Source organism: Chinchilla lanigera, unplaced genomic scaffold (assembly GCF_000276665.1).
Source record: "Chinchilla lanigera isolate Chin_1 unplaced genomic scaffold, ChiLan1.0 scaffold00003, whole genome shotgun sequence".
Lineage (NCBI taxonomy): Eukaryota > Metazoa > Chordata > Mammalia > Rodentia > Chinchillidae > Chinchilla > Chinchilla lanigera.
Genome location: NW_004955404.1, coordinates 6,228,278 through 6,300,366, shown reverse-complemented (window position 1 = coordinate 6,300,366; position 72,089 = coordinate 6,228,278). Strand labels below are relative to the sequence as shown.

General features: G+C 37.3%; 2 long non-coding RNA genes across 3 annotated transcripts; one reads left to right on the top strand and one right to left on the bottom strand.

The window, feature by feature from the left end:
- The first annotated feature begins 14,461 nt into the window (after positions 1-14,461).
- On the top strand, positions 14,462-56,505 carry LOC102027480. Of its 2 annotated transcripts, none has more exons than XR_001234637.1 (4): positions 14,462-14,729; positions 35,420-35,597; positions 42,007-42,153; positions 56,337-56,505. It is a non-coding gene; the product is annotated as an uncharacterized LOC102027480 (long non-coding RNA). The 2 variants fall into 2 exon arrangements; XR_001234636.1 differs by lacking the exon at positions 56,337-56,505 and adding an exon at positions 44,114-44,593.
- A 9,501-nt stretch (positions 56,506-66,006) lies between these two features.
- Positions 66,007-71,862, bottom strand: LOC106148885. The gene is made up of 3 exons (XR_001234638.1): positions 71,583-71,862; positions 66,389-66,497; positions 66,007-66,146 (listed from the first exon to the last, which is right to left on the bottom strand). It is a non-coding gene; the product is annotated as an uncharacterized LOC106148885 (long non-coding RNA).
- Between the last annotated feature and the right edge of the window lie 227 nt (positions 71,863-72,089).

The following is a 72,089-nucleotide window of genomic DNA, read 5'->3' as shown; positions in this document are numbered from 1 at the left end:
TTTCATGAGTTCTTCTTAAATGGTTCAGAGAGTACTGTGAGTGTTTCTACAGGTCTTCCATTTGAGCCTTCAAACACATCTTCAAGATGTTATCTCTATTTTATTTAATGTGGAAGAAAAAGTGAGGTTCATAAAATCCAATTCAGTGCCTTATGATCATACAGTAAGTGGTAGAGCTGGGTGGGTAACATTGGACTCTATGACTAAAAGTACAGAATTGTTTTTATAGTATCACAGTGGCCCTTGGAAATATAAACTTGTGTGTCTGCATTGCCTTTTGTTTTAATATTTTAATTTCTAATAAAAATCAAACTTTACAGCTCTGTTGATAGAGCCATAGCAAGAATATTTCACAAGTTTCTAAGAAGGAAAAAGCTGCAGTCATTGTATTTACTTTTAGCCAGAAATGTCTTTATTTTTCATTAATTTAGCACAAACCTTGAGAACAGAATACAAGGACCAATTCTGTGACAGGTAAATGAACACTTAAAGGGAAAGTGAGGCAATCTCATATTTAGTTTCTTTCTAAAGGATAGACACAAACATAGAGGGAAATATTCATCCAAGGAGCAGTTTGGCCTCTAGTACCCACTGACACCCACAAATGTGTGCTGCAGAGAAACAATGTTAGCTTGTTCCTCGAGCTGGCTGACGGCGCGATGTGTCCTCCCAGTACCTGTAGGATGGTGACACTGAAGATAGCTCATCAAATAGTTAGAGATGCTTTTGCAACCCCAGAAAGAAAGTTAAGCTAAAGTTATTCACATGCTTCCTCTAAAGAACCCAGTGTGCTTCACTGTCATTTGACTTTCCATTTTAAAGGAAGTAATTTCCCTGAGGATTCTTATTACATTTTACCTTGATGTTTGCATGGATAACTTGATTATGAAAGTTCAGCTAGGGATAAAAATTTAATTAGACGTGATATAGAGCCATATATACAACATAAACATCAGATTCATTGATGGGCCTGCATCCTTTGTAGTAACAAATTTGCTAGAAATGATTTAAAATTATAGTATACTGATACTTCAGCTGAAATATATAATATATAAAGCTACATATAATACATATAGTATATAAAACATATAGAAATCATTTCTGCTTCTTTATATGGTGTAAGGTCATTTTTACTTGGAATATACAGATAGACAAATCCTGTAAATATTTATACGCTTTAGTTTACCACATCCCCAGTGATGTAGAAATTAATTTTAAAATTAAATTTAGATAGTATGAGTTGTAAAGCCATAGGAATCATTGCTCATTGATAAGCCATGGATTGAAGTTCATGCGATCTGACCACCTGCGGGTGGGTGGTCAGAAACTGAGATGATAAGTTTGTAGTTTCCTTCCACCTGGCTGTACCTTCCAAATATTCATTGTGATCTTCCACCCTGAGAATCCTGATTTCAGCAGTGGTCAGAAATCTGACGATCATGTTGAACTTGCTTTGCTACCAAAAATCTCAATACATTTTTCCAAAATGTTTTTAAATAACTTTTTAAAAACCACGTTTAAAAGTGTGTATATTAAAATATGCAAGTTTTGATCACAAAGGAAAGCTTCACAGGTTGAAATGACCCCTTATTGCTTAATTGCCTAGATTTAAATTAATGAAGTTCCTGGTAAGTTAAGGGATTTAAAAATATTCAAAAAGTCGTGGAAGGAAGAACGTGGATAGCCTCAAGTAATAACCCATTATTATCATTAAAATTGCTAGTAGTATTTTATTATCACTCCCTACTGTCTAAACTTTGTGCACATCAAAAGAATATTAAGGATATTTTAGCCTTAATTTATACCTAAGTTGCCCTTGTTCACACAACAGAGAGGTGATTTTTCCACTCAGTAAACACAAAGTTCAACTTGGTTGATGGAATTCATGAACATGTGCCTAAAGATAACTGGAATATTAATTTACCAAGCAACTGGCAGGGCCAATTGCGAAACAGGGGAGAGTTTGCTCAGCAGCTCTGTTTGTAGCTGTGTGTGGCATGGAGATAGAGAATACCATTTCCTCTCTGGAGGCTCAGCTGCTGAATCTGATGAAGCATAAGATACCTGAGTGGCCAAATTTGCTACACGGTGGCTATGCTGTAAAGAATATACTTTCCTATCTTGTTATGAATGTAAAATGACAGAGAAAACGTTAGAGAGCCAGAAGAAGTCCAGATGAAGCCAACTTTTGTGCCACAGGAAACTGCTTCCTGTCTCGGTCAGATGCACATTCCTGGGGCAATTTACAAACTTGGTCCAGGCATTGAAGCAGACACTCGTCATATAAGGACCTCAGGCCCTGACTTTCCTTGCCTCTTGCTAATTTCAATTCCCTCCCTGACCAAATCTTATCTCAGTTATCCTTCACGAATCATTCCTAAATACTAAACTGTAACATAGCTAGCAAGTAAGTTCCAAAATATTTCATAAACAGAAAAAGTAAAGAAATATGTGCATTAATCCATGTGGGATAAATCATCACTGCACTGAGGGGATGATTATTTTCAACTCCATTGTGCAGAAGGGCATTTACTTTCTGGAAGACAAACACAGACATCCTGGAACAAAAGGAAGACTAATCCTGAGGCAGAGGCAGAGCTGTTGGGTGGAGTTGCCCTTGCTTCCCGAGGGTGGAGGGTGGAGATCCTCCCCTGTTTGCGCTACATCTGGCAGCACAGATGGCAGGAAAATTAATAGGAGCAAGGCAGCATTGACCTCATGTGGATAGAAGCAAGTCCTGAGACTACACAAGCAGGCAGATCTGATAATATCCTTAGATGAGACCTTGAGAGTTCGTTGAGTTCAGCTCCCTGCTGCTGATAGAGCTGTGCTTACAAAGTCCAATGTCCTGGGCCAGCGTCCTTTAGGTAGTATGCATACAGACACTGGAATAGGTCACTGAGGAAAACCATGCAGTTCGCCTCCCTGGGTAAATGTGGAAACAGTACAAGAACATCTGTTTTATATTAGCCTGTCCTATTGGAGATGGGAACTGGGGAAAATGACTACACTTAAGTCCTTTCTATTGTATGTATTAAACTCATTACCAGAGTCATCACAGGCAAGAAACCTATGTGAAGATGTTCATCTTTAAGCAGTTAGAGAGAGTGAACCCAACCGGCTTATTTCAGGAAGATGCTGGCAACAGACATCAATCAAAATAAATGTCATCTATTGATTATAGAATCATTGATCCAAAAAAGTACTAGGTTTTGTACATATTGTTTGTAGCAACTGTCGACTGGCTACTCAGACGTTTCTGACAGGCTGACCTGAAGGTGATTCCTGCCTCTATCTCTGTCACCACCTTCCATCAGTCTGACCTTGGCTTTGTGTGGTAATGGGCCCCGTGCCAAGGCCCTTGGAGGGTTTTAAAGCTTTTCTGATTAATAGGATGCATGGATCTTAGGCTGTCTTCTCTCCTTCTAGTTCCCATGAACATGAACTTGATGATATGCTGCAACTATGGAAGCAAAGCGAGAGAACTGCACATTTCTAATAGCCTTCTGCAACTTGGCTTACGACATAGTTCTGTTGTCTGAAAGTAATCAACTCCCATTGGAAAGCAGGTTTAATTCATTAACTGTATTGGAAAACACACCTAAATGGCATATTTACTACTGATTAACATTATTTCTAATATGTAAAAGTCATCATGGTAGCATGGTTGTCAGAGTAATATGAATTCAACTCTTCCCGTACATATTGTTTCAACTATGGTACCTAGGTTTATAATCTAGGAAGATCTTCAAACACTGTATCATCCAAATTTTTTCTTAGCCTTGACACTCACCACAATTATACCTAACTGTGTCTTAATTCAATTAGTCATTCTAATTGTGTTGTTTTCCTTCTATTTGGTTTAATGTTAAATCTGTAAAGCATACCATGCAGATCCAGTCATGAATTTAGTAATAATAACAAATGAAACATAACAGGGAATTTTATGTGGAGGGTTTGAAAACTACATATAGTAGCCAGGAATCTGTGTATGCTCATGAATAAAGAGTTGTGTTCCAATGTGAATGCCATCAGCTTTTATAAATAAACCCAAGTTATGGGTGCCATGAAGCACATTAATCTATGGTTCTTTAATGTGGTTTATATGCAAATCTCCTAAGAAACTCAGACAGACATTTGGCCAACAATTGATCCACTGGGTTTAATTGTAGAGGTCAGGGTTTTACCCTTCTGAGCAGCTCTTGTATAATCCTACTGTTTTTGCTTTGAGAACCACATTTCCAGTAACACAGGTACAAATTTTTTCAGTGAATGTGCATTAATATTAACTCTTGCACTGCCTTCAACATGGACAGTCCAGCTGGCATTTGGGAAATAGCATACTATATGGTACCTTCAAGCTACATGCCCATTTAATGTGACCATTGCATTACATGGGCCGATTTCAGTAGAAATTTAACCCAATAGCCTGATTTCCCTGATATATGATTGTAAAATATATGTGAAAACATTTCTGAAATAAGTAGTCCCCTTATTCCAATACTAATAACTCTCTGTTATGGTTTGTGTCTGGATATCCCCTCAAAGCCACATGCAGTTGTGGGGCCACGGGTCAGGCTTTTAGAGTTTATGATTGATTCATGATCCAGTGCTGGGATTATGGATGTGAGTGCTACACTCCCCTGAGGAGGATAGTTTGCATATGTAAGGGAGAGGAAGAGGCTGCTTTCCACTCCTGCCTTTTGCTCTTGTTGCTTTTGGCTCTCTTCCACAGCCATGAACGGTTGCCCTCTGCCATGTGCCACCCTGTCTTGGAGCCAGCCAAGTATGGACTGAAACCTACACAAACTGTGAGCTAAATAAACCTTTCCTTCCTTAATTTTTAGAGTCAGGTATTTTGTCTCAGCAATGAGAGAAAAGTTATCAAGACACTGTCATTTTAATAAATGTCCAGTAGTTTCTTCTCTGCCAATCATTATTATCATCCATGCCTGTTCATCTTGTGTGTCAATGAGCTTCAGAAGCATGCTTACATTACAATACAAGAGTAAATGGAGTCTAAATTTCTCAGGAAAAATCATGAGCATATTATAATACAATGAACACATTTTAATTTTTAGAAACATTCAAATAAGGAAGAATGGATATACTCTACCAATCAGCATTCACTACTTTTGTTGTTTCCATATTTATCAAATGCACACACACATACACACTCACTGACAGTTTTGTGTGTTGAGAACATCCAGGAAGATGCTACATTGTGCCTCATGGAAAGGGCAGCACCTCTGGTGCATTTCCTGCAGCAGGTGTCTGAAGGACTATTATTTAATATGGGGAAAGCAAGGATTATTATTTATTCTCTGGGAAAGAGCAATCAAATGGTATCTGTTAGTATTTGTTTAATAAAATCTCCAGGTGTTTATATCATTCTGCATGGCCATTGATATATAATAGTTTGCACACGGCTGCAAAGAAGAAAAAAAGATTGAGCCCAACGACTTCATGACTGTCATTTGGAACATTGTGTGTGTGTGTGTGTGTGTATGTGTGTGAGTGTGCAGTTATGCACAGCTTTCATGGTATGACTCATATGTTCAAGTAAGGAGCCAGATAAGTACAATGTATTCATATTCATAATCTTACATTTCTATAAAGAGCTCCGATACACATTCACAGAACCATTTAATGACAAAATAGAATATTGTTATTTTGAGCTTCTAGTTAACCTAGAAATCTATCTTTATGCAGGGAATACTTTGGCAAATTTCATTTGTATAAACACCTTTATGCTGAACACAGGCTCAGAGAGGAAAGCCTAGAAATATAGATAGATAGATGATAGATAGATAGATAGATAGATAGATAGGTAGATACCTACTTATTCAAATTTGGACCCTCCCTCCACAATTTTTATGGTTCAGAGTTTTTTTAAAAAGCTTTCCTTATTTTTATTTTCTACAGTTAGATAAATGCTAGAAAGAAAAACATCCAAAATTTGTCCCACATTCATAAAAATATTGCATAGCTATTTCTGAGTTGCTTTGAGATTGGCTGATAATCTCCTACCAGAAAGCAAACACTAGTGTTTTCTATATTTTGTGAGACACAGAGAGGGGGCAGGAACTTCACAGAGATGAAGATGTTAACAAAAGGAGATGCTCTGTAATTTCCATAAGTTTTCCTTCCAGTTGCTCCGTGACTATACTCTTTTCAAGGTAACCCTTAGGAGCTCTTCTGAAGAATGGTTACAGCTCAGCACACTGCCTTGGAGCTCCATGGTGATGTGTGACACTTGAATATGGCCCTCCAGACTGGTCACAAGTTTCCTGTCACCAGGGAAGCTGAGTTTTCATTCTGGCTGCTCTCCTGGTTCCAGAGCTTCCTGGTCACCTCATAGCCATGGCGGTGGGTTGGCTTTTCTTCCCCTTCTCTGCCTCAACACAAGTCACTGCTTATGGCCACAGCTATACAAACCAGTGCTAAAATCATTACTGCTGTGGGGAAAAATCACATTATTAACCCTGATTAGTGACAGACCCTTGTGAACGAACCTTCTTACTGCTTCACAAATTACTATGAACTTACCAACTGAATACAACACAAGTTTATTGTCTTACGGTTTGAATGTTAGAAGAATCAATAGGTATAACTTGATTGAAGTTAAGTTGTGCTGAGGCTGCAATCCTTGTGTAGTTCTAGGAAAGATTCTATTCCTTTGCCTTCTCCAGCTGCGGAAAGGCTTCCCTTGGCTTTTGGCCCCTTCCCCACCTTGAGAGCCATAAGGGTGCCACCTTGAAAACTCCAACTCTGAACTCCATTTCCTTCTTCACATCTCTTCTCCTGCCTTGGACCTTCCTGTCTCCCTCTGACAAGGATCACTGTGGTTCCATTTTTTCACCTGGATACTTGGAATAATCTTCTCATCTCCAAAATCTGAAACATAAACACATCTTCAAAACCCATTTTGCTATGTACAAGTCCCAAATATCAGGGCATAGACATTGTTGGAGGAGATATTACCATTGCCACAAGTACTACAAAGAGTATATACTATGTTTTCAACATCTTGATGATGGGATTTCATTCAGAAATGGTTTTTAGAGTTGATTGTAGGGCATGGAATTTTTTTTAAAGGTGACCTCATGATCTGTATTTCTCTTTTTTATTAATACATATTTGTAATATATAATAAATACATTGATTGTGGGGAATTGGTACATATAAACATTGCATCTTGATTTTTTTACTTTCCCTTCCCTCCCTTGTCTCCCACTGTCCTGAGATACCCAGCCTGTCTCCTTGATAGACAGTATTTCAAAATATTGAAATGGTTACATGATATACCGACTTTAGTAAAATAACTAAAAGCATGTAAGATTTAAGGCAGCTATTTTTGTCTAGTTAAAGTATACTAATTACTTTTAATTACCTGATTACAATATGAAGATTAGAATATTAATGTATATAATTTAACATAAACTGATAGATAAATAAATAATATGTAATAGAGCAGGCATGATTGACACTTTCTTCAAGGGTCCTCTTTGCTCTCTGGAATTCATTAAAGTAATTTGGGTTCTGCAGAGGATAGTGAGACTAAGAAATCAAAAGAGGAATAGCAGTTTGGTGAGTGTACTGTGTGGGATGTGACATTTCCTTGGTTGTCATATTATTGGAGAAAAGCAAGAGCAGTGATAGATACTAAGTCTAGGTAGAGACAATGGTGGATTGAAAAATACGTTGAACGTTTAAATTGAAGAAAAAGATTACAGTAAGGGGATATCACCATTAATCCCGCTCATCCCCTTCCCCTTCACTGTAAAGATGCTTATCCACGTCGTTGGCACATTCTTAAGCCTTTCTGGAGTCCTCTTCTGTGAGTGTCTGCAGGAGGTACGCTAAGAAGGGCAGTGCATGATGCTGCGCAGTGCCAGCTCACAGAAAGGCAGGTGGCGAAAAGCAACGCAATGCATCCCCATCTTAATGACCAGATCTGGCACCATATAACTTCTGACTCTTCTCTAAAGTAAAAATTACAAGGAGTGGTACACGTTCTAATAAATTCACCCATCAAGGCAGCCAGGACAACATAAATACAAGACATTCACAAAAGAGGACTTCCAGAACTGTTTGAGAAAGTGGTCCGACAATGGGATAAGTATGTTGGAGAGATGGGAGGATTTTTGAGGAGGGATTTCTGTCAATGTGTCATTTACTGTAATATTTTGATAAATTAAATACACTGCATTTTTTCAATCACAACTCATATGTGGCAATGATCAGCTTACTGTGATTTAATGTATAAATAGAAGTTTTTAATAAACAGGGCACAGTGGGACTGTATGAGATCAAGTCCAGTGAGATGCACTAACGGAGAGGGATTATTCATGGAGAGGGGTTATTAATGGAGCCCCTTCCGGGCTGGGACGGCTACCACGGAGGCAGGTGTGGCCACAGAAGCGGGCAGTTGCTGTCCCGGACAGACAGTGACAGACACTGACCTGGGTCTCCAAAAACCCTACACCCCAACACGCCCTCCAGTGTATAGTCTACCATCCCCAGCGCGGCAGTCAAGAAATCTTTCCAAATGTGAAAACGCCAATGTCTTTATTTTTTTTTCTGTGATTTTCTTAAATGTCACCAGTTTCGAACATGGAAATATACCGACATTAAAACCTGCAACCTTTCATTTAAAAAAAAAGTGTCATAAGGAAGCAACATTCATGTGATTTTAACAGCGTGGCACATTAGTGTGAGTGTGCTGCCAGGCTCACAATCCACTAGAATCCCTTCTTCCAAGCCATATTCCCCATTAAATTTTACTCCTCTTTCTTCTCCCCTTGCCTCTCAGCTTTGTCTTCCACTAAAAGATAATAGCTTTGCAACAATAGCCAAAGTACAAAATATGAAGATTAGAATATTAGTGCATAAAATGGCTGTGTATTTGAACAGGGGATTCCTCACACGGTCATTGATTTCACTGCCTTCCTGAGCAATACTCAGCATGGATGCCCCATCTGCCTTCTTTCCAGTAGGTCCTTTGGCTTTGCTGACAGTGCGTTCTTGGATTTTCTGCTATCATTTTGGCTGATGCCTGTCAGTTTTCTTCACCAATCTCCCCTCTTTGGTCCACCCTGGATGCACGCCTTGCATAATCTTGGTTGTTCAGAAGTCTCATCCACTCTCAGAGTTTCCATTACCAACACTATAATGTTGATAGCTATGTAATATCTCTATTTCAAACTTCTTCATACACATATATGAATATATATATTATTAAAATACAAGACTTCTCACACTTATTTTAAAATAAGTTGACAGAAGATCTTTTACCCCACTTTTGTTTTCTTCCCATGTTCCCCACCTTCCTCCTCCTACAGGATTTCCAAGTTCGCCTGCTTATCACTTCTGCATCCTTGTGCAAGCCACTTATCCTACGGCAGTCGAGCTTCTCCTTATTCTGTCTCATCTCTTTCTAATCTCTACTGCACTCAGGAACCAGAAGGAGCTGGAAATGATGCAGATATGGTCCGTAAAATTCATCATCCTTTCACGTCTACTTGAAACTTTGGGATTAGGACAACTTTTCCACTTCTCTCAAGCCCACTCTTTCCCTGTTCCCACACATGACTCTAGCTGTGCTGGTTCTCTTTCTATTTCTCTAGGACCACAAACATATTTCTGTCTTAGAGCATGTACAATTACTGTTCCCTCCAAGGAACGTTCTGCTCACTGCCAACCTTTCCAAATGTCCCTTCTGGAGCTGCACACGGTGTTGCAGGTAGCCGTGGCAGCCTTGGTGCATGTATGTCTTTATTTACGCTGAATGATTATTCTTTGGCCCACGATGCAATCCACTTTCCAATGCTACATCCGAGCACCAGTGTTTTTCTTCGCACATATTGATTTCGTTTAAAAATTCTTAACATGAATATCCTGATGGGTAGATGACATAAGGACAATTTGTGTATAGAACATGAAGAGGGTCAGATGTGGAGAGAACCAGATGAAAGATTTCAGTGTGCGGTGTTCTTCATGTGGGATTTTTCTCCTGTTGAAACGAAGTTTCCTGCTTTCTGATGATGTTCAAAAGATGTCGCTGATAAATAATGCATAAAATTGAAAGACAGACTCTCACAATCTGTTAAGCAAATGATTTGTAGATAAAACAAGATTCAAAATTCTGAAATATAAGTACTGGTACAGGAAGTTGGAAGGGAGGCTAATAAAGGGCACACAATAGAGTTAGAGGTGTAAGTTTAAGAAGTTGAAATTGGAACTCAAATCATGGAAACATGAAATAAATGTGCAAACATGAAATAAATGTGCAAAAGAAGAGAAATTTAGTCAAGAAAAGAAATATTCAGTCCAATTAAGCAAAAAAAAACTCTTTATTCATACATGCTTGCAGCACACAATGTTTAGACCTGGTGTGGCGCCAGTGCATGGAGAGAACACATCTCGATTCCTTTCTCAGCCCCTTTTCCTCCCCTCTTGCCCCACATTCATCTCTTGATGCCCTTCTCATGTTGAAGTCGCAGAATTAAACATGAGCAGAATAACTCAATCACAAAGGTGATTGAAAATATACAGGGAGCATCAATTGAATAGAAATAGTACAAGTAGGTAAATTAAAATTTGTAACTTTACTATCACACACTGAGCACATTGAAATTTGACTCTATGTTAGTGTAAAATTATTTTGATATAGCTCATTTCTGTTCACAACATGTACCCGCCCATCACTGACTTTGAAACGATAAATAAGTAGAATATAGTAACCACATATACTAAGGTGCACACACGTGTACACAGACACAAACAGACATTAGAAACTTACATTCACAGACAAAATATTCAAAACCATAAAATAAGATATCTAGTTCATGTCTTTGATAGCGATTTACTTGGGAAATATACCTGGACAATGGGGTGAGAGGGAGTAGGGAGATCTAATTTCCATCTCTAAAGCAAAATATGATTTACCCCATGCGTGCATTCATTGAATTCGTGGCACACATAGAATGTGCATGGCAGAAAGGCCATGAAAAGCTCTGCTTTGTCAGATCCTGTGATTTTTCATGGGAGTCTCACTTGATCAATAAATGGTATCTGGAACCAGAGGACAGGACAACCCTAACTGTCAAGAAATATCAGCGTACCAGCTGTGAGTACAGCAGGGAGGCCCCATCTCGTTTAGGTTTCATTTCTCTAAATGAGAAAGTGACTTTTAATCTTCATCCTGAAGCCTGGGAAGCATCATGCTGAGTGCAGAGAAGTAAGGATTTTCCAGCACCACAAATGACCAAGGAATTGGCTCCCCAACTGTGGAGGACATCAGCATACCTGGAGGGGCGGGGCAGGTGGGGCCTGTGAAGCTCTGCTAGAGGGTTTCTGATCCAGGAAAGATGACACTCCAATGCCTGCATTCCTAATAAGTTCTCAAGTGAGGCCACAATTCCAAGGCCCTTCTGTGAAAATCCTTGGGTTTTAATGTAGCTATACATGAACACATTTCTCTAGTGTCTTAGTTACTTTTCTAATTGCCAAGATAAAATATCCAGCACCCAAAATTAAAGAATGACAGGTTTATTTAGCTCACGGTTTGTAGACCTTTCACCCCATGATTGGGTGCCACCAAGTGAGATAACATGGCAAAGGGGAGAAATGGTCCATGACATGACAAGGCAGGCAGAAGGCAACAAGCAGTGAAGCAGCAAAGCAGCAGCAGCAAGCAACCAATGCTATCTTTGTATTTCATCCAAACTACCTGCCCTCTGGGTTTTGCCTCCAACACTCGGGGTGGGGCACCCTCAATCCCAGCATAACCCTAGATCCAGTCAGCTCTGAAAATCCCCACCTTTGAGTGCATGAAGCTTTGGGGAGACATCACGATACAAGCCGTAACAACTAGTAAGCCAAACCCTTGGAATGATGAAAGTGAATGGAAAACAAATACTTGTAGTAGAGAGGCAGCCCCAGCTAACACCATGGAGCTTCCCTTGAATTACCATTAAGGGATTTTGTCTACAGGCATGGAAAGCCATCAGGAGTGTTAAGCAGGGAGAAACAATTTGATTTTTAAAAAGGTTTTCATCATTTAGTCTACAGTGAGATAGGTCTGTGGGAGAGAATGAATGTAAGTAGTGAAAGGAGTGGAGACAAAACAGACTTGGCCACGGCAGGGCATCTGGAACGAGAAGCGAGGGGGTGAGTGAGAATTCTAGTGTGGGAGTGATGTGTGGGTGATCGTGACTAAATGCTCAAAACAGTATAAAGGCCTTAACAGTGGGAAGTTAAAAAGGAATAAACTAACCCAAGGGATTGACTGTTTTGATGAGATCAAGTATAGTACATTGACTTAAACAGAAGCAATTAAATCTCACTGTCTTGCATCTATGCATAAGAGAGAAAGAGGTAGCCCAGCGTTATGATCTGAATAAAACAAGACAGAAGGGAAAGTATGAATATCCTCCTACAAATAATTTAATAATTTAAGAATACAGATTAAATACAATTTTCAAAAAGTATTATTTGCTCCTAACCACGATGAAAATTCCGTGGAGGAAGCTGGCACCTGGAAGAGGGCAGATGACAATGCTCAGGTGCACACTGAAATGGAGAGTTGCCTGGGGAAGAAACCAAGTATCTCAGCCTCAATATGGAAAGAGGTGAAGCTCATGGCTGAGAGGAAAGCGTCATCTTTGCAGTGTTAATAGATTCAGTTGGAAGACAATAACGCGGACCACTGAAGGACGGGCTGGAGAACTAATAAATAGGGTGATGAGACGGTGTCTAGGGAGACTTGTGCAAGGAGGGTAAGGGTACCTTTATGATGAAATGGAAACTTCATGCCAACATTTCCTAGTATGGGAAACAGATGCAAATCTGAGACCCATTTGGAGGAATAGTTCAAATACCAGCGTTTCTCAGAATAGAAATAATTAAATGAGTAAAGGAAAAAGAAACGCTAACTGACTAGAGTGAATTACCTACCATACTGAAAAGAAGCAGACATGAAATGAGGAGAGATAAGCCTCCTCCGCCTGGAGCTAACCTCAAAACTGAATGGTTTAATGAAATTAGCATACTTTATAATTGATGAGCTGAAGGGAAGTAAGGAAAACAGAAAAAGGGAAAAGTTACAGGAAAATGGTAGCATAGACTTGGGGGGGTCCAAAATAACTTTTGGAAAAAAAGGTACAGTTGTTCAGTTAAAGTTGAAATGTGTGACTTCAACAGGAGCTAAGACAGAATTAAACAGGGAGTTAGTGAATAAATCATGTATTTGAGGATAACACTGGGACATTATGAATCACAGAGGGTAAGTCTCAAGTAATAATGAGAGAATTTTGGCATCATAAATTCACTTAAATTATTAATAATTTAAATGATTAATAATATAAATCATGCAAAATGGACCAAGTGAATGAAAGTAAATATGTATAGTTTTGATGTAGAATAATAAAAGCACAAGTATAAAAAATACCTATTATTTCATATCAGAAACCACAGACACGTGCCATTATGAGATCAAATTAGAAGAAATAAAAATTCTCAACTCACTCTCCTAAACTGATAAATATGCAGAATAATGAGAAGTTTTAACTGTTTTTGTAACAACCTTTGTCAAGAAATTACAAAGCAAGAGATTCCCATGAATCTGGAAAGAATTGAATAGTGAGAGAATAGTTATCAGAATGATGTATGGATGGGCTTGTGAAACAGAGAGAGAGATATACCAGAAACCAGACAATCCATGTGACTCTTGGTGTACGTAGACCCTTTCAATTATCAGTGGAGAATAGAGAAAAAGTCTAACATAGCAATTCCATGAAATTAACATTTTCTATTAATAAGAGTCCTCAGGAATTCATATTTCAGAAAATTACACATGAAACTATGTATGAATAATCTATGTGAACATTATATATGCTATATTATATATGAACATTGTATATTAATATATACGTGAATATATTATATATTAGGTTAATATGTATTATATTTAAACATATATTGTTCATATATAATATACCCATATATAATATACGAATATATAACATATAAATAAACATAAACATTTATATAGCATCTATAAACATTGCTGGGGATATTGTTCAGTGGCATAATCACTTGCCTGGCAAGCCTGAGGTCATGAGTTCAATTCCCAGTACCAAAAAATATATATATATATTTTTATAAAATTTATATTTCATGTAAAATTATGTATATATTTGTATATCAATATAAACATTGTATAAAAAATAATATATAAAAATAAATGAGTATATAATACAGCATTATATAACTATATATAAGAAATCACATAGCCATTGTAATTATATATATATATATGGGTAGTTAGCAATGAAGGAAGAAGTAGTAGAAATTACAAGGAGTTCAGCACCATGTCTTGGTAGGTGCTGCGCGGCTCTGACCGCACAATGTGTGGAGGTATATTCGCTCCCAGTTGTAGACGTTGCCACACGCAGAACACCTGCTCACTGTGGGATCGCGCGCTGGGAGGGGCAAGGCCAAAGGGAAGACCGCAGAGCCCCGCGCTGCAGAAGGCGCCGCAGCCGAAAGCCAGGGGAGCAAGCTCACTTCCAGAACCACTCTGCAGTCGCATAAATCCAACCCGAGAATGGAACCCTCCTGCCCTAATCACCTGCCACTGGGCCCCACCTTGCAAGTCTGAGCGTGCGGACCAACACTGCCAGCACACGTGGACAACTGAGTCGCAGCTATGACAGTACTTCGAGGTAACCTTCCATTTTTAAACTTATTCCTTTAACATTATGTTCTCAAGGGGCATGCGTTTTTCTAGAAATGATTCAAATATTGCACAGTTGCTCTTATACGAGGACCACAAAGCACACATGCAGAGCGAAATAAAAGAGAGATTCCAGGAAACAGAGATGGATCTTTTGTGAAAGGGATGGGTCTGAGAGACGGAGGGCGGAGGAGACAGGGGAGGGGACAGGGATTAAAAAGAGCGAAGATGTGTAACGTTCCTGCACCAACTCCTCGTGATGAATGCAATCATTACATAAAGTAAATACGCATTAATAAAAATAAAAATTATATAAAAATTCATTCCCATGGAACGTTCAGAACAGTATGATGAATGTTTATGTCATCGAGCTAGAGAAAGGAAGCATGTAAGAAATTGTGAAGTTAATAGTATATAACAGCCAATTAAATAGCAAGTAAAGGATTGCAGAAACTATTTTTTTAAAATCTGATACTTTGAAAAGGACAAATATAGGGCATGAAACTGTGTTGTGGTGAATCAGGAAAACAGGAACTAAACGAACAAGAACATAATCAGAACTAAAAGTGTAGAACATTCACCTTAAAGCTTCAATAAACAAGTGATAGAAGTAAACATAATTCACATAAGGAGACAGCATTAAGCTAAGAAATATTAGAACTGGCTCAAAAGTGAAATACATACTTCAACAGATTGCTTATGAAATAAAAGATATAACAGCTACAGTTTAAAATATAATGTCCTTCTCTTCCTCTCAGCCCAAATATATACCAGGCCCAAATAATTTTATGACCACATTCTATATAACCTGAAAAGAACAAGGTATATAAACTGTTCTGCAGAGAGAAAAATAAGACTTTCCAAACTCATTTTATGAGGCTGGTAGAACTGTGATGACAAAACAGGGAAAGATAGCCTGAAAAGAGAATTACAGACAGATCAAACTTAAGATTATAGGTGCAAAAATGTTACATAGAATATTGTCATCAAAGTATTAGTTATCAAATTATGAAAATGCACTGGACATCATGAATAAATACATTCCCCTTAGAATGGCCAAAGGGCTATCAGGAATGTTAGGCAGACTATGATAAACACTACATAATAACAAATTAGAGGAGAAAAAGTGGTTAAATCATTTCAGTTTATGAGAAAAACTTCACAATATCCACAATTTATGGATCCAACTTAAACAGCATGCTTAGAAACTGTAGAATTCGCATCAAATTATGGAACATACAGTCATTGCCACGGTTACTATTCATGCATCACATTGTACTTGAGGCTTTACACAATGGAACAAAATGAAATAATAAAAAATGATATGACAGGAAAAATAAGATGCCCATTACATAAAAATGTGATTTTGTAATAAACTAATCCAGTATGAGTCATTCAAAAACCAACAGCATTCTCATAAATAATGTATGAATATATAACTAAAATGAAGTTACCATCCATTTCTTCTGCATACCTACCTGAGGAGATTTTAGAGATATACATATATATATATATGTTAATTTTTAGTAATGACAATAACTTACCAAGAATTTAAAGTGAGGTATATATTTCCCAGGAAGAGAAATATATTATTCAAAGTATTTCTTTTATTAAATCATGGTAATAGCTCCACATAATTCCAAAAAAGTTCAATCAACTACTTTTAATGAAACTTAAGAAAACTGATGTAAAGTTCGTGTGGAGGAAGAAAGGTACAGGAATGGCCAAAACAAATTGAAGAACTGAGTTGGGATTTATGAAAACATTTTCAGATGCTATAGTGTGGGTATGATGCCAAGCAGCATAATGACTAAAGGAAAAATCATGAAGTGTATCCATACCACAAACTCATACACATAGTGCTACAAACTCTTATGACAGGTGAAATCACAAATTAGCATATTTAATAAAAGGTGCTATACATAATATGTATCTATGTGAAAGAAAACATGCTCTGATTGTAAGCTTGCAAAAATATCATCTATGATGCTTAAAGATATGTGAACAAAAATGGAATTTTATAAAGAAAACAATTAAAAAATAGGGTATTCACATGATTATGAAATGGAAACACAAAGGAAAAGTTCAATAGATTTCCTATATTAATATAATCCTCATACCTGCATTTAGAAGTTGTTTATATCCAGATATATTTCCAAAATACATAACTGAAAAATGATTAGTACATAGAATGCATGAATAAATGAAATACAAGTTATACAATATTATAAGAAATTATAAGTGGTCAAAGGACCAGAGTAAACAACTATATATTTTAAAAAATCTTTCTGAGAAAGAATAACAGAGTATGAAACATAATTACCTACACAAACATATGGTAGGTGCACCCTAAAATATCTCCCATGGAGTTGGTTAAATACACAGAATGTGCATAAATACAAACAGCACTTAAGAACACTTATAACCAAGCCATGCTTGTGTCCACAAGGGCATATGGCCTGCATGGTGACTGCAACATTGTTTACAACTTAAATACTATGGAAACTTCTCTCATATTAGGGGCATGAAGAAACACTTTTATAAGCAATGAAATGATAATCAATAGTTTATGTGTGGGGGTGAGATATAAATTCATAGTCCTAATTTTATATCAGCTGAACGAATTGAAATAACATGTAACTTGTACTAAGTAAAAAATAAGAAAAATACTACATATTATTTTGTATATCTGTCATTGACCAACTGTAGAGAAATACATATAGATATGGTTATAGATATATCTTTTTAAAAATCTAAAATAACCTAAAATATGATATGAAATAAAGGATGCAACAAGATCAAGAAGGAGGTTTTTCTTTAGACAAGATGCAAGATCATATTCAAGGGGAGAAAGAAAAACAAACAACAACAAACGAAGGTGTGTTTTCTGCTATTTTCTAAACATCGCAATATGTTTGAAACATTTGTAGATTTTTTTTAACTCTTGAAAAACGAAAAGAAACTGTGTGTATTGTGAGTACTGGCATCTTCTCACAGCCAGAGGCGCTGTTTATAAGGGAGATTCTCAGTGATCCAACCCCAATGGCAAACGTTTACTCCGAGGGAGCGGCCAGGGGGCAGCGTGCAGAGGTGAGGAGCACCCACACCTTCAGGATATGAACTGAAAGACTGGCTGCTGCATCCACTACTTATGCTGGCGGAGCAGGCCTGGAATACCCAAGGTGAAACCTGTCCTTTTACCTGATGGCCGTGCACAGTGGTCTACAGCAAGGACTAAAATTGACTTCTTTACCTAGAAATCAACTTCTAAAGATGAGCCCCACCCGTCAGGATAAGTTAGAACCCAGGTGCTTTTATTACGGCTTAAAGTCTTGCAGCCAGAGGTGTGCAGGTGTGGTCCATGGGAAGAGCAGCGGCCTTCTCCAGGAGAATTTGGACATGCAGAATGGAACGCACTTTTCTGGACTTACAGAATCAGTCTTCCTTTTAATAAGGACTGCAAAGGATTTTGATGTGCATTCAAGTTTGAAAGGCACCACTATAAATCAGTGTTTCCCAGGATAAATTTAGGTGCCTCCCCAGGGGTAGGATCACAGGCATTAAGACATGCGGATTCTTTATCCCTTTTCTAAAGACACTCGGGAAGGAAAAATGATGAACCATGACTAAAAGTCACTTTTACAGAACCCACTTGTGTCAGGCTTTTCTGGATACACAAAACTAAAATGGGCTTCAGTTATTTGTTTATTTTTTATACTAATTTTCAATCACAATTGTTAAGTTGGTTACCTCAGAGCGCCACAATTTCCTGGTAATTATGCGGATGAAAACCAATCGATTGAGCCAAGAGCCACCAGGCTGAATCTGGTAAATGACCTAGACACACCCTGATTTTGACCCAAAATCTCTTTTTCTGAGCTGAAGATAAAAGTAAAACAAAACACACTACTGCGATTTGCTAAGCCTTATTTTCTCTGGAAAACGAAAGTACTACACAAACATGTCTAAATTTTCTTTAGAGAAATGCATACTTGCAAAAGATTAATTGCTTGGCAAATGTTAATTCCTCTGACGATAGCATTTTTCTCATCTCATCCTCTTTCACCAGGTAAGCTTCCTGCCATTAATGTTTGAGTGAAACTATTTTTTTCCATCAACTTCCTGAAGAAAAATGTGATGCTGTGGCCCATCTTATACTATGCTCTTCATTTTTTCAGTGGTGAAGCTTCAGTTCTACAGCATCTTCCTCCTAATGTCTATAATGAAAGTTTTGTTATGTAGTACAGAACATCAGAGACTTTTTCTGGGAAAAATGCATGCTATTCAGAGATGATACAATGCTTCATCTTGAGTTTTGATGAGAAGCTTAGAAAAGTGAAATTGATTCCCACAGAGCTGTTCTTCACTAGAAAACCTCTATTGTAAGTCTTTCAATTTAAAGGGGAGCACAGGAATTGGATAATCAATAATTTCCAAGCATGCAAATGAAATGTTTTAAAGGAATCAAAGTTATATTAGCTCAATTTTGGAAAAAAACTAAAATGAGATCATTAATGTTTATATTTTTAGTAATTGTGATAATTCTAAAAATACCAAATATGTTTAATACTGGAAATTGTACATGTATAGGTACAATTTGCAGTTCAAAACCATCTGTTTTGTTTTGTTTTTGGTTTTTTTTGTTTTTTCTCCGGTACCGGGAACCGAATTCATGACCTTGCGCTTGCCAGGCAGCGCTTTTGCCGCTGAGCTAATTCCCCAGCCCCAAAACCATCTGAATACCAATGCAGGTTGAATATTATTTAAGACCATAGCATACTATCGTCCCTCTTTGTTATTGTACATTGCTTTAGCTGAAGAAGTGCATTTCATGTATTAAGACACAGTATTTTCTGAGGAATTGAGTGGCGAGGATAAGTCATCTAATTTATTTTGTTAAGTTCTGCTCTGTAACAGCACTGGGTTGAATGGCTGCTGCCCTTTATAAATACCAAGAAGACAGCTTTTTAATCTTTGTCTCCTTTAGAAAGGCAGCTGGGAAGTCAGCACTGACTTCAGGAAGACAAAACAGAAAAAGAAAAGAAAGCTGTGATAAAACCCAGCTTTGCGCTTCCTAGCAACAAAAAATAAAATTCAAATATGGTTGTCACCTACCATCGCTGAGGGAGTCAGCAAATGAACAAAGAACAGAGGAGTGTCTATTTTAGAAGCTTACTCCCTGATTAAGCTACAACAGGTCAGGAGATTATAAATGGTTACTTCCATCCTTAAAATAACAAAATTACTGAAAATGAATTAAAGCTAATGATTCTTTTGGATCCTACAACATGTAAGTCTGCAGAGCACATCATTACCCTAAAATCTGAAGAAAGAGGGACTTTCACCAATTTTATAGAAAGGATTATAGCTGAGAGCAGTTTACCTACAGCAGCAGCCCCAGAGCCCCAAAGAGACAGGAATGCTTACACGATGGTTTGGAGGCACTGTTGGCCTCCAGGGTAGACTAGCGTGTAAAGGAGGAATGCTGGGGAAAATAGTTAGGAGACCCCAACTTGCAATGTGTTTTCACCCCAAGCTCCCAACTGGTTTCTTACTGTGAAGGGGTGTGAAAAAGCAAACAAACAAAATTAGGGATATTTTGGCTGAGCAGGTGTTAAGAAAGAAAAATTAACACTGAAACATGCCTGGAGTTTTCAACTGCAAACTCCTCCAAGTACAGTTAAGTCTTTGCCAGAGATTGTTGTAAATGGGGATAGAGAAGTACACCTGCTAACTACTTTTTGCATCATCTTGGGGTAGGCGGGGTGATAAACATTTCCAAAGTTCACAGTCAAGAGAGTCCGTTTCATCATAAAGTTCCAGGATTCTTTCCCTGACCCTCCACAATTTACCACTGCATCCACTCAGCTCTAGAATAATAATGGCATATTGTAGAGGAAGAAATATAAGACAGAATCTAAGTAAGAAGATTTTATACAGATTCAAATACAAAATGGGTCAGGGAAGTCAGTACTCCGTAGGAAATCAAAAGACCATCAAGCAAATGATCAAATTCACACCTGTTCAGTCCACGATATATTGATGACAAAATCTCTAGCAAACTCAAAATACAGAAGAAGAATGCTTCAGTCTACAGATGAACATCAACAACAGCCCTACAACCAACATCATCTGGAGCGGTGGTAGACCAGACATTGTTCCCCTTGATTCATGAACAAGGTGTGGATTGCCCTTACCTCGCTCTTATTCAGTATATTAGCAGAATTCCTAGCTACTGGAATAAAACTAGAAAAGGAAAAGAATATTTGTAATATTGAGAAGAGTTAAAACTGTCTTTTTTCACAGACACCATGATTGTCTATGTAGAAAATCTCAATGTACAAAACACAAACCAAAACAAGTGAAACTGATAGAGATTAGATCAAGGCACAAAGAAGGCTGACTGTTGGAGACTCTCTGGGAAGGAGGGGAGGTGAGGAAGAGCAGAATGGAGGAATCGGAAACCATCCAGATATGTTATATGTGTGTATCAATTCTTCCAATGCAACCTCAACCTTCTCTACTGCAATCATAAGCTAATGAAAAATCAAGAACAACAGACACAATATGATTACACAAAAGTTAATTAATTTCCCACATGCAACAATGAAAATTTATAACTGAAAATTACAATGCCATTTATAATAGCACCATACAAATCTTCAGAGAAAAGCTTATTAAAATATTATATTATCTATATGCACTAAGCTTGATTGAAAGTATAAATAGGTCTATATAAATGGAGATATGTTTCAGGTTCTTAGACTAGAAGAACCCATATTTTAAAATATTTTAGAAGAGTTCTGGTTTTACAGTAAAATTAAATGGAAGACATATATTTGAAATATATTTACCAATCATATAATGCTTAACCTCTTATTTCCAATATCCCTGAAAAGAATAATTTAATTGCTGTAATTGAAGGACCTGTATAAATGTATCATTATTACATAAAGTCCACATTTTATTGTATGGTTCTCTCCTGGTGTTCTATATTCTGTCGGTTAATTTTAATGAAGTCATAGCTATTAATAATTTTTTGGATGGTGTCATTGGTGTTATGGCTGAACAGTCAGTAACAAATCCAAAATCATCTTTGTTTTTTCCTGTTATCAACTAAATATTCAATAGTTTTGCATTGTAAGCCTAGGTGTGTTATCCATTTGGAGAAAATTGTTGTGAAGTATATAAAATCACTGTCTAGATTCTTATCTCCTTTTATTTCTTTTCATTTAGTTACTCATCTTTTTCAAGTGGAAGTTGAGGTATCTCATCACTATTGACTGATTAAGCTGTCTATTCTCTATTGCATTGCCTTTGCTCTTTTGTCAAATATCAGTTGATTGCATTTTCATGGGTCTGTTTCTGGGCCCCATTTTCATTACCTCTGGCCATTTTGTAAATGTTTTTGTCAGTACCAACTTGGCTTAACTACGGTAGCTTCATATTCACATATAAAATCACATAATATCACCGTCCAACATAGTTCTCTTTCACTATTTTGCAGGTTATTCTGGATCTTTTGTTTTTCTATATAAACTTTAAAATCAGTTTGTAAGCACAAATTTACTTGCTCTGATTTTTATTGCATTGAACTTTTTAGAATATTTTGGGAAGAACTGATATATTGACAATATATTCTTATCCATGAACACAGAATTTTGTGCTTTTATTTCTTATGTCTGAGTTCTGTAGTTTTTTCACACAAATGTTATGCAAGTTTTGTCAGATTTACATTTCAGTTCTTATTTTGGAGTGCTAATACAAACTCCATTATGCTTTGAATTTCATATTCTATTTTTTTTGTTGTTGAATGTAGTCCACTTGGAGGGTCTATAGCAAAAATATCATAGCATTGGTGGCTTAGATTAAGAAAATATTCCTTGTAGTCATGAAGACTTGAAATCACAGATCCAGACACTGGCAGATCCTGGGTGTGGCTAGGGCTGTATCCTAAATCATAGTAGTCACCACCCGCTGAGTCCTACCATGCCACACCAGGTAGAAGAGTGCCTTATATCAGGCACTAAACCCTTTAATACGTATTCGACTCTAGTAAAGTAGTGACGTCTCAAAGCTCTCAGTTTCTATTACCACACTCTGTGTGTAAAAAATCAGTACTGTAATTTGGGGGAAGTTCCCAAATATTCAGTTCAAAGGATATATAGGAGAATGACTGACTATGCTATATTAATCATATATCCTGAATCCTTATTACAGTCACTTATTACTTCTATTAGTGCTGTCACTGATTTTACTCAGTTTTTATATACAATCATCTCATCTGTGAGCATAGACAGTTTTGTTTCTTTCTGATGTATGTGCCCTTTATTTTCTTTCATTTCATTGTACTAGTTAGAAATTCCAGTAAAATATTATAAAGCAGTGCTGAGAGGAAAATAATTTTCCTGTATGTCTGATGTTGGTGGGAAGCTTTCGAGTTTCTTAGTGTTGAATATGAAGTTAGTTGCAATTTTTTGTCAATATTCTGTATCATGTTGAGGAATTTCCCCTCGGGACTTAATTTAGTGACAGTTTTGATCATGAATGGCTGTCAGGCTTTGTCAATTTTTTTTTCCATATCTATTGATCTGAACACGTGATTTTTTTCCTAGTTTTGCTGTTAGGGATTATGGGTTTTATTTTATTTTGAACCAGCTTTTCACATTTCAATTAATACCACTTGTTGTATAAATTTATTTTCAAACATTGTTGAATTGGATTTGCTAATATTTGTGAGGATTATTGTTCTAATTCTCATAAAAGATACTGAGTAATATTTCTTTTCTTGAAATTTCATTGCCTGACTTGCCAGTGGGTGTCTTTGAACACATGGGATGGGGTTTACAGTATTCCCTCTGCTCAGATTTTCTGAAAGAGCTTGCAGAGTGGTGGTGAAGATTGTTTGGTAGGGTAACTCAGCAAATGATGTAGACCTGTACTCTCTGCTTTGGAAAGTTATTAATTATTGATTCAATATCTTTAACAGGTATATTTTTCCTTATATTATCCATCTTTGTTCTTTTGCAAGTGTTAGCAGACTGAATCAAAGGAATGGGTTCAACTAGGTTATTAGCAACAGAGAAAATGAATTGTACATAATTTTCCTGTTTTATCCAGTGAATAACCATTGCATATATAATAGTATCTCATTTCGGGTTTCCTATTAATAAATTGAGCCCTCTCTCCATTTTACATAGGCTGGCTAAAGACTAATTAATTTTATGAAACTTTTGGATTTCTTGATTTTCTCTATTCATAATTTCAAATTTATTGAGTTCATAATTTCATAATTTCAAATTTATTGATTTTTGTTGTCATTTTAAACTTTTCTTTCATTTTGTTTTTCATTGGTACTTCCTTTCTTGTTGTCTACAGTAGACTTCATTACAGACTTTTTTCCCTAACAATATGTACCTAACATGCAAACAATTACCTCTAATCAATGATTTTGCTACATCTTACACCTTTTGATATCTGTTGTTCTAATTAACATTTAGCTAAAAAATTTTCAGGAGATTTTTCCTTTGATTTATGTTTTAATTTGAAGGAGGTTTTCAATATCTAATTAATCCACAGATACATTAAAATTTCAATCAATACTCCAGCAACATATTTTCTGATTATCAACAAACTAACTCTACTTTTTATACAGACAGGAGACCTAAAATACCCAGCTCAATGTGGAGAGAAGCAAAACCAAAGTACTTAAGTTATATAACTATGACTGACTGTAAAGCTACAGAACCAATGCAGTGTTACATATGTAAAGAATAGACAAAAGGTCAGTAAAACAGAAAAACAGGAACACCCAAAATAGACCCACACAAATGCACTTATGTGGTGCTTGACAAAAGTGCCACTAGAATTCAACAGTGAAACTATATTCCTCCTAATGAAGTTACACCAGATTTGGATGACAATGTGCAAAATGAAAGAAAAGAAAAAGCCACAAAACCTAGACTTAGACCTTACAGGTCACAAAAGTTAAATAAAATGGATCATTGGACTAAATGTAAATAAAATACTGTAAAAGTTCTAAAGAAAACTTTGGGGAAAAATCTGAATAACTTGGGCTTCAGTGGTGAATATTTAGATCTAACACCAAAAGTATAATCTACATTGTATTACAATTTTAAAAATTCTGCTCTGCACAGCATACTCTTTAAAGATTGAAAGGAATATTTAAAGTTTGGAGGACTCTGGGGGTCAAAGTAACTTCTGAGAAAAGTGAAATCATTGAGACTAACGGCAAAAGAACATGCCAGTGAACACTGCACTCCAGCTGATAAAACCGTAAACCATGAGGGAACATCTTATGGTCTCACAGATGAATAGAATCAGGAGCATTCATATAGAGACATGCAGACATTTACTGTAAGAACTGTGGTAATAATTTCAATACCACTATAAATAGTTCCTGGTGCTGAGCATTTAAGAAAGTGAAGCTTAAATTAAGTAAAAGTGAGACAGTAAATGAATAATTAAATAAATAAGTGAACAATTAAGTAATGGAAAAGTTGTTATGGTTTGTGTCTGCATGTGCCCCCCACATCATCATGAGGTCATGAGGCAGGCTTCTAGATTTATGATCGATTCATGACCCAATGCTGGAATTATGGATATGAGGGCTACACGTGCCCCTGGGGTGGGCAGTTTGCATACAATGTAAAGGAGGGAAAGAGGCATGCCTCTGCTTCCCCCTTTCTGCTCTTGTTGCTTTTGCTGTTCTCCACCACCATGAACTGGTGCCCTCTGCCATGTGCCGCTCTGCCTTAGAGGCAGCTGATTAGAGACTGAAATTCCCACAAACCGTCAGCTAAACAAACCTTTCCTTCCTTAATTCTGGGCATCAGGAATTTTGTCTCAGCAAGGAGGAAAAGTACCTAAGACAGAAGTAAATAAATGAAGTTAAGCAATTAAGAAAATAAATGATTAGATAAATTAGCAAGAAAGTGAATAAATCAAGTCAATAAGTGAACTTTAATTAAATGAGTATGCCAATAAATAATGATGACAGCCAGGTTCTTTCATGTTATAGGGGAAATTGAAGATAACCGAGGAGGTAGAAGAGACAAGAATGCTATATGTTATAATTTATTATCATTACAAAAATCAGTACCCATGTTTTGTTTTTTTTTTTTTTTGGTTTTTCTCCGGTACCAGGAACCGAACTCCGGTACCAGGAACCGAGAGGATCAAATGACACCACAGTAGCAGGCAGCCAATCAGATTGTGGTTTTAATGCCAATTTTGAGTAATAAATTCAAAGCTCTTTAGCCAAATGGCTACGGCTGAGTCTGGAGCACAAAAGCATTTTTAAAGGCTTGTAGTATTATTTAGAGTTATGAAGTGAGAAAGTGCACACATCTCATTCATGTGTATAGAAGTTTATCCTCCAAATGTGCGTACCCTGCCTCATACACTGTGCTGTGAATTTTCACTTTTAATTCCTACAAAAAGCAATTAATAGTCATGAAAACTGAATGTTCACCTGGCCTGCAACTGGATGCTTTAAGATGTAATTTCAACTTAGAAAATAAAATTATAGTTTAAAGAAACAAAGGATATAGTTTACATGGATGGTTATGAGATATAATTATATATTAAAAGATGAAATTATTCTTTAAGTTATACAGCAAAGGAGTAGATGAAAATCTATGTAACTCTAACTTTTCACAATGAAATGCTGACATTACTATATTAGAAACACTCCACTCAGTATTATTAAGATAGACTTGTGATATTACCAAACAATGGGACATTTATATTTTGACTAAGTATAATAAATTATTTTATTAATTTTTGATAAGTTCATTAATATTTTCACAAGCAAGTTCAACATAGGTAGGCATTTAAGATGAATGTAACTTTAGAAAATTCACGGTATACTAAAGTATGGTATTTATGTAGAAAACCAATAGCTGCAAGTTTTAATAAAGAAATTTCTTGGGCACTGAAAACAGCTCACTCACTCGTACTAATAGACACATTGTCCCAGTTCCAACATAGGGTTTAATAATGAAAATGACAGTGACAATGCGTGGGAACAGCCAAAATTTATATAAGACAGGATCTGTGTCTATCTATGACTTCTACCAGAGATGCAAGCCATTTTATTCACAAGTGGGTACTTACTCATGCAAATTAATGATAATCGCAAGATACATTGTTATAACAGCATCCCAACAATTGTATACTCTTCAAATACTATCTAATAAAATAATATAATATTACAGATGATTTCTTTAAAAATACATGAAAAGACTTTTTGCACAAAGATGCATCTCAACATTTTAGAGCCTATAAAATTTGTTTACTTCCAATTCCTTCAGAATTATAAATTTCGAGTGATGAAAATAACCTTGATTGCTACTTTGTGCATAATCTATGTACTAATAGGGACAGCTGCTCTTCTCTGGATTTATGCCACCTATGCAAGTTTAATTGCATTTAAAAATCACTGTAAGCGTTGATGCTAGCGGCAACACCAAACTTGGAGATTAGTGTTATGCAGATTTACACGAGCACGTTGCTCACTGCTGCTCAACAGTGGACTTCCATTTTCCAAGCAAACACCTTATCTTCTTGAAAATCATTTTAGAGAAAACTTTTATCTATGACTAACTATGCTACCTGGAAATATCATCTAGTTGTATTTGCTTGTATTCTACGATCACAAATACAAGAGGAAAGATGGCTGGATGTGAAGCACTGTCAGTCCTTTGTAGTGCCATTGTAAAGCTTGGTACCCTGAACATGCTTTGGTTCAGTGACATAATCTCATTGAAACTCTATCAGTGATGATCAAAAAAGCTCACTGGGGGGGGGCTGGGGATTTAGCTCAGCGGCAAAAAGCGCCTGCCTGGCAAGCACAAGGTCGTGAGTTCGGTTCCCGGTACCGGAGAAAAACCAAAAAAAAACAAAAAAAAACAAACAAACAAAAAAAAAAGCTCACTGGTTAAAAGACCACTGAAAAAGTTTATGAGCACTGATACATCATATGATAATTATTTTCTTTTCTTTCCCTATATATAATAATGAAAAAATATTATCAAACACAGGTTAAATAGTGCTAAATTTAATAATCATATTGAAGTAATTTGATAATTTGAACTATTCGCTGTCTTCTTTCAAGTAATGTTTAAACTTTACTTCTCATGTGACTAGAATCCTCTCTTTTACCCTATTGGCTTTGCGTACATGCATGTGTCTCCTTTGTGATTACAAAGGAACTGTCCTGGGCCAGACCTTCGTAATGTTTGGAATCAGTCCAGGTGACCACATTGATTTCAGCTGGTCTGTTACACAATGAACATTGTTTTCATGTCAAGTTATCATTGGGATACTTCCAGATGTAAAATAACTTTAAACTATTTAGCCTTTCTTATCTTTTGTTTTCTATTATATAAAATTTCTAACATATCACTAACAGTAGTTTCCTATGTTAATAAAAGCAAAATACATACAAAAGATTCATATTTCTGAGCAAGACAGTCTTTCCAAGGAATATTATTATATTTCATAAATACATTTTTTGCTACTAAAAAAACCTGGATATTCAACTTGTATGTTTATAAATTTAAAAAATGGTAGATGAACTTTAATTGTTCTCATATTGACCTGAGAAAACTAGAACTAAAAATTAGAGATGGAAGATAACTTTAAACCCTTATTAATCTTATCTTTTCTTTACAAAGAAAACAAATAAATGGAACTTTTATAAAGATTTTAATTCCAGGAAACACGCTTTTCTCAATCGATATCTAAATCTTCCTTTACTTTGTTCCTATATTAAGTTCATTAATTGCCTTATACAATCACGGGGACAACTATTCTTTGCTATAACTTTTCTGTTAAATATCCAGATCATATTACAGAAAGTAAAACTCTTAGAGGGAAAGGTTCTACATATTAGATTTGTAAGGAACCTGAACTTATTAAAGCAGCGCTATGCTGCTTCTCCCAGCTCCTGTGTTTAGTACCTGGGTACTTTCTTTCATTTCCCTACCTGACTAAACCACTACACAGAAGGAGTTCTGAAAGAAAGTGACAAGACGTTAATCACAAATTGTATCCTCACAAGAGCTACAACAGTTTCTTGGCCATAAGAATGATGGAAATAGTCAATATTTTAAAAATAAATTGAGGCAACAAAATTGAATTCATCTTCATTCATGCCTGGAATAAAATGATAGAGTTTAAAAGGAAGAACTGTTCACTTTTCTGTATAAAGTTTTAAGCAGTTGGATGAAATCATTGCCATAATTTCAAAGAAAGAGATGTGATAAATATCAGAATGTAAGACATCAAATTGAATACAAGAATTTAATGCATCCTAAGCAAAATACATCTTGAAAGTATTTATACCACTGACATTGCCATGGAGAGGTTAATAGTTTTCCTCGTGTAAGGTTGGAGTAGATATAAAGGAAAGAACATATTAAGATATGCAAGAAATAGTTGAAGGAACCTGGTCATAAAACAACATTAAGCTTAAGGTTTTAAATTTCTTTTAAAAAATAGAAAGTAACATGTTATAAATCAAAAAGCCAATTATAAAAAGAAAATTACAAAATATACAGTAGATCTAATTGTGATTTATTTGGTATTTCTACTTTGTTTCTAATAAAAGCTTCTTTTGTAGTTCAGGCTAAGCATCACAAGATTAATGGCACACTTAGATACGTACTTGAAACTCTTTCAAGTTAGCTCCTTGGAGATCTGGTCATCTAGGCTCAGTCCCCAGATTCCCATAATTGATTACGGTGATGCAAACACTTAATAAAAGCATATCTAAAGAATCTTCTCTGGGTTCCTTTTTTCTCCCTATCTACACAGTGCTTTGAAGATCACAACTCTTCAGAGTTTCGATGAGAAGTACGTCCAACAGTCATAACGCTATTCACAAATTTATATCCTGAAAGTTATCGTTTACTATTCTTCATCTAATGCTCAGTAAATGCTCACGTTGGGCTTGACTATGTATATCTAATGCATATCATTTTATGGTTTTGAGATTAACCTGTGTTTTATTTCTAAAGCAAATGCTCTGATATTTTGTTGACCTATGATTCTGTTCTGAGATTTGGGGCCAGGAATTATTTCTCAGGTATCAGAATTATTGTTGAGCTAAGAGTTATCTCAAAATTCCACTGGAAAATTGTATGTGGATGGGAAACAATACAAAATGTGTCATTAAATTGTATTAACAATATTTGAATAATGTAGCTCTAATCTGAGTTATGCAGGCAGATAACCATATAATGTCATTTATATAAAAATGGATGTATGTAGTATATATGTGCATAAAATCTCTGAGTTGTGATTCTACTGGCTGCATCCTTTAACAGAAAGTGCAGATCATAGATATTATATAGAAACATGTACAAAATTAAAATTAGGATGCAATTTGTTCAATTCCATCAAAGGTAGTAAACTATACTAGGAATAATTCACTTTGTGCACTTCATAGAATCACTGTAAAAACACATATGTTCACAATAGATTTCCAGGTGGAGAAGTAAAAATCATAACATTATTCATTATCAGCATATGTAAGATGAAAGCTTGTGCAAACAAAAAAGTAATAAAATCATTCATCATTCATTCTTATGGTATAGATTGGAAATGCCTTAAGAAAACACTGGTTACATGTATTTAAGTCCTAGCCCCTATGTACGACCTCCAAATATTAACTGTTTTGAAAGTAAAGGAGCTGTAGGTGAAAAATACTTAAAATGAGGTGAAAAGGGTGCAAGGGGTGGGTTGGGGCTTCATGCAATATGATGAGTGTTCTTATAAGAAGATGATCACGGGAAGACAGAGACACACAGAAAGAAGGCAGGGTGATGAGGAAAGCAGCTATCGGAGTCTCTCGGCTACACATTGGGAATTACCAAACACTGCCAGCCACCCCCAGAAGCAAAGAGACAGGAATGCCACAGCTAGGGGGAGTGAGGACTTCTCATCAACTTAGCTTAAATGCTGATCTTTCAGTACTGTAGAACACTGAGCTGCTGCTGTCTAAAGCTACCCTGTTCACAATACTTTGCTAGGGCAGCCTGAGGAGCCAAACACATACACCGTCTTATGTTTTAAAGCAAACGCTTCCCTGGAACTCTCCAGGTATGTGCCGTTGTACTGGTAACGGCGAGGAGCTATGGCAGTGGCTGGGGGCTGAAAAAGCACGGAGAAGGTGGAAACTGGAGTAAGGATAACGTCAAAAGTGTGCTGAGTTACTTTAACGGGATAGAGTTCTCAAAACAGATTTTGGAGATGAGCGCCTATTCCCGAGAATACAGTGCAATTCACAGGGTGCCCTTGGAATGGGCAAATTGTGTGACATTTGAGCGGCCTCGTGACAGCACTGGTGAGAACAACATACACATATTCTTTTAAGCAAATCTCTGAAAGACTTCAGATAATAGCTGCCTCATCACAGTACTGTGTCATCGCTAGGACGCAGGATCAGAGTGAGTTAGGAAATCATTGTGGGCAGACCTTACCGACATGGACGTCAAGGGAGTGAGGGGCGGACAGAAATTTCAAATGATTCTCAGAGATGATGGTACTAGGGTTAAGTCTCCAAGAAAACAGTTGAGTCAACCGGGAAAGGAAGTAGAGAAAGGAACTTGGCAGGGGGAGAGTCCCCCACAGAGACAGCTTCCGGTCGCCTGGTTATGACGCAAGAAGCCATTGCATAAGCACAAGCCTGTTCTCCAGGCTTGAGGCTCAGCGCGTCTTTCTGGAATGCAGCAGAAGGTCAAACCTACAGGCATCAAAAACATATATGTTCAAAATATAGCTGACATTTCAGTAGATTTACTTCGATTTCTGAACATAAGGATGCCTCTTAGTAATCACAAAATTTCATATATCATATCTAAGTATTTAAGAAAGATAGAAGCAGGGAAAATATCCTTTTGAAGTATGATTTTAAAACTGTTAGCTATCATACTTCAAATTAAAGAAAATACATCTGAATATACTATCTTTCTGTCTTACAAAGTTTACAGCAAGTTTTGGAAAGATGAGTTAGTGCTCCTTGGAGGTGTGAACTGAATGTGAAGATTATCCCACCTTAAAGCTGAAATTCTTTTGTTGGTGTTGGTGTTGGTGGTGTTGGTGTTGGTGTTGTATAGGCCAGCTCAGCTCATAAGATGATGCTGGGATTTTGATCACTGCTAGAATTTATTGTAATTATCATGTGTCTACATATAATTGTGTGGCATATAATTGTAGTATACTTTTATAATAGATTAATATTTTCAGTAAAAATGTTTTAATAAGTAATTGGAACTCAAAAGTACTCTAAGTTAAATTTCTGCTCATTATTTTAAGACACAGGAGAGAAAGTATACTGAATAAATCAAGAACATAGGGTACAGAACCAGACAAATATGATTTTAAGATTTTGTTCCACCTATTTCTAATGTTGGGCATTTGAATAATTGCCTAGACTTTTTTGTTTCTTCATTCTGAAAACAGGATATGACAGTACCTACCCACAGAGTGCAGTAGAATTTAGAAAAACGATGCTAAGTGCTTGCTAGGCATATTGATTACTTTCTTTTTTGGTAAAGAAAGTAAAAGGATTTCTTAGCTAATTTGCATTTGTCAGGTATTTCACTTCTTTTAAGTTCTTGAGGAAGCAAAAGAACTAGATGACAGGATTCACTTGCTGTTTTTATTTAGTTTTTAACATATAAAGTCGGGGGCTGGGGATTTAGCTCAGCGGCAAAGTGCCTGCCTGGCCCGCGCAAGGTCGTGAGTTCGGTTCCCGGTACCAGAGAAAAACCAAAAAACATATAAAGTATTGGTAGCAGAGAGACTCAAAATATGTCTTTTGAACTTAGATTGCTCGTATTTGAGTATTACCTTCAATATCTACTACATCCATATTGAGATTTCCTACCACAGGTTTATTATTGTAAAGTAGGTAAATTTAACAATATTTTCCTAAAGAGAATAAAATATGTTGACTGCAATATGGAAAAGTACCCAGCACTAGCGGTGATCTGTAAATGTTACTGGTGCACAGCAGGCCTATCCACACCATGCTGGACAGCGGGACTGCTGCAGGAATGACCGCCAGAAGAGGCGTGACTATACAGAATCACACTCCATTTATCCCAGCAGGAGACCGTCAGACACAAGCCTTAAGATGTTCACAGCAATTTAGCTCAAGAAGAAATGCATATTGTTATCTCCAAACAATATGTAACACAACAACCATTGTTAGTTTCCTATCACCTTGTCTGAAGTTCCGTATTGTTTTTATTGTTTTTGTGTTGTTTTGTTTATGTCCTAATGTATGTTAATATGTATTTGTTCTTTTACCTTTAAAATTAAAAGAGAAGAATATGCACAACTCAATATTTAGGTATGGTAGGAATCTACTTCTAACATTCTAAAATAATGTAATTCAACATTAATTCAAATTATAAAATGAATGGTTCCATTTAACAATTTAATCGGCAGAACTGAAGAAGACATAGCAAACTGTGGTGAGCAGATGCTGAACAAGATAAAGCACTGAGCAAAAACATGTAAGAGAAGAAAGGAAAAAGAATTTTTAGAAGAGGTAATGGCAGAGTTTTCCAAATGTTAATGTAAGACATCAATTTATAGATTCAAGAAGACATAAAAATCTCAAGAAATACTTAAGAAAAGAAGAAAAAAACATCTAATCAATTATTTTATAAAAAAGTTAAACTTCATGTAATTTAAAATATTTATTTCATGGACAGTGAGCAGAGAGACTTAATTCCTAGCTTGCCTATCAAAGGAAACATGAAGACTGTGTTTTAGACAGGGACAAAAGAATTATAGACAGTGGGATGAAGAAAATAACAGAGAATAATTAAATGTTCAAAGTAAATAGTGAGCTCATCATTGTCTAACATACATCAGCACACAGTGCAAATCACATAACAACTTGAAAGATAATCACACAGTGATACAAAGAGTTTAACCTACATCTTCTAAAACTATAAAATGTTCTCTCGAATTATAACTACTATGCTCCCTATATATTATGTTAATATTATGTTAAAATGAAGTAATAAATTTATATATTATATAATTTGGACTTTCTATTTTGAAATTCTGTGTGAATTCAAAACTGATTTATATATTTGCATGTGTCATTTTGAACTAATAATGTTAAGAGATCCTTTCATCCATGAGATCCTTTCATACTGTTGCATGTACTATATAATATACCTTTTAATAAATATGTCACAAATAACTTACTTCACTGTTGCCAAACACTTTAGATTTGCATACACTTTCCCCATATGCATTAAAATTATAGTCAGTATGTTGATTCATAAATTTAAGGGAAACACAAATGCACATAAACACACCCAGGGAAGTATTTCAGTAGCAATTTGTCTACAAATATAAATGCATTACTTCACCTCCAAGACTTACTTATTTTTTTATTTCAAATATCTTCAATGCTATTCACTTTTAGAAACAATAAGGCAATTATGAATAAAACTGGTGAAATCTTTCTTACCTCAAACATGTTGATTTTTGTGCTTGACCAGAAAATTCAGAAGACATTTCAACTCTTCAAGACCCAATCAAAAAATGGGCATCTAGGGGTTGGGGATTTAGCTCAGTGGCAAAGCGCCTGCCTGGCAAGCGCAAGGTCGTGAGTTCAGTTCCTGGTACCGGAGAAAAACCAAAAAAAACAAAAACAAACAAACAAACAAAAAATGGGCATCTGAGATGAATACACACTTCTGAGATGAAGAAATACAAATGGCAAATAAATATATATTAAAAAAGTTCAACGTCATTGTTCATTTGAGAAATGCAAATTAAAACAACATTGAGATTTCATGTCACCCCAGAAAGAATGGCTGTCATCAAACGAGGCTGTGGGAAAAAGGAACCCTTCCCCACTGTGGGTGGGAATGTAGGCTGGAACAACCAATGTGGACATCAGTGTGGAGACTACTCAGAAAAGTAGAATTAGAGGTCTCGTTTGACCCAGCGATTTCCCTTCTGGGTATTTTTCCAGAAAAATTGAAAAATTGTCATACCGCAGCAATATATGTGCACCTATGTTTATAGCAGCACAATTTGTCATCACTAAATCTTGAAAACAACCCAAAGGCCCATCAACTGAGGACTAGATAAAAAGGATGTGGTATACAATGGAATATCACTCAGCTATAAGGAAAGGTAAGCTCAAGGCTTTTATAGGTAAATGGATGCAACTAGAGACCATACTCATAAGTGAAATAAATCAGACACGTGTATACATCATATTGTCTCCATAGTATAAGAACCTGAAAGAATAAGTAAAATCCAAAAAGGAGAACAGATATTGTGAAAGAGAAAGAAATTGCTCAAAGGGAAAGAACAACTGGGATAGAGGAGGGGAGAAAAGAAAGAAAGAAGGAAGATATATATATATATATATATATATACAAGATAGATACAATAATTTTACTACTAATTTCCATGAGTTTACTGAAAAGAACAGCTAATGCTTAATTGTTTGATCAATTTTGCATGCCTATATCTCACAATCTGAACAGCTACTTTGAAGATAACAATATGCAATAGAACAACCACTGTTAATTCCCTATCATCTTGTTTTGAAATTCTGAATTGTTAATTTTTAAAATTTTTTTATTCTATTTAAAATAAAATAAATAGGAAGATTTGGTTGGTCTGGTGGATGTGAAGACCAACAGGAAGCCAGCCACGTATTGATGGCTTGCCCCACCGTGCTCCTCTGAGAGATGTCTACAGGATGCAGGTGGACAGACTGGAGTCTCTTGTGTTTTACCAAAGGGACAGCTTGGTCTTTAGACAGTAAAAAGACAAGGAAATGGTAAATAATTTTTTCCATGAACATTAGAATCACATTCTTGATATCTGTCTGAAGTTTTCTAATATTTGCTGAAAATATACCTATGACAAATGGCAACATAATCAAAGTCTCATAAAGTGCACAAAGAAACTTATCTGCAAAGGGTAGAATTATAAAGTGTGCACACGACGAGGAGAGGAATAGAAATGTTAGAGATAACAATAAACAACGTGAACAGTTTTACCTATTATTTTTTTCTCTATGGGTTGACTCTTAGCATTCGCATATACCTTGGGCTATTAACTCTCTATGCCCACATAAACTTTCTGAGGCCTAATAAGCACATGTTTTACCAATCCCTTCACACAGACCATTGCTAATATTATCACAAATACAGGAAGAGTTCAAATATTAAATTGGTTACATTTTGTTTAAAAAAGGAAAAAATTTTATCATCTTACATGTACTTAGGGAAGTCATAGATCATGTCACGCTCTTTGTACTCCTAAAATAAAATAGCCGAGTGAGTTGTCTGCCAACTAAATTTCACGTGAATATGCACTGCAGCTGTTGTATCAGTTAGGGTCTGCTCCAGGAACAGAATTAGTAAAAAATATACGTGTGATTGCATGAGCGGGTTTGTTAGATAGTCTCACAGCATCAGAGCTGGAAGAGGGCACAGTGACCGTCTGCGTGACAAAAACCAGGCACCCAGCAGCTGCTGAGTCCAAGATGGAAGCCACAGCCAAGGCGAGATTCAAGATGCAGCATTAGTTCTCAAGAGGCTCGCTTCTGTGAGTCTGAAGGGGAAGGCTGAAGAAACAGGAGACCCAGGAAGCAAAGTCCACGGGAGACAGGAGCAAGGAAGACCTGCTCAGGAAGGTTGGAGCTCATCTAATGCAGGCACACCTCCTTTTCCTATCCCTTTTTATCCCACTCAGGTTGCAAGCCTACTGGCTGTTGGTGCATACATCTAGAGTGGATCTTCCCCTCTCCATTTCCTGGCCTACATGTCAATCATCCATAGACACTTCCAGAACTGTGCTTTACTAATCTGCTAGGCGTTTCTTCATTCAAATGGACATATTTTGATTAATAGTCATATTGTGTTTTATACACACCATGATATATATGTATGTATATATATATATAATATATATCCTAGTACATTGTCTGTTATATATTAAATGTACAATAAATAAGTCCTGAGAAAGAACATAAGTGTGTGACTTTTCAAGCAAATCAAGGATGTAGATAGTCAAGATAATTAGTAATGTATTGACTAAGTTACTCTTCAGTAAGTAGTCCCTAAAGTTTTTATTGCTTTGAAACAAAGACATCTATTTACTGCTCAGGCTTTGAGTCTCATGAAGGCTGGCCACAGAATGAGCTCATAGAACCAAGCTAATTGAGGTTCCATCACTTGACTCCATCTCAGGGGAAGAGGTCCAAGTTTTCCAGAGCAGAGGAGAAGAGCATAAAAATTTCCTCTCAGCTCTGCAATGTTTCTACATCAAAGGAAAGTGGTTTCATTTCGCAAGACCGTACCTAACTCTCAGAGAGATGTAGTATGAACATCCCAAGACCTCTGAGGGAAGAAGGGCCAAGACTGTGGAAGAGTTGTAGTCATTTCTGCCTCATCAAGAAATTACTTACAGCCGGGCAAGGTGGAACATTCCTGTAATATCGAAATTTAGGGAGTCTAAGGCAAGAGAATTGAAGTTCTAGTCCCACGTGGGCAACTTAGGAAGATACTGTCTCAAAATAAAAAATAAAAAGAGGATGTGGCTTGATATTAAGGAACCACAAAAAGAACAAAACAACCTCTAAAAGAAAAAAAGCTAATTTTACAATTATCTAATGGACAGAAATTTTACTAGGAGGTTTTAAACGCCGTGAGGAATATGAGACATAGGGGATATTATTGGACAGAATATATATAGACAGACAGAAAGAACAATCTCAGAATAACAATGTAGTTTTAATGGAAAGAGTAAAAAATATAGGCTGGAATCCAAGTTCTAACTCTTGTCTGCTATGTGCCCTGGGAGAAGTAATTTATTATTTAAATTGTTCATTCTTTGCAGGAATTGAGCAAATGACAATGGTCAGTCAGAGTAAAATTTGGTGAATATGTAGAATTTGCATTTGATTGATTGTGATAGTCACTGGCTTCCATGACCACACTGAGCCTGAGGTCCATTAGTTGTAAAATGGAGATAATAGTATATAGTTTATTCTGTATTAGTCTGTGTTTGTAATACATAATGATTACATTGTAATTGCATCCACATAGAATTTGTTGCTTAAACATCTTAATAGGTAAAATGATGACAGTTGATCGACAATTTATCAGTAATAAAGTATTAATGTAGAATTTTAATCAATGTGGAACAAGCCTACAATCAAGTAGACAAAAATGCACATTTAATAAAAATAACAGGTAATGGAATTTAATACTAAGTGATGTTACTAAGAAAAAAACAATGTGAATGTTTAGGCTTTAAAAAATATTACATTAAAAGACACAATGGCATTAACCTCTGTCCAAATACAGCCATTTGCATTGAACACACTCATCCCTCCCTTCTTGCCACCTTCTGAAGCAGTTCTGGAAGTCCCTTTTCATGAGTGTCTTTAATTACATCTTCTTGGCTGCCTCCATATCCTGAATCAATTCAAAATGTTAAGCTAGTGTGAGCATTTTGACTTTGGGGAAGAGCCAGAAGTCATGCAATGCCTGTCCCAATGAATTGTGTGGCTCAGGATATGCAGTCATGTTTTATAAACTTGCCCTTCCACTGAATAGAGCTCTGCAGCAGCATTCTCAGGAGTTTTGATCTACACCCACTTTCTCAGCACCCTGTGAGTCCAGCTCATTTGTACATGCTGTTTTGTCACTTTGGTGGTCATTTTTCCTGACATTTTGAAAGTCAGAGGATCGTGATTTAAAGATACAAAAGCATATCCAATGAGACAATAATGGCAATCAAAAATTCAGACACAATAAATGCTGGTGAGGTGGTGGGGGAAAAGGAACCCTTAACATTGTTACTGGGAGTGCAAACTAGTACAACTATGGCAGTCAATATGGAGATGTCTTACTTTTCTCTTGTTGCTGAGACAAAATATTTGACACCCAAAATTAAGGAAGGGAAGCTTTATTTAGCTCACAGCTTGTAGAGGTTTCAGTCCATAATCAGCTGACTCCAAGGTAGGGTGGCATATTGGGGCGCAACTCTGAAAGGCAACAGAAGATAGCAAAAGCAACAAGAGTAAAAGGTGGGGGAGATCAAGGCTCTTTTCCTCCCTTATACTGTATGCAGGCTGCCTTCCCCAGGGAGCTCCTTTACACCCACCTCATCTCCATCTCCATGCCTTCCTCTTGCACAGGATGAACACTTTCACAAAGTGAGGATGCTGACCCCCGCTGAGTCCCTTAGTTAAGCTTCTAAACTTCTCAAGGTGACACAATGTATCAACCATTACAAGAGATTACACAAAAAATTAAAAATACAAATTCTATTTGACCCACCTCTATCCCTTCTAGGTACTTTCCCCAAACAGTTAAAAGACATCATATCATAGTGGTACATGCACACCCTTGTTCTCAGCAGCACAACTTATAATAGCTAACTCATGGAAGGGCCAAATGTCCATCCACAGATGAATGTATGAAGAAAACATGCTATATAAATGATATAATACAAGTCTGCTCAGCCATAAGGAAGGATAGATTTGAGACATTTTAGAAAAATGGATGGACCTTCAGATCATAACGCCAAGTTCAGTAAATTGGACCCAAAAGATTAAGTGTCACATAGTGTCTTTTATGAGATATCCAAATGCTAAACAATTAAAAGACCAAAAAGACAAGACAGATGATCAGAAACAGAGATGAACGTACACTGTGGGATAATGATGAGCTGCTCTGAGGATGGGTGGAGACCAGAAGGGGAAAGGAAGAAGGGCCAGGGATCCAACTCAGCGGCACAAGTGTCTGCTGGGCAAGCACAAGGTCCTGAGTTCGATTCCTGGCACAAAATAAAAGTGAAAAGAGAAAGGAAAAGAAAGTAAAAGGATCAAGATGTAATATGTATTGTATAAAGGCCAGTTTTCCATGATGAATGCATAGTATATTGCAAATATATACTAACAGAACAGGACAAAATAAACTTGATAGAATTGAAAGGAGATAAAAGAAGTAAGTAAGAAAGCTAAAACTTTGGTCCTCTGGATAACAGTATTGAAAAGAAAATGATAATTATGCATTTCCAAAGCATGATTAAATTAAATGAAATTAAAATGACGAATGAGCATTTTAATGATAATTTTTGGGCATATATATATATATATAGTCTTTGAATCCCTTGGATATTATTCTGAATTACTTAAGGAATTCAGAGATGGGTGTAATTCATTTTAATGATATCGGAGTAGAGAAGGTAAAGGAATATGCTTCAAAAACATCCCCAGTTAATTGTGATAATAAAAGATATCTTAAGGGACTCAGACAGATTGATGATCTCATCAGGCAGAATGTTTTATAAGAGGCTTATTCATAGCAGATGTTTAATTTAGGCTCAAATAGGCTATGGAGCTGAGTTGCTTTCTGAAGTCTACAGGAATCTACTAAAACGTGCATGGTAAATATAACGATAGCAGAAAATTAGGAATATTGTTGTAGGGAGTAGCTAGCTTTGAGGTAGAAGAATTACTAGGGAAACCCTTTGAAAAGAATTCTGAGATTTTTAAACCTTATAAATCAGTTGTTATTCTCCATATGCCCAGCTAGTCTATGGTACTGAGATCTAAAGCAATGCACATGGATGTGTGATGTGGATTCTCTATGATCCATTATTGTACTGTCATGAAATTATTAGCTGGAAGGAATGACCATACTGAAGATTTCTCTAGAACATCTCATAACTCTTGGTGTTGCCTGGACCACTATGTGTGCTATTTCTTTGGAGGTATGGTTAGCCCTCTCAATCAATTGGAGAAAATGTCACTGACAGAGACTCTGTCCCCCTCGTGGATGCCCTATGATAGAGAGGCTATGATTTAGGAAGAAATCACCTTCTCTTCACTACAATTCAAAGATGAAACTTGCATGCAACTCCAGATTGGGGCTATAGGAAGGAAATTAATGACTGCTGATCTGATAAGAATACCAGGAATCATGTGACACCAAGAAGGATGGCAGAATTATAGTTGGTGATAAATTTGAAGGAAACTTTGTCTTTAGAAATCTTGTAAAATGTCCAACCATTAAACGACATTCTCCTAAGTCAGTGCCTGTGTATATACGAACCCCAACACAGCATCAGCACAAGACTTCCAAACATGTGTGTACCTGCTCATGAGCATTTGCTGGTTTACTGACAATGAAAGAACAAAATATATGAAGCAATAATTCACTTTCAACAGTGAATCTGAAATCTATTATGCATTTTAAAAGATTTAATGATAAAAATAAAATGCTTATCTAGTTAATCAGATGCTATAAAACATAAGAAAAGGGCAAGAAAGGTGCACACCAGGCACTATAAATAACATTATGGAATGCACAGCTCATCAGAATTTTGTTAGATTTTAATTTCTAAGATTAAAATAGGAATGTGATATGTGTTATTTAGGTTTCTAAGACAAAAACATTTCTCAATGATGGGAAATCCTTACTCAAGGATAATATTGTCCTCATGGATGTTACTGAAAAGTTAATAACAGCTAATGGTCAGTTTTACTCTCAGTTGTCTATTTGAAGTTGGGACAAATAATTGAAAATCACACGCAGCTCCTGTATGCTATTGTAATTAAGGGATGTTGAAGTGTTAATTTTCTGCAGTGGACAGGTCCTGATCAGGTATTAGCTTTTACTGTACTTCCTTTAGAATTGCACAGGACCAGCTTTATAATTGTCATTACCACTGAACAATAAAATGGTGCTGTGAACATCCAGTTTGATGGTATGAGGCCCATGCAACATCAGTTGGTAATGGGCAGTTTAGCTGCATTTCACACTGTTACCTAGGTCACAAGATCAGATATACAGCCCTAGGAACAGAGGATAATTAGCACTAGAGAAAGACAAGTACTATAATCCCTCCTCTGGGACTTCTCAGAAACTCTTCAGAGCTGCCCTGCTTGCCATTGCCACTTTGGGTCCCAGGGTTGGGGAAGTTTGAACTACATCTTGTAACTGATATGGAGTTTTCCTTGCCCCGAATACAACTTCGTGTGTCACCCTAATAGACTTTGATCAATGGGTCAGAACATCCTACTAAAAGGTGCCTGTTTCATTATGTGAGCAGTAGTATAAGATTCAGACAATTGCCTTCCAGATCACTGGAATGTTAGAACATTTTCCCATTTATCAGAACCCTGGATTTCATGGGATTCATGTTGTTCTCCTCTCCTACATTCACAGTAACATTTGCGGTGCCCTGCTCAGCGGGTCTGGTTAGCACAATATCATCAGTGAACAGGGAGCATGGTGTTCTTTATGCTGTTAAGAAGATTAACATACCTGAAAAGCATATTTTGCAGAGAGGGTGAGAGTTGACATTATCCTGAGGTAAGGAAATTATCCCATGGCTGTCCAAGTCTCAAGGGGGAAAATGATAGGTGATCTTTTTTGAAGGAGGTGAAATGAAAGAGCAATGCTAGAACAATATCTCATGCCATACACCAGAGGCTGTCTTTGATCCAGCAAAATCACACATCTGTAATCTCAGTTGGGGTTAATGTCACCTCCCAATTATATTTTTATTCAGCAAAGTTCTCCTGCCATTTTCAGCCAGACCTTAAAGCAGTTCATACAGGGCCATTGGAGGAAGATCCCACATCTTCAATGCCTTGCGGTTGGAGGCACATTCTTCTGTCCTGCCTGGGTGCAGTAGTTTCTTCAATTTACTACCACAGACATGAAGGGTAAGCACAGCACTTTTGCTTTATCCTCCCTAAGGTGACAACTCATTTCCCAGACATGAGTACCAGCGTGAAGATCCTCCATGTTATTAAATATATCTGTTCTCCATATGCATTCTAAAATGTGGACAATAACCCCAGCATTTACCACAGCCAGACAGCTGGCCAGATTTGGCCTGTAGATTGACCTCTTACAGAAGTTTACAACAACTGCTCTGGCAATTCAACCCTATTGATTGCTATAAATCAATTAGCTAACTAATGAACTGCCCATGCCACTAGGGGCTAGATGGATCAATGTATAAAATTACTACTCTTTGATGAATATATTGATATATTTTTATGCTTATTGATCTAACATTTTCAGAGACTACTCTGATGTCATCCACAGTTTCCTTTACTTGTGTTTCGCAAATATTCTGCAAGTGTTTTGTTGTTTAGAGTGTTCTCTGCTGGAGGAGTCCTTTATCTCCTCTGTCTGGGCTCCTCTGACTCTTGTTTTGAGGCTGGGACTTTAGAGGTGAGAGGAAGGACAGTTCGTGGAATGTTCCTCTTCTAGTAGGGAAGAGTTACTTCAGCACATGAAACCCCCTTTAGATGATTTAGGTGTTAATGTTCCTAGGCTTGAGTCTGTCTGCTGAGATACCTCCATCCCATGACTTAGTAGCACTCCCCACCCCTGCTTCTCTTTCTTTAGTAAAACAAAAATTCTCATAGAGTCACACGTGCTATGCCTCTGTGATGACTTCAGCTGGGAGCTGGGACTGATGTTCAGCCTAGTGCTATAGAGCATTGAGGCCATGTTTGAAGCTGTCTGATGGCCCTGAGTTTCCCACATGCACCTCCAGCTGAGCCTGCATGAGTGTCTTTCAGTGGACCCTCTTCAAGGCCCCCTGAAACTGCACGCCTCTGCCTTAATTATTTCCCTTCTCACTCTAGCTATAGGAACACAGCCACAATCACCTGCACTCCAACAGGATGCCACTATGTGCTACTGGTCCTCATGTCCCATTTCCCTTTAAAAGAATATAATTCCCCCATATGATGTAATGGCTGATACACTGTGTGAACCTGAGAAGTGTAGAAGCTTAACTAAGCGAGTCAGCAGGGGGCCAGGGTCCTCACTCTGTAAACATCCTGAGCCTGTGCAAGAGCAGAGCACCGAGATGATGTGAGTGCTATACCCGCTCTAGGCGAGTACCCTGCATGCAATATAAGGGAGCAAAAGAGGACTGCTCTCCTGCTTTTAGCTTTGGTTAGTTTTAAGTCTTCTACCACCAACAACTGTGACCCCTCAGCCATGCCACCCTGCCTTGAAACCTACTGATTACAGACTGAAACTTCCACAAACTGTGAGCTAAATAAACCTTTCCTCCCTTAATTTTGGGCTCTAGGTATTTTGTTTCAGCAATGAGAGAAAACTAACTAAGACATACGCATTTACTCAATGCCAGGATTTTACTTGGATCTCTTTTGTGTAGCTGGTTCTAATGATAGTTTCTGTATCTGTCAAAGGAGTTGTGCTCTCAGGAAAAGAATAGAAGAGACTTAATAGTTTTTAAAGAATGACTAATTTACAGTGGTGTTTACTGGCTTGTGTTTGCCAGCATTGTATGATAAGGGACCCCCGTGTCTTCAGTAAGGGAGAATCCATCATGGCACCAAGTCTGAAAAAGCAAGCAGTTGGAGCATTTGATCTCCACAGAGACAAATGGCTGTAGGAGACAGCTGATGAGCAGAGGCGGTGCCTGTGGTGCTGGAATACAGCAGAACCTGAGCTGCAACCTGCAAGGGAAGAGCCCGGGGATCCTGCTTCTTCACTTCCTGCTGTGTGATGATGACTGTGCTATGCATTGACTGACACCACCCAGAGGACAAAGAAGCCAGGTTAAAACCAGCTGTAAATGTTTCCTAGAGGAGAGAGCAGGTGCAGGAGTAGACAGTAGAACAAGAAGGGAAAAGTCAGAAAATCAAGAGATCTTGAATCGTGGCCAAACTTTTTATCTTCTACTAGTCTCGGTTTCTTTATAGGCAAATAAATTCTGTTATTTACTTTAAAAAGCAACAGTAAATAATGCCTTGTCTCATGCTATGTATCCACTAACTTTTTTTTGTTGTTGTTGTTTTTTCTGGTACCGGGAATCAGACTAACGACATTGTGCATGCCAGGCAGGTGCTGTGCCGCTGAGCTAAATCCCCAGCCCCTGTATCCACTAACTTATAGTTGCTCAAGTTATTGCTTTGAGCTTTGCACAAAAATAAAAGAATAGAAGTCTATAAGTAATATCATTTGATGGTTAAAATACTCTGAGTCAATATGCAACATGTTTTACATATTATCCATAAAACAACTATAAGAAAATCGTATTATTTGTATTAAAAACAATGATATTTAATGATGAATAATAGGATAGGTATTCAATAAATGGTAAGTTCTCTTTTTATTATTTGCAACTCTACAATAAAAAATGTAAAAGTCTTGGGGCTGGGGATTTAGCTCAATGGCACAGCGCCTGCCGGGCAAGTGCAAGGTCATGAGTTCAATTCCCAGTACCGGAAATAAACAAACAAACAAAAAAATGTAGAAGTCTTTTTCCTAGGAGCATTACTTTCTGATAAGTAAAATATCTATGACATTTATGCAGTTATTATTTGTACATATTTCTAAGTTATAACCTGTAAAACTTGAAACATTAATTGAAGGAATACAAAAACACACAGCCAAGTGAGACATCCAAAAATTACTATTATTTATTAACCACTGGGGTAAGAAAAAAGTATAGAAAAAATAACTCTATAAAGAACAATTCAATATGAATAAATAGTGAGGAGTGATACCAAGGTCATTCCACAGTGATGGTCTAAACTGAGCTATGACCTTAAAAGTAGGAATGCCAAAGAGATTGCACAAGAACTATCATTTTTCCTGCTGAAACTGCAATGTTTGGCCCTACTGGACTTGTGGACCCATCAGCTTCTTTTCTTGTTTTGCACCCTGCATGTGTCACACCCCGTGTCTTGGCAAAGCATGTGCTGCTATTACACTGAGCTCCCTCAATCTCCTGTTTGTATTTGCTCTCCTCACTTTGTCCAAGATGCATTTGGATGTTCGGTATAATCTAGACACTGACATTCCCAGAGAGAAGGGAAAAGAGGAAACTTATACCAAATTATGGACTCTGCTATTTAAAAGAGCTTCACAAAATTAATTTCTGGTTATCAGAAGATATTTAGGGCTCCAGAAAATTAACCCAGTGGGAAGAGAAGTTCCTGTTATTTTGATTACCTTATATAATCTATAGGGGCAAGTAATACCTACTCTCCACCTCTACCAAAAGTTGAAAGAATTCAAAATCAGTGGACAGCTATTTTCCCACTAGTGCTATACTCCTAAGAGAGAAAACTTAGTACATAATAGAAACTGTCCAAAATAATCTCATAAGAGTTCTTGTAACCCCAGCCATATGGCTTAACTCATGACCTTCCCTGTCATGATTGCTATTCTGGGTCTTGATCTTGACAGCCTCAGAAAGTCTCAGTTCTACTTCTTTCCCTGTGATCAGGGAATTCAATAATTCATCTCCTGACAACTATGTACAGACACTGCCATCATGCCCTGAGGAGTCACACAGGGCCCACACATTCTCAAGGCCACAAAGAGGAAGATCATTTCCCTTGCTAGACAGGGTGCACGGGACGGTGTTGAAAAGAAGCAGTTGGCTCAGTTTGGTTTTGAACATGACGCTTTGTTTTCGTCCTATTCATGAAGGAGGCAGAACCAGAATGGAAGTCTTCTGAGCCACATAGAATGCACCTTTCTCCTTGCTGCTCTCACTAAGCCTCAGTTCCCTACCCTGTCATGTGTTCTCACCTCTCTCCCTGGCACCCCACATCATCTATCAATTCTTTAGGAATTCAAATGCTAGGGTTCATCTAGGTCTGACACAGAATGATCCAAACTAAAAAGATTTCTGATTCTTCTGAGGTATTTTGAATAAAACAAATAGAACAAAGTCACAGAGGTACACCAGTTCTTAATGACTGTTAACCAGAAGAGGCAATCAGTCAGCTTCTGAGACTGTTTCAAGCCACCTCGAAATTCCATTTGTGTGTCAGGGCTGTAGCTTTTTCTGTCGTCCATAGTCACTTCCTTCTCACCACATGTGTTGATTTCCTGTTGTATGTGGTGACTTCCTGTTGTGTGTGGTGACTTCCTGTTGTGTGTGGTGACTTCCTGTTGTATGTGGTGACTTTCTGTTCCCTCAGATACACACTGATGACAATACTTTCAGTTTACACATGGCCTACTGTCCTCTTTGTCCAGGTAGCATTTCAGTTTAGTTCCATCAGAAACTCTTATTTCATGAGTATATCTTGCTTAATACTTCTGAAGGAAGCTTGTTTTGCCAGCTACTTCATGGGTCCCTGTCTCCCTTCCCATCATACAGCTGTCCCTGTCTCCCTTCCCATCGGGCAGCTGGCCTGCATATGACCTGGCTTTCACTCCTACTCAAATCAGCTCCTGGGAGGAAATGAGTGCAAAGCATGAATCAAAACAAATAATGTCTCTTCATCTTTGCAGAGCCTTGGGCTGTGATACTTGTCTCCATGTGAAGGCCTTAGCAGATCTGCTAGAAGCCTGTCACTGTTCTGTTCAACAGTCACCCTCTAACTTATTGTCCCCTAAGTAGCCTTGAGTACCTCTCAGTTCTGTTTCCATTCCTTTCAATTTACTACATATTCTCAGGCATGAAAACTAGTCCCTTATCTTATTAATCCAGTGGTGGTATTGTTGATTTCTCTGCTTCATTTGTTATATTACTTCCTTCACAAAGGAGTTTCACCAAGAGTGTTTTGGCATTGTATTTTCTTTCCCTTTTTAATAATTTTTGCGTCTCTCTGTCATATCTTTCTCTCACCAGTGAAGTATGGGCTCCTTCTCCAATGTTTGCACTTGCTCTTTTAATCTTCACTCCATGAATTCTTCCTTTGTGATTCATACATGGGGCCCTTGCATGTTTGTTCCATCTTCAGATTACGGCAACACATTACACATATTTATTTACATAAGTACACATGTATATGTCACTGAAAATTGGAATTTTGAAATGGAAGAAATGAAAACATACCTAAGGGAGAATAAGGTAGAGAGACTACCCTGCAATAACCTCAATGAAATGTGAAATACCACCATACATGCAGAACGATACTTTTTCCCTTGACATGATTAAAGCATCTAGAAATTGTGGTACCTGCTATAACTTGGGAAGGTGAGGCAAATTCACACTGTGAATTTGAGGTCAGCCTGGACTCCATAATGAGACTCTGTCTCAAAGATAGAAGATAGATAGATAGATAGATAGATAGATAGATAGATAGATACATTGACAGATTAAAAAATAAAAGAATGTCCTGGCTCTGTACATGGAAAATTTCAGACCAAAAAGAAATGGCATAAATCAGTGGAACTTGGATGAGAAAACATACATGATAAATGTGGTAGAAACACAGTAACACAAATAAGAAAGTAAATACAAAAGAAAGTAGAACAGGAAAGAATGGATGAATGTTCAAAATGTTTGAAATGGATAACAGGTGAAATTTTGAATCTCTCCTACCAAGTCAGACTTGGGGGCATCCCCAGTATGACAAGTGGGAGATGTGAGTGAGGAGACTTCTTACTAGCTTCATGAGTCACAGCTAACATGCACACTGTCCCATCCCTTTCTTTTATACTTCTGCTCCTAGCAAACTACTAAGAAGTAGAAGTTCCCACCACAACTTTTCCACAACTACTAAGCCTTTCTTTCAACAAATCAATCTCTCCCTTGTTCAAAATGCTATGGCATTTTCCCACCAACTGGAAAACAAAATCAAGAATTACTGTGTGCTACATTTTTCCTCTCTACACTTTCTTTCCTACAGCCATTTTCTACAAATTGTCATTATTAAACTTAAATCAAGCTGGCTGTTGTTGGAATGAGAACTTTAGGTACAGTCTTCTCAATAGTGCTTTCTCAATGAGCAGGTTTTTCTGAAAGGTAAGCTATAATCAATTTCTTTCTCAACTCCAGTATTACACTGGGATTAGGTATGTTGATAAGTTTGTCTTACAAATGTCATATTTTTGGTATATATTTCATGTGATTATTCTTCTATGTTTTGTTGTTTTCTGGTCCTTGGCAAATGTTTTCATATGTCTGCGTCCTAGTTTCAGCATTTCCTATAGCTTCCTGCCTTACCCCTTTAAAAAGTTAAATTCTTCATGCAGATCTACAAGAGATTAAAGTCCCTAATTTCTACTAAATCTTCTTCCCTATTTGGACTCTTCAGCTGGTTCCAGTGGCACCTTGACTGTTCTTTGACATACTGTGAATAACCTACGAGAGGGCCAGCCTATGCCCCGCCAACTGTCTCTCCCAACTGCCTCTCCCATGGAGTTTATCACACCTGACCAACGCCTGTACGCTGCTTCTGCTACACATTCTCCTTGACAAGGAATCTCTCCCAAGTATCTTCATGACTATTTCTCTACCATTCAACCTTTGTTCCACTCTCCTTTCCTGAGATTATTTTCTTTTATCATAACATGAACGTTCTTTTCCATATTCCATGTTTATGCAGTGGTAGAACACTGAGTCATAGTTATAAATACTTTTATAAATACTAATTATAAATACTTTAAAAATACTTTATTCATACTTGGGTACAAATGGAGCAGGAAAACTAATTCACAGTTCTCAATAAATGGAAGCGGATTGACAGTACTCTTTAGATCATGTTATTTGTAAAAATGTTATTAAGCTGGTCAACTTGGAATATGTCAATTGCCTCCTTCCTTAGTGATTTTAACGTAGTTGTGAGATGTGTTTGCTATTTTGGAAAAATGAAAGAGAAATAAGTGTGTTGTGTGATCAAAACAGAGTGAATTTTTAAATCATAAAAAGTATTACTGTAAGAGACACATGGCAATTATTTCCCCTCAAAATATCCCCTCCAGCTTCAAGTACACTTATTCCATCATTCTTGCCACTGTCTGGGAATCTCTGGGAGACTTTCTTGAGTGTCTTTACTGGAACTGTGACTGTTGCAGCTGACTTGATGTCCTGAATTATCCCAATAAATTTACCTTTCATGATCATTTTAACTTTGGGAGAAGAGAAGGAGGTTGGACCGCACCAGAGTTAGTGAGGTGGATGAAGACCCATTGTCCAGTCATTTTGGACAGAATTTTCAGTAGAACTTTAGAACAGATTGAGAACATCAAGGCAAGCCCAAAAGGAAACTCACAAATAGGACCTTCAGAATGAACTGCTTCATGAAGCAGCAATAATACAACTATGTGTTCAGAGAGGAAGGAATTACATAGAAGAATAATAGTGGTAAAATGTCTTAAGTGTAGTAAATTTTAAAAAGTTTTATGATCACCTCTTGTGGTATCTATTTCCAAGGTATCTATTTGACCAAGGAGCAAATGCAGATGACTCTTCTTATTTTTATCTGCTTCACGGTGTAGTCATGATTTTTCTTGAAGAACGGAATGACTTCATAACACTATTCTACCTTTCTCCTGTTGTTCAGTTAGTCGGCAAATTTAGAAACAAAGACTTACTTGTGGTTCATGGGGAAAATGTTACTGTGAGAGCCTGTACGTTGAGGGAGAGAGTTTATATGAAAGTATTTGCCAGGTGTGGTGGTGCATGCCTGTAATCCCAGCATGCCGGAGGCTATGGCAGGAGGATCATTACAAGTTCGAGGTCAGCCTGGGTTACAAAGTGAGTTCAAGAACAGAGTGAAGACCCTGTCTCAAAAATATAAAAAAGAAAAGAAAGAGTAAAGAGGGAGGGAGGGAAACCTGCTTTGCTGCTAGTCAGGTTCTGCCCTTAGCCAGACAAAGATTCAACTAAAAATGAAAACTATAGACCAATCTCTTTAAGGAATATAGATGCAAGAATTCTCAATAAAACACTGGCAAACAGAATGCTATGAATAATCAGAAAGATCATATATCAAGATTAAGTAGGCTTCATCCCAGGGATGTAAAGATGGTTCAACATGTGCAAATCAATAAATGTAACATACCACATAAACAGAAACAAGAACAAAATTATGTGATAATCCCAATAGGTGCAGAAAAAGCCTTTCACAAAACCTGAGGTCATTTCATGTTAAAAATCACTGTAAAGAAGGGGTATAGAAGGCAGGCATGGTGGTGCACTCCTGTAATCTGAACACTTGGGAGGCAGAAGCAAGAGGATCTCTGTGAATTTGAGTCTAGCCTGGGCTACAAAGTAAGTTCAAGGCCAGCCTGTACTGCATAGCGGAACCCTGTTTCAAAAAGACAAAAAGAAAAAAGGAGGGGCTGGGGATTTAGCTCAGCGGCAAAAGCGCCTGCCTGGCAAGCACAAGGTCGTGAGTTCAGTTCCCGGTACCGGAGAAAAAACCAAAAAAAAAAAAAAAAAGAAAAAAGGAAATAAAGAAAATTTGTATAGAAGTACTTTATCTCAACCTAATAAAAACCATTTATGACAAACGTACTGTCTACATCATATGAAATGGGGAAAAAATGAATGCTTTCCTTCCAAAATCAGAGACAAGACAAAGTTGTCCACTACCACCTGTCCTATTCAACATAGAACTCCACACATTAGCAAGAGCAATTAGGTAACCAAAACAAATAAAAGTGATATATATGGAAGAAGTCAAATTGTGATTGTTTGAAGACAATATAATCCTCTAAATAGCAGACAAAAAAATTCCACCAAAAACTCTTAGAATTAGTAACCCAATTTATAAACAGAGCAGCATACAGTCAAAACAAAAAATCATCAGCACTCCTGTATACTAATAATGAAACCACTAAGAGAGAAATTTAAAAATACCATTTACAAGAGAGCCAAGAGAAATAAAAACTTTAAGAATTGATCGAATGAAGTAAAAGACCTCTGCAATGAAAAGTACAGCACTCTGAGATGGAGATGGAAGAGAACGTCAGAAAACGGAAAGATTTGTCTTATCCGTAAATAGGCAGAGGCAACAGGATCGTGTTGGCCATACTCCAAAGTTAATGAACAGATTAATGAAATCGCAGTCAATGTTCCAATGACGTTCTTAACAGAACTAGAGAAAACAATCCTAAAATTCGTATGGAACCCGGAACAGGTCCCGAACAGCGACAGCAATCCTGGGTTAAAAGCGCAAAGCAGAAGGCGCCATAGTCTCAAACTGAAGCTACAGTACAAAGCCACTGTGATAAAAGTAGCATGGTACTGGCAGAAGGAAAAAAGTCAGAGGTGTCGGCGTGGACGTTATGCATAGAACTGCAGACCTGATCAGGAGCTAACAACTAGAATTATACGGAATTGAAAAGCTTCTGCACAGCGACAGACATGGACCTCACACATCATTCCCTTCTCCAGCCCCTTCCCTCCCCTCCTCCAGCCCTGATGCTCCTCCTTTCTGTACATCTTTACAAGATGTAAGTTTTCCATTGTTTGTGTGGAGTTGGTTCATGGACACAGCATCTCCTGATTCCTCTTCTCAACTCCCTTTTTCTCCTCTCCCTCCCCTTTCCCTCTTTCTTTTGATTCCCTGCCTTGGAAAGGTACACTTTAAGGCTTCTTACTATCTTTTATTTTGCTCTTTATTTACCATTTGGGTTTCTCACATAAGGAAAACCACGTGATAATTAAGCTTATGTGGCTGTATTTTGCTTAACATTTGGTCTCCAGATGTATCCATTTTCCAACAAATGTCCTGAGTTTATCATTTTTATGGCATAGTAGTATTCCATTGTATATGCATACCATGTCTATTTATTTGTTCATTTCTTGATGGACACATAGGCCTCTTCCAAGTTTTAGCTATTATGAGCTGTGCTGCTATAAACATGGGAATGCATGTATCACTGTATTACGATGTCTTTACCTGTTTCAGGAAAACATCTAGAAAGAAGAGCTGGGTCAAATGGAATTTCTAGTTTCAGGTTTCTGAGGAATCTTTGGACTGATTTCCATAATGCTTTGATTGTAGTAGTTTACTTTCTCACCAACAATTTAGAAGGATTTCCCCACAAGGAAAGGAAATATTAAATGCTATGTAGTACAAACACGCACATGAAAAATCACAAGAAAACGTCTGCCACTGTAGAGATGAGAGAATGTCATCCCAGCAGGAGCAAATGAACTTGGATTCGACCATCAAATCCACCCTGGACAATAGGTGTGATGCAGTTTTTTTGTTGGTTAGAAGTTAGGTTGCTCTGAAAAATAAAGCATATACACATAGTATTTGAAAAGTCATTTGGAGAAATGCATTTTGCATAATTTAATGCAATATTCTCTGTAAATACTATTTCAAAGCTATGTCAGTAGTTTAGCCAGTCTGACCTTAGGTAGTTCTATAACTGTATTTAAACTATTTTAGAGAAAGACTTAGCAACCAGACAACTCTACCTAGTTATTGGCTAACTGGATGGTATCAGCAAAGAATAAAGAAGAAAAGAAAAGAAAATAGCAACAAGGGGCAGCCACGTTAGGCACATCTACATGTAGTATACAAATAAGCACCACACGCAATTACTTTCGCTTATACTTCCCCACTTCTACAGAACAATTTACAGTGCTGCATATGCTGGTATTCTTCTCAGTTCCAAATTACTCTCAAGATGGTTTCCCACATCATAATAAATTTTATAATCTATTTTTGACATTTTCTACTCTTAAATCTTGCTTGCATGTAGATGTAATATAAGTGAAAAATGGTAGAATATAAAGCATAGGAAACATAAAAATTACTACCTTTCAAGGCTTTGAAGAAGAAAATGATTAATTGAATGTGGATCTTATCACAAGTAAATGCTATCTATCTTAACTTTAAAAATGTATACACTGGAAATTGAAATAAATTATTATTAAAATGCTTTTCATTTCATTTTTTTTAAACAAATGACCTCTACAAATCCTTACATTCCCCCATTTATCTCAAACACCATCTACAAAGGGAATCCATTTCTCTACCACAGTAACTGTATAGTTTGTTTTAAAAATTCTACACAACAGTATCTTTTACTATGAAAATGACAATCCAGACTATGCATGGAACTTTGGTTATGAAACGGAAAAAATAGCATTAATACCACACTCTGGCAACATAGAATAAAACTGGGTCTGTTCCATCCGTTCATTTCTTGAAGGTTTAAAGCTATATGAATACTGATTTGAACAATAAGTCTTAAATCTCCATTCATGGTTAAATAATTCTGATCTTTGAAAAATGTATGCTCATGGTACAAGTCTGTTTATTCTAACTTGCATTGAAATAAGCTATTTTATTGAACTGAAGGGTCCAACATTCCTTCATTCAAAGAAAAGAACAACATTAATTTTAAAATAATTGTTTTGTTACTTTTTAGGTAAGAAGCTGTAAACAATTTATGCTAATCCATGCTTTCCCTGCTGCAGTGACCTATTTATAATGGTCTTTAGTAATAACCCTCTCTGTATAGAGTGCAGTCCCAACACGACCAGCAATTGTCATGTCTTAAATGACCAACAATCCACTCCACTCCACTACCACCTGGAATTTAGCGTGGAGGCAACAAATTCTTCCAGACACTAAGTTTTCTCAGATTTTTCCACAGGCAGGATACACAGTGTAATCTTTGATTCATAAAGGCCTTTTTGCATGGAACTTTGAGGCCATTCAACAGAAAGACAGTCCTGAGGCCATCAGACATCAAACTGACACTAGAGGAACACAAAAGAAAAAGTCATTTGTATGGGTGTGACATAACAACTACAGCCAAAGGAGAAATACACAGAAATAAGAGCCAATACATTATGTTTTAAATGCATTGTTATTTATCTGAAACATCAGTAGAACCTTATTGTTAATAAAATTCAATGAAATTTTTGGAAAAAAGTTTCTCTGTGCTGAATAAGTTTATATACTTTTATTAGCAGATTTATTTTCCTCTTAACACATACCATTTTTAATGACAAGAAGACCACAAATAGCAAACATGTTGCTATTTGGATGATTTCAAATTTTTAATTATTCAGAGAGATAACATTTCAAAAAGCATCACAACAATACAATACAATATTGTTAATTAAAAAAGGATAATTTTCCAGAGGGCATTAGTCTCACTGCGCTTTCTCTTTAGAAACAATTTGCTCATACCATAAGCTTAAAACATAAAATTAATTAAGCATATTTATTATTGTATTTGAATTCAGCCATGCATTAATAATTTTATCACGTAAATAAAAACTAAATTCACTTGCTATTGTTAAAGTTTATAGAATAATCTTCTTAAATTCACAAAGAATGCTTTTCCTAATCTTGGCTTATGGCATCCCGAGATGACTTCCCATACATTTTTACTCATCTTCTGTAGACTATTAAATATTATAACCTTTTATTTTAGGCATGCTTCATCAAATATGTATGCTCTGAGCAATCTGGCTTCTAATATATACCACTGACGCTGTGCGCTAGCAGCAGTTCTGTTCCCTCTAATGGGTCTGTAAGCGTCATACCGGCAAGGAGAGGGCTGAGGGGAGGCGCAAGATGCTTAAAATAGCAGCACGCCAGACACTGCAAAGCCATAGCCCAATAATTTATATGTGCAAAAGCTGCTAACAGTTTGGAATTTGACACCAGATTATGCAAGCACAGGAAATATTGAAATTCATCTTTATTTGAACAACAAAAAGGCAGTAAACTGCGGAAAAGTTCACAGTTAGGTCACAGCAATGTCATTCACGATGCAGCCAAGACTTTAGTCTCACTTTGATGCATCTTTAGATGCTGATGTCTTTTTCTTTTCTATGAAGATATACAGTATACACTTATCCATGTACATCTAAATGACTATATGTGTGCACACGTACTTCTATAACAGCATGAACATATCTCTTCTGCCAAGTCAATGCATTTTGAACTGTCAAGGAAGCACTATCTCTATGGCCTTGCATATTTTTGCCCTGAGTTTGATGAGTCCATGTGGACAATAATAATTGCGTGCCACCTCCTGTTTATGGAACCAAAATGTGCAGGTCAGGAAAAGCTAGTACAAGTTCCAGGGGTTCTGTTGGCTTGTTTTCTTCCTCTCTTTGTAGCTGAATCACTGAACTTTTCCAATGTGTCACGAGCTGCCAGCCGCCAGCCCTCCTGCCAAGATTGATCGTGACAGCAGCTCCACATTGTCACTAGCAGCAATCAGTGCAACGTTTAGGCCCAGTTGAAGACCGGCATTATCAGAAAATAAAAGATAAATACACTTCCCTAAGATCATAGCAATTACCCTGCACAGTGTACAATAGCACTGCATGGTCAACAGAAAATAGTTAGATTTCTCTTCAAGGTAATTTTGTTCTTTATATACTTAAAATATTCACTCAATAGGTCATCACATAGAATAAACCTGAACTATGCTTACGTTCTGAAATATTTGCTTTTGATCAGTTCTTTGCATTTACTTTTTACATTATAGAAAGTGTGATTATTTCAGTCATTTTATTGCGAACCGTCTACCCCTTCATATAAAATATTGAAAGTGAAGACCAATACTGCAATTCTAGCATTTTTCTATAAAGTGTTTGACTTTATTAAAAACAGTTACTTTTCAGGACCTCAGATTCTCAGGTACAAAATGAGTGTTGTAGAAATGATTTTCAGTTTATTCTTGTTAAACTGCATAATTCTTGTTAAACTGAAGTTGCTCAGAAGGTTGCAGTGAACCTCCCCAATGATGACGGGAATTGCTTGGTAGAAAGGAAGAATGTGGACATTAACTGTCCCGCTGCTTCTGCCCCTGGCCTGCAGGTCACCTCAGACTCCGACGCGGAGCTGGAGAATGAAATGAGACGAGATGAGCCTCACGGGTCTTTCCAACTCTGCAATTTTGATTTTCACAATTTTGCAAGTATGTGTAAACCTTTGTCCCCGAACAGAGCAGAATGAAAGCCCTCCTTTTTGTGCTGCTAAGCTATATCCCCAGCCCTCTACAAAATATTTTAGAAGGCTACATTATATAATTATAATTAAATGAATAATTTTAGTAAATTTAAATAGTCATATATGACCTTCAATTTTGAGTTCATTGTGGTCACTTTAAAGATTTGGGCACTGTGAGGATTTTTAATTGTCATTTTATACATTGCTATATTTTCTGATATTAAAGAGTTTAAACTTAACCAGGATAAATCACATGTAATTCATGACTACAATGCAATAAAGTAGGGAAAATACCTAGTTATATTATATGTAATTCATGACTACATATACATATACATGTAATTCATGACTACAATCCAATAAAGTAGGGAAAATCCTAGCACTGTGAGGATTTTTAATTGTCATTTTATACATTGCTATATTTTCTGATATTAAAGAGTTTAAACTTAACCAGGATAAATCACATGTAATTCATGACTACAATGCAATAAAGTAGGGAAAATACCTAGTTATATTGAAAAACTATTAGAGTGGTATTTATCTTAACATTATAAAGATCTTCTTGAAATATGACTCTGTTTCTTTACAAGAAGACATGTTATAATTTGAAAATTACTTTGATTTTGAATTGTTATGGGTGCTACTTTTAATGGTCAAGTGTTTTACAATTAAGCAAAAAAGGAAAATAAAACTAAATACTTTGTGTAAGTTTTGAAATCATTAATTTCAGCATCAAGGAAATAAAGCAATTTTTCTCACCAACCTAACTCAGCCCATCCACCGGGCAGTACTTATTTCATACTAGGTATATTTCTGATAAAAAGATATTGTTGGAGTTCTAATTATAAAACATAACCAGGGAAAGTTGCTCTCAGGTCTAAGCCTCAGTCTCTTCTCTCTGTTTATCAAGAAGTGATAGAACTCTCCGGGTCACCCTGGGAGGTGTACAATCGATAAGTGTTCAGATGATCAGGAGAGAGCCGCCATATTTTAGTTTCGGTTGTGGGGGGTTACGTAAATACAAACCCACATTCAGAGTTTACAAACCTGAGTGCAATGCCATATAAAAATGAAAGTGGAGGAAAAGACAAATAAAAATAACAGTTTGGTTAAGAAAGATACTCCTCTTTATATCTATCCCTTTGACATTTTACCACCAACAGTTAGAAACTGTTGTCAGGCTTTGCAAGGGAATGAATTTAATACAGGGCACACAAATTTATAAGATTATCTTATATATAATATTTACCCCAAAAATCAAATACAGAAGAGTGCAAGAGATTTGTCCATACGCAAGAGATCTGTCCAAAAGCTAGAGATCTGAAGGATCCAGCTGAGAGCCTGGATCCCATGGCAATGTCTTGTACAAATCCATCTAAAGACCTGGAGCCCATGGCAATATCCTTTACAAGTCCAGCCGAAGGCCTAGAGCCCATGACAATGTCTCCTGCAAGTCCATATCAAAGATCTGCACCAGGAAGGCCAAAGTGGTGGAAGCTAGAAAGTCAGCACCAGCAGGATGAAGGATCTGTGCCAGCAGGCTGAGGGATCTGCACTGGAGCCAGGAAGTGATGCTCAAGGCAAAGACCAGAACTCCCCTGAAGAGAACCTCAGCCATCCCCTGTGACAGTGAGGATCAGAGCTCCTCCGATGAGGAGAGCAACCAAGCTCATGTGAGGAAAACCAGCCACAAGTAAGCCTCTCCAGGGAAACTCCCCTTCTGTTCTCCTTTCATGGCACTGGCAGCACCATTCAGGTGGGTCTTCCCAGAACGACACTGACTCCTTTCAGCTGGGCATTCCCACTTATACTGGCCATCCTTTAATCCTCCACAGAAACCATCTTCAAATAAGAATACTTCCTGTGTCCACTTCACTGACTCGTTTACAAAACCCCTGAATAACACCAGTTTTAGCAATCATTCCTGTACCACCACGCTGCTTGCAGTTTGCAGCACATGATACTCCCTTTGTGCCTCTTTGCAATTTAAATTCATAGCTCCGTCCTGTGTAAAACTAACAGTATACTAAAAAACACCGTGATATTTTTTGTTGTCACTGCTATTGTTAATCAGAGGATTGGGCTTCTTTCTAAAAGCATAATCTTTCACTGAGAATGTTCCTGCTCTTTGTACTCATGGTTGAAGAACAAACAGCTTGCTAAGAGAATTAAAAAATAAAGTGAAACAAAACAAACACTAAGAGCAATTAAGCTTTCTCAACAGACTTAAATTGATAAGTATTTCACACTGAAAGATGGACTCTTCTGAACAAGGATGCCCCTTGGGTGAAACTACAAAGCCAACTTTGATTTGGGGATTTGATTTACCTAGCTCCACTCCGCTTTTGTCACTTCTGCCTGTTGGAATACATAGAAAGGCATGAATATGAACTCACTCATACTCTCAGCTGCCATGTTTCTCTGTTCACCGCCTCTTCCCTTCAGGAGGGCTCCGTGTGGAGGCTTTCGCATGTACAGCTCAAGACAGCCACACAGAATGTACAACTCATTTCACTAAACTTGCATCTTGCTGTCATTTCTCCTAGGATGGGAGAAACTGGCTCTGAACAGACCCTCTAGATGGTAATGATTTTGTATCCGTAATGCCAAGTCACTGTTCCTTCCATAGCGTCCGCCTCTCTATGTGCAAACACTGAGTTCCTGCCTCAGAGGGGTGTCCTGCTTTGTGACAATCTTTGTGCTTTTCCTGCAGCATGCTAACATCTCTTCCTTATTTGAACCTATTTTCTCTGACATTTATTCTATGTTCCTCTCTGCTGCCCAGTTTTGATCTGCTACCTGGCTGGCTCTTGACAAGCAGTAAACGAATTCATTCTGAGCCTCCGATGGTCTTCCCCATGTCCTTTCCTTAACCTTGGATCCATGTTTGCGTGTCTACAATGAAGCAGTCTCCTTGCACAATGAAATAGACCTTGAAATCTCACAGGGAAGGACCAGACTCATAAATGTCCTTCTTGTCATTCCTCTACCCTTGTCTGAGTGCTGAGAATTCTAGCTCTTTGCCCATTGAGAAAGACCCTATCAAGTATGTCACCAAAATACTAATAGTATCATCCTAATTAAACTTTAATAAATTTAGACAAAACACACAATTCAGTGATTAAACATCTTCTATCAAGAGTCAGCTATCTGCCATGTACTATTCTATTGCGTATTCTACAAGTTGGTGTGTTTTACACAAGAGGAACAGTTCTGTTTTCTTTTCCTCCATATATTGCAATAACTATGTGGTTCACAACTAAAAAGACCTCAGAAATAGCAAAACCTGATAGCTTTAGTAGAACAGAGAAAATAAGGTGCTGTCATTGTTAAGTGACTTTACAGCAATAAATTCCATGAGTGAATGAATTTTACATATTTTCTTTTCGTTCTGCAGTCTCACTGGAAGAAAGTGAATAATGAATGGAGAAAAATTCCATCTCTTCATTTGATATCCATCATTTACATTTAAATATAAAAGGCTCACATCTTTCATTTTGGTAATGAACAGGAAATTACACCTAATAACATTGGTACTGTGAAAATGCATAGCTTTGGAAATTCAGGTGTGGTGGTAGATTCCTATGATGCCAGCATTCAGGGAAGCTGAGGAAGGAGGACTGTGAGTCAACCCCAGGATGAGAAAACTAGCAATTTAGCAAGACCCTCACTCAAGATAAATTAAAAATGTAGCTCAGTATAATGGACCTGAATTCAGTCCCCAGTACCACAAAAATGATAGCTTTGGCTATCCCAATATTCATTAACATAGATTGGCACATTTTTCTTGAGAATCATTCTGTGGCATATGCAAATAATTTTATTCACCCCATTTGGAAACCAGGAAATCAAATATTCAGTGAATTTTATTTTAAGAGGCATTGTTCATTGCCTCAAGTGTCTGAGCAGAAAATTCTAGTGAGTTGTAACATAATGAAAGAAAAATAAAAGACAAAGTTATATAAGGAATGCAAATGCCCTCAATAATCTTTCTAAGAATATTGAAAATTGTTTAGTGAATAATAGAAATCATTGAATATTTTGAATGGACAAAGTTGAAATGGAGGGTACGTTAAATATAACAACTGGAACAGGTTGTGTTGTCCTAAATTTATAGATGTTAATATTAAAGTGTAAGACTATGTCTTATGGCCAAGTCTCACAGACCTAGAACACTGAGAACTCAAACCTGGGTTTTTGTGACACATGAGACCATTCTTCACTAAACCTAAAAATGATGGACACACTGAAAGATAAAAGATGGAAAAAGAGATCAATAGATTTTTGTCTCTATGGATTCATGGACCAGTGTATTAATTACTTTTCTCTTGTTGCTAAGACAAAATACCCAACATCCAAATTTAAAAGAGGAAAAGTGTATTTGGCTCACAGTCTGTGGAGATTCCAGTCCATAATCAATAGGCTCCAAGACAAATGGCACATGGCAGAGGGACAACTGTTCATGGCAGTAGAAAACCGCAAAAGCAAGTGACAAGAGCAAAAGGAAGAAGCAAACCTCTTTCCCTCCCTTATAGTGTATGCAGGCTACCTGCCCTAGGACAGATTTGGCATTCACACCCCCGATCTCAGCACCAGACAATGAACAAATCATTAACTCTAGATTCAACCACCTCTAAAAAGCCTAACTCTCACGATGAATGAGGCTTTCAGGGGACACTCAGACACAAAGCGTAACAACTAGTAAGGAGAAAACACTGAGAAGACAATTCCATATTTTGAAACTAGGAGAATGTATTGTTGCTGTAAAGAGGGAGGTAAATTAGCACTGTGGAAATGCAAGTGTGACACGACAAAGCTCTCCTGTACGATGAGATTTTACATTATTGAAAAGGAGTAACTCAAAGCACTATGTTGACTGAACACACGTACTGAATTAAAAGTGACTAACATTTAAATATGGTATCTCATTTTTCAAATTTACCAAATATTTCCTATGAATTATTGCATTTGATTCTTGTGATTTCATTAAATGGTTTCTGCTAGCAGAGATGAGAAATTAAGGCTTTGAGAAGTTAAGAAAACTGTTAAATATGATAGTGAAAGCATGATGAAGAAGTTGGGGGATGAATTTATGTTTTCTGATTCCAAACCCAGGACACCAAGAGGTCCTCAGGAAGTGATAAATAATCATAAGCACTTTTAACTTCCTTGAATCAAATAGAATACACATAAATTTCAAACTAAATAGAACTAGTTATCCATCTACTGAAGTGCATCAAGGGAGACTTAGAGAAGCTTCAGGCAGGAATTCTAGTTCAGCAAAGATACAAATGCCTCACAAAGGCAGAAGTGGAATGCCCTTGCCTTCTTAAATATGAATCAGGCAAACCACTCTCTGCCCTGAGGAGGTGACCTGTGATGTATGCAAGGCTGTGCAGGTGTTGTCATGACCTTGGACATCCCATCCAATATTTTATGAATGTAACATTAAAGAGAAAATTTAGTTATAGTCTTCAAACCTGTCTTCATTTAAAAAGTGAAAGAATCTCTCCCATACTGAGTAGACACTCCAACTTCAAAGTACATGAGGGCCTCTTTTCCACAGGTTGGCACTTGACACAAAATAGGAAATTCTCCTGGACCCTGGAAACCTTTACTCCCATTGCCTCCTTTTGGACTTTTTAAAGTTTGATAACTCATAAGACCCTGTAACATTATTTCCTGCAAAATACTTTTATTAAGATGTTTCTGTAATACACAGAAAAACAAGCATGTTTATGTGTGTGTGTGTATGTGTGTGTGTGCATTCACGTACCACTGCCTTAGTGAAGTAGGCTCTTGGATAGGGCAATGAGCACCACCACTGAGAGTGTTTTCATAAGAATCTCTGAAATATTAATTTCTCTGGCATAATCGTTGATAAATTAAATTTATTACAAAATATAATGGCAAAATGTACTTAGCAATTATTATGCAGATTAATTACGAATGCATAGATTTTAGGGTTTTTTTAAAATTTCCAAACAAATATAGAAAGCAAGTGAAAATTTGAAAATCAATCTGATTGATCTCAGTAGATGAATAACCATTTGCAATTTGCGCCATCTTTCACTGAGTGTAGGGAAATGAAATGAGAGAAACACAAAAATTTTACAGTACCGTCACTTGCACTTTTGACTTTTCTGTGCTAGAGAACAATGCCCTGCACACACAGCTTAAAGGAGAAAAAAACATAATTTGACACATGCTTTCAGAGGGGTTATTCCATGGTCAGTGGTTCCAATACAGGAACACATTAGCAGGGGGCTGTGCTGGAGCAGAGCTGCTTTATACGTGGAAGCTGCGGAGGAACGTAAGGGAACAGAACCAGAGCAGAAAGAATAAGGGACCAGATATATTACTCAAGGTCACAGCTCCATGACCCACCCAGACACACGCAGAAGCATACTTTCTTAATCCCTTAGGGAGATTCTAACCCAGTCAAATACAGACAAGCTTCACCACCACTCTAATTGTAAGAGTTAATCATCTAGGACCGTAGGTTATGCGGCATTAGACAATTTAATACTAACTGTTAGGTATTGAGCTGAAAGACAGGCATCTAAGCACAAGGATATACCTTTAAAGAAGAAAGAATGCAGAACAAAACTATTTGTAAAACTTATCAGTCTCCCCAACTGTCAAAGATGATTATATGAAATGTCTTTTGAAGGAAAACAATAAAAATGTAGTGGATAAAGAGTGAAGGAACAGGGAAGCAGTGGCAGAACCCATGAGTTTGTTGTCCCTAAGAACCAAAGCTTATTTAAGACAATTTTTCCATGCTAGAACCCGAGAACACCACTATATGGGGCAGAGAAAACTCAGTAGGTCAAAAAATGAATGGATTATTGTAAAGTGTAGGCAGGGACTAGACATATCAGTACAACTGCATTATCTTTACCTCTTACATAATTCCAAACTTTGGAAGGAATATTACCATTTATTTATTAGGAAATTAGGAAAGTCACAGAAGAACACACCCATGGATGAAGCTAAAAAACAGGGAATGAAAAGAATAGATAGAAGCTATCTTATGCAGAGTGAGGAAGAGGTCCCCATGGCTGGTGGCAGGAAAGAGATGAAATGGAGCCATCTAAAGCAGCTGCGTCTGAAAATCAAGCATTGTGTCTTTGTTTTCCTAATCACCTCATGGTCTCCCAGGAATAAACACAGAGGTTTTATGAAAGGGACATAGATAACTTAATTTGTTTGATTTTAAAGCTATACATTATAGCATAAATTCACATGCCTTGTACAAGTAAATCTGATTTCTTTTAAAAGTTCTTACCTGCTAACAAAAGCATTGTATAAAAATAAAAAAAGTACATTAAATCAACAGTCAAAAGAGGTAAAAATCTGCAAAATTTTTTTTTTTTTTTCCTCCGGTACCGGGAACCGAACTCACGACGTTGCGCTTGCCAGGCAGGCGCTTTGCTGCTGAGCTAAATCCCCAGCCCCTGCAAAATATTTCAGTGGGTCAGATTTTATAAAGTTTTTTTTTTCAAATTTTACTTCTGTCCTCGATATTCAAGTAGTACATTTTTGTTTATTATTTCAAATATTCTGTGTATGTGCCTCAGACAGATATGCTTTAATAGTTATATTAAATCTATGTGCCTTAGTTTAGTCAATGTATCTTAGTGTAGCCAATTATTGAACAGGTAAACTGTTTTCACCACTTAAACATTTTAAACAATGTAATATATATATAAATTCTTCTTATGAAAATTTATTAAAATTTAGTTTAGCTGCAAATGTATGAATCTTTTTTTTGGTTTCTTTTTTGTTTTGTTTTGTTTTTCTTACCAGTAGTGGGAATTGAACTCATGATGTTGCACTTGCCAGGCAGGCGCTGTGCTGCTGAGCTAAATCCCCAGCCCTATGTGTGCATCTTTTAAATATTTGATAATTTTAAATATTTGATAATTTGATAATTTCCAAGTTGCACTGCTTGAAGAACCAACATGAACCTCAGGGTTGTATATAAGAGTGTTTTTACTCCTAGTCTTGAAAATAATGAATAATGCATTCAGATTCCCCATTTTGTAAGTAAATATTATTATTATTTGTTAATATTTCACTTATAATTGTGTTTATTTGCCTATAATTTCACTTCTGGAATTTGACCATTGGCTTCCTATTTCTCCTCAGAAATAAGCTGTGGCGATTTCTACAGATTTATTGCATTTATTATGAGTAATAGTAGTAGTAGATATTTATGTAACAAATATTAATAAGTCATATGCTTCAAATTATTTATTTGCCAATAGTTATAGTTTTTTTCTATGTGGAAAAGTCATACAAGGCAGTCAAATTTATTACTTTTTCCCTTTTAGTCCATGCCTCACTTCTTTTATGCCAACAACATATATCCACCCATGTTTTATTTCAGAGATTTGAAAGTTTAATTCATATGGATTTTATTAGGTGTGTGTTGTGAGGTAGGGATTTAACTGTATTTTCCTTTTCCATACTATTAGCCAAGTGGCTCAGTGTTGTATGTTAAATAATTTATCCTTTTCTTTCCTGATGAAAAATGGAATCTTTTCCGTGCTCCCTTCAAGTTTGTGTATGATATGTATTTGGCCTGAGTATGGATTTCCTTTCCAAAGTCATTTATGGATGTGACATCTTAACCACAGGAGCAGGTAGGAAGATATATGGCACAGGAATTCCTGAGCAGTAAGGCAAGCCATGGTAGGAAGAGGCTGCAGGCAAATTGATGACAGAAAGTAGCACAGGGATGACAGGAAGTACTTCAGGCACTTTGTCTAAAGAATAACAAGAAAAATTCACCCATGAAACAAATGCTAACAAGAAAATCCACAAGAGAAAGGTATGTTGGGAGGGAAAAACATGACAAGAACATAAGACAAATTTCATATTTTTGGCTTTGTCTTTGCTACCATCACCATGACTGGGAAAAGCACTGATGGGATTCTGAGCTTTTCAGAAAGTATCTGAAATCAGCACACAGCCAAGGAGATGCAGGAGACGGCCAGAAGCAGGAGGGTGACATTCAAATCCTGTAACAGGTTTGGAGCAAAGAGTTCTTCAATGTCAGGGGCAAGTTATACTCATAAGAGAACTCTGTATTCCTCTGGTGGACATAATTGCATGTGGCAAGTCTTCCCTAATTCTCCATGATGGCCACTGCAAATATGATTTTTTGTTTTCATGGAAATATCACACACATACCTACTTGTCTAATTTGATTTCTCATATAAATATTGCCAAGAATGTTTGATGATATATGATATTTGACCCTGTTAGAGAATTATGAGGAGACTACTTGATTTCTGTATAGTAAATATTCTCATTTGTACTTTAAATTACCTTAAAATGCACATAAAATTATTATCTGAATCCTTTATGGCTGTGTTAGTAAACACACATGTCTAATGTGGATTTAAATATGACATCCCTCCAGTCATGCAATGTGTTCTGTATATCAAGCTTAACAAGACATAGTTACCCAATGCAGTCTGTGTTTTTGTAGCTCCTGATATGCATTCCTGAAATCCTTACCTCTGCCTAGCTGGGTTAACCAGTTGGGTTGGAGTCTCAAGTTAACGTAGATGATGGAACCATAAAAACTCCAAGTATGAAGAATAAAGGACGGACACTATCCATTTCTGAAGCATTAAAATCAGGCTTGGTGGGCCTCAGTACCATCTGTTCAGGTAAAATAAATACAAATATTTTAACATGAAAAAAGCTTCCAGCAAGAAACAAAGTTGAATCCAGAGAGAATTTATGAAAATGTGTTGAGGCTGTTTGCAACCTCCCAAAACTGTCTTCCCAGGAAAAGGGCATGCGTGTGTGTGCATGTGTGTGTGTGTGTTTGTGTGTAATTGTATAGTTATCACAGGGATTGAAAACTGGCTGGGTTTGTGCCAAGGCCCTTTTGCAGTTACCTAGTGGACAAGAAGGAGGAGGCTGGACTGCAGGATGCAGGTGGCTTCTGAGTGAGCTGGAAATGCCCCAGGTTTCTTCAGGAAGGGGGCAGTACTGGTCCCAGAGCACCTGGCAAGGCAGAGTGTGAGGATGAGCCACTTTCTCAGGAGTAAATCACCTCTCCTCTCCAAAGGCTTTCAGGCTTCCTGCCATCTCAGTACCATCGTCAGGTTCGTGTCGTAGGAATCATAATGGATGAACCTCAGTTTCCTTTCACTTATCTGCTGCCATAAGTCTGTATTATTTTTAACTGTGTGGATAGGACCGGTCTCTCCTTTAGAAATCTTCTCTTTCCATGCCCCCAAATACACCTTGCCTTTTCTAGTACAGTCTCTCAATCATAATTCTGTTCAAAGAATACATTTTCCAACAGTCTCGAGAGTCATTTCAACAAAAAACAAAGTTATGGGTGTGAGGAGATGGCCCTATCTATAGTTTTGACTCAAAATTTTCCCTCAGGTGTAAAAGGAAAGTACATGTGTATCTAAACAAGACTACATCAAAATGGTCCATTCTTATTGAAGTTATTATAAAACATTCTGCTTATAACATTTCACTTTTTATTTAATACATGTTGGGTGTTTACATACATTCAAAAATAGTACAGGGGCTGGGGATTTAGCTCAGTGGCACAGCACCTGCCTGGCAAATGCAAGGTTGTGAGTTCAGTTCCTAGTACCAGAAAAAAAACAAAAACAAAAGCAAAAAATATAGTACAAAAACAGCTACATTATTTCATAGGACTGAACCATTTACTTGAGTAAATTATTTGAAAGTGTATTAGTTTTCCTCAGATAGGGTAATGTTCTCCTCACACTTTATTGTATTCCATCGGCTCCTGTGATTGGTAGAAATTCCTAGGAATGGGAACATTGTTTTCAAGATTTTGACTGACACATCAAATACTGCATCAGGGTGTACACACATGTTCTGTTGCTTTTCTTCAAGTCAGTCATTAAGAAAATTGTCATTTAATTCCATTACAGTAAAATTTCATGCAGACGAAGTTTACTTGTTCCTGGGTGTCTGCATGCTAAGAGGGAGGTCTGCATGTCCCGCCATCTTGATCTTCTAGGTGTGGTCAGTGGATTAACTGCTTCAGCGCTAAGGACACAGGCACTGGGGACAGTTTGTGAGCCCTGCTCGACAGTCATACAGAAACTGCTTCTCTACACAGTTAGGAATTGTGTAGGAACTGAAGCTTGAGATTGGAGAAATTTGTGTGGTAGTGTGCATGAGAGCTGTCATGGGAAACAAAGGTGCTAGGAACATGGAGGAAGGTGAGCTAAGTGGCCCCTCCACACCCAGCAAGAATGCCTCTGCATGGTGTCTGCAGGCTCACTTTGATTCTCACTGCAGGCCTAAGTGTCACTCTTTCCCCACATCACCATATGTCTGGTACGAACTTCTGCATTGTATGAATGCTTTGTATCCCTGGAAATTTTTGTAGTTGAGGAAGCAGAGGCTTCACACAGGGCTGGAGGTAGAGAGGGAGAGAGAGCGGCAGATCCCGGGGTGCCTGGAGCCAGGGGAGCAGAAGCTACGACAGATGACATGGCAGAGCTGGTGACACAGAGGGGGGAGCTTGTGCAGAGGACCACAGCAGGAGGCCAGGGAAGGCTGGGAAGGAGCACTTGGGGCTCAGTGTAGGTTAGATCACAGAGTTCTGAAAGATGGGTTCCAAGCACACAGAATTACCACTGACAAACATATGAATTTCAATAGCTCTTTGAACATCAATGTCGGTGCAGAATTAAACAGAAGGAAACCCAGTTTTCAGCAAGTTGATACTATTTATCAGGGATCTGAGTGCTAGGTTGTATGGCATTTGTTGAGATAAATAAAAAATGATGAGAGGATTTCTGTGCCGGACATAATGAAATGACATGGAACACATTTATCTCCCTATGGGCAACCACAACAACACCACAAAACTGGACATGATATGGATATCAACAGTTGTTTAAGAAATTAGATATTGGACGGATTGACTGTGGTGCCTGATATATGGAAACCAAACTAGATAAACTCTAAAACAAGCGCAATTTCTACCCAGACAGAGGTTCCTGGTGATGGAGCTAAAAGCGAGACCAGGTGGGACCAGTCGTCTCCTTGGGTTGAATATACAAAAGTGCGAAGGTAGAGATGACAGGATGACTAGACTCATGGGGAAGAAACCCAGAGAATAGAGAACTGTGGAGAAAAACTTTGAAGATTTAAGGACAACTTGCTTGAAAGTTCAGCTGAGTTCTGATCTTTGAATTTGAGAGAGAAGTGGATCAAAGCCTGGGGAAAGAGCAAACTGAAATGGATAAGAAGGAAGACCCTTTGGAACTCACACATGGGTAAGAACAGTGTCTGCCCCAGCAGGCCCAATGTAAAAGCCTAGTAGTTCAAGTACAGACTTAAAAAGTAGAGAGTTAGAAAGGTCGGTGTCAGTAGACCGAAAGCATCAGTCCTAGACTAACAGCTACTCAGGTTGCTCCTAACAGCTCAAGCCAAGACCTGGAAGGAACAAACCTGTTTTAAGAAAAATAAATATGTTCCAAAGTAAAGTTCAAGAATACTTATAAGAGTACAAATATATTCAAATCCAAAATGTCTCTTATTATATATAGAAACCTTGGGTAGGCAAAGCAGTAAGAAAATGCAACCAATAATATGCAGAGACAAGAAGCAAACAGCCAGAGAAAGGATACAGCTGGCAGAGTAGGGGAGAAGTGCACGCAGTTATTACAACCTGATTCCACTTGTGATAGACACCAAAGGAGAAATGGGACGGAGAGAAGGGAGAAAAAAAGATCCAAAAAAGAAAAAAAGATCGAAGTTGAATTTATGGACTGGACAGCTGCACATAAAAATGAAAAAATACCCTGGACTAGATTAACAGCAGGTTAAACTTTGAAGAATATAAATACAGAGAAAGCGAATGCATAACAGAAACTATTAAAATGAAACAAAGAAGACTGAAAAATGTATGGGGCGACGGTGAACACTTCAGAGACCAGGCGCCAGGCTGCAGCCCACAATGCACTTACTTATTGCCAAGTGCCAGTGTGGTGATGAACCCTGAATACCGAGAAATTAGTTTAGGAAAAACAACTTCACGTTAATATTTTTGTCTTAAAAGAAAAGCACAATAACATGCACATTACAGCTTTGCCACCACTGGTATGGAGGATAAGGGGGTCATCTCCATGATAAATGTGGGGTAATCAGAGTGTCAAAAATGGGTCTAGATAGAAAAATATTCAAGAAATAATAGCCAAAACATTTTTCAAGATTGAGAACAACTGCAGGTTGATGAATCTCAATGAATATCCCAGATGAAAAATACATGCAAAGGCACCAAGCATAACCTAAACAGTTGCTTAAGCTTGTGATAAAATCTTTACGGCAGCTGGGTCTGGATGGGAAGAGGAGAGAAAGCTAAAGAAGTGCAGGCAAAGCCCAAGAAACCACTGCAAGGTAACAGCACAGCTTGAGACTGCGGGTCCTGAAGCACACTGTGCTCTTAGACCAGGATCTCCTGTCCTGTCGTGACACACCTGAGCCATGTCTGATTGCTGGAGTGGGAAGGATGCCTGCTGGTGTCCGTAGGGTATTTGTCCTTGCACATGAAAGGCATTAAAATCTCTTCAATTTTGCTTTTATTAGTGGGATTTTACGTGCCTACAATGCCCTCTATATTTTATAATATTAGATACACAACAATCCTTTGCTTCATACCATAGTAATAGTTCAGTTTTACAATAGAGGAAACTGAGGATCAGAGAAGTTAAATAACACACAAGCATTAGAGAGGACATAAAGGCAGGAAGTCTAAAATTAGATTGTACAATACTAGTCAATATAAACTCTTGCCCTTAGTCAATTCTTCATATTCAAATAAAAATTCAACACATTATCAAAAAACTGATTAGTCCTTAAATGTGGGTTTCTTTCCACCTTGGATATGGATGTCCGTTTTCCCCATAGTCTTCTTCATAATTTTTCCTCCCAAGCTGTCATATACATCAGTTGGTGGGAAGTATAACTTGCACTGATCCCCAATTTCGCAGCAAAGATTCCACCAAAATGGCCTATTCTTAGCAGTGGCATATTTCCCACTAAGATGCAAAGAAAAATGGATAGAATGGATTAAAAAAATTATTGGATAAATTCAATGCATATCAGGTCAAGTTCCTACTAGTCTTTCATCATAATTGCCAAACTTCCTTTAAAATTTATCCAGAGTAATGAAAACAAATTTGAATAAAAGGGAGAAGTGGAGGAAATAAAATTCCCCAATGTTGAGGTCTATTATGAACTGATAACAATCTACACAGTGCGGTCATGGTTCAATGAGGCGATTGCAATAAGTAGATAAATGGTAGGAACCAAAGTGAGCAGATATAGACTTTCATATGTGTATACACGGCAAAGGTGCAAAAGAAATTGAGAGGGGGTGATAATAGAGTTTTAAATAAATGAATATTTAGAGATCTATTCACAGGGCAGACCTTTAATAGGTATGCTTAATACTTTACATACAAGTTCACCCAAAATGGAATATGTGCCTATCTGTATAAGCTAAATCCATTAACCTAGAAGAAAACATGAGAAAGTAATTTGTGACTTTTGTTTAGCCAACAATTTCTTAAATGCAGTGCCAAGTACAATCAATAAAATAATGAATTGATAAATTGAAACTCATCAAAACTGATATCATAAGTTCTAAGGACATTGTGAAAAAGATGTAGAGGAAATTCAAAGTCTGGTGAAACACTAAATTATTACAATGAGCTCCATCAATATGTATTATATAAGTATATGTAGATATAGATATAGATATGAGGGATCTTAAAACTATTATTCTGAATTAAATATGCCAGATCTCTCCTCCCCTTTAAACAAGATCCCAGGAAGAATATCATTTCTAGATATTTTTGGAGCTTTGAAGCCGGTCTCAGTGGCAGAAACAGATGCGTGTTCCCTGGGGTAGAGGAGGGTTTCTCCGTGGGAGAGAGGAGGAAGAAATTACCAAACGGTATGAGGAATCTTTCTGGGCAATGGATCTGTTCATTATCTTGATTATGGCGGCTGTTTCCCGGACGTACACATATGAGAACACACACTCATTCCCAACTGTACGTTTTAAATGTGTGCACTCACCACAGACTGGCGATGCTCCATCTGTTACGAAGTGAAGAGCTCTGTGTTCTCCATCTTCCTGCCACGTGCAACCCACCTACTGCTGGCTGTGACACCCCAGCACTCCTGTCAGAGTTTCCTCCTTCCTACCCGGGGCGAGCATTCCGTGCTGTGTACGCCAGAGCATGTTGAGTCACCTGTATTTGCTGAGATCCGCCTGTGGAGGTCCAGATGTGTGCCTGTTGTACATGAGCGTCAGCGAGTGGTGAGCGAGCAAATAAACAGTGACCCTTGCTTAAGATTGGATGTTGTCAGCAGAATAAATAAATGAATCCCAACGATCAGCCAGCATTCCCGCCATGCTGGTGGCAGAGGCGGAGATTCAGTGATGTTTGACTTTGCCAGCAGAGGAGGAAAGAGCAAGGGCAAGAACTCTTGCAAATATTTAGATTCTGTGTGCAAATACCAGGGCCCAGAAGAACTCTTAGGGGCAGCTTTGGGGAACTTAAGTAACAGACCAGGAGGTAA